Source organism: Schistocerca serialis, chromosome 7 (assembly GCF_023864345.2).
Source record: "Schistocerca serialis cubense isolate TAMUIC-IGC-003099 chromosome 7, iqSchSeri2.2, whole genome shotgun sequence".
NCBI classification, from domain to species: Eukaryota; Metazoa; Arthropoda; class Insecta; order Orthoptera; family Acrididae; genus Schistocerca; species Schistocerca serialis.
Genome location: NC_064644.1, coordinates 185,340,348 through 185,412,436, shown reverse-complemented (window position 1 = coordinate 185,412,436; position 72,089 = coordinate 185,340,348).

Here is a 72,089-nt window from a genome sequence, read left to right as displayed (position 1 = left end):
AACAGTAAAACTGTGGAAAACATATCTGTTTTGTACCAGTCGCAAATAATTAGTTGCCAGAATTAAAGACCCGACACTTATATTTGTCTTATTCGAACACTGCCGATTGTACAAATGCATTAGCTTTGATTAACAACGTAAAAATAGGCAAATTTCGTTTCATCGCAGACCTAATCTTTAGGGGCTGTTGGAAAATTACGGGGAAAGTTAGTGAACGAGTAGTGAGATACCGTGTTAGCCGCGATTACTTTTCAAAGGTCCAAAGTAAAATTTCCATGGAATAAGAAGTGCCAAAAGGATTTTTAACGTCTCTGAAAATGTCGAGTTACTTCAGTCGTGCCTCAGGCTAGAGTAATAGAACAAAATGAAGTTGACCAACAATACTGCTTAGTGCAGTCCTAATTTTTCCAGATTCCTGATTTTAGGGTAGTCGTGAAAGAAACTCGAGTAAGTCTTATGCAGGATGCCAATTTCGCGACTTTGGGCACTGCTGACAACTGGAAACATGCATATTCACGTTACATCGATATTTACATCGTCATGGACACTCTGAAAATCTCATTTAAGTGCGTGGAAAATGGTTCATCGAACCACCTTCATAATTCTCTATTATTCCAATCTCGTATTGCGTGCGGAAAAAACGAACATCTATATGTTTCCGTGTGAACTCTCATTTTATTATGGTGATCCTTTCTCCCTATGTAGCCGGCCGGAGTGGCCGTGCGATTCTGGGCGCTACAGTCTGTAACCGAGCGACCGGTTCGGTCGCAGGTTCGAATCCTGCCTCGGGCATGGATGTGTGTGATGTCCTTAGGTTAATTAGGTTTCATTAGTTCTAAGTTCTAGGCGACTGATGACCTCAGAAGTTAAGTCGCATAGTGCTCAGAGCCATTTCAACCATTTTTTCTCCCTATGTAGGTCGACGTCAACAATATATTTTCACATTTTCGCATTCGGAGGAGAAAGTTGGTGGTAGAAATTTCGTGAGAAGCTTCCGCCGCAACGAGAAACGCCCTTGTTTTAATGATGTTCACCCCAAATCCTGTATCATTTCAGTGACACTCGCTTCCTTATTTCCCGATAATACAAACCGTGCTGCCTTTCAAAATGGCTCTGAGCACTGTGGGACTTAACTTCTGTGGTCATCAGTCCCCTAGAACTTAGAACTACTTAAACCTAACTAACCTAAGGACATCACACACATCCATGCCCGAGACAGGATTCGAACTTGCGACCGTAGCGGTCGCGCGGTTCCAGACTGTAGCGCCTAGAACCACTCGGCCACCCCGGCCGGCTGCTGCCTTTCTTTGAACTTTTTCAATGTATACAGAATGAAATTTTCACCCTGCCGTGAAGTGTCCGCTGATATGAAACTTCCTGGCAGATTAAAACTATGCGCCGCACCGTGATTCGAAATCGGGATCTTTGCCTTTCGCGGGCAAGTGCTCTACCGACTTTTTTTATCTCCTTTTGCTGGTTATAGGTCGTTGTATTTGTTGAGGGTGGACGTGGACGTCGCATGACAATTGTGCAAGTCCATCGTTGATCCATGCACTCAGTTTTTTTGTTACAGAGGGCAGCTATCCCTCTGAGCGAACACGCTGAGCTACCGTGCCGACGTCAAACAGAGCTACCCATGCACGACTCAAGACACGTCCTCACAGCTTCATTTCTGACAGTACCTCGTCTCCTACCTTCCAAACTTCACAGAAGCTCTTCTGCGAACCTTGCTGAACTAACACTCCTGGATGAAAGGATATTGCAGAGGCATGCCTTAGCCACAGGCTGGGGGTTGTTTCGAGGATGAAGTTTTCACTCTGTAGCGGAGTGTGCGTTGATATGAAACTTCCTGGCAGATTAAAACTGTGGGCTGGACCGAGACTCGAACTCGGGATCTTTGCCTTTCTTGGGCAAGTGCTCTACCAACGTTTTTTTTTTTTTTCGGTATTGTTCGTTGCGTTTGGTCTGCGCGGACGTCACAAGACAGCCGTTCAAGTTGATAGTTGATTCCTTTACTCAGTTTTTTTATTACAGAGAGCGAGCAGCCCTCTGACCGAACACGCTGAGCTACCGTGCCGGCATGAAATGATGATGAGGATAGCACAACACCCAGTCCCTGAGGGGAGAAAACCAACTGAGCTACCCATGCACAACTCAAGACCCGACCTCGCAGCTTCATTTCTGGCAGTACCTCGTCTCCTACCTTCCAAGCTTCACAGAAGCTCTTCTGCGTACCTTGAAGAACTAGCATAGTTACTGGCAGAACTGAAGCTTTGAGGACGGGTCGTGAGTCGTGGTTGAGTAGCTCAGTCGGCAGTCTGCTTTGGCAGGGCAACAGAGCGGACGCGTCGGTGCTTTCAGTGCGCGGAGCGCGATCTCGCCTTGATTACATTCTGACGACCGTCGCTACGATACATGGCGAACCGTTACCTTAACTCCGATTATCGTTCTGCAATGATTGTAGCCGACCTTAAGCATTCGAGGCGGAGCGTTTCCTGCGAGAGGAACTGAAGATCCCGGCGACCGACATTGTCGGAATACGTTTGTCGATCGCGAGCGGCACAGTCTGCGTCAAAACTATTAACGACACAGCGTGCGAACGTATCCTACGTGAGATCAAACAGGGGCTCCGCTTCTGTCATGCTGATGGCAATGTGAGGGCTGTAACAGTGGACCACGCGGGCTTAGGTATGCGTACCATACGCATTTTCGAATTGCCATTAGAATTTCCTGCAGAGGAAGTCGTCGCGGTGCTCCGACCATACGGCACAGTCCATGGTCATACTGCGGAGAAGTGGACGCAGTTTCGGACATATACTGTCCTAAAGGGCGTCCTGCAGGTCACCATTGATCTCCGAAGCCACGTCCCGCCCTACATACAGATCGCTGGTTGCCGTGCAATAATTATATATGACGGACAGTCGCGGACCGGTTCCGGATGCGGCAAAGAAGGTCGCCTTAGGTCCGAATGTATACAACCGCGTATTGCGCAACTTCCAGCTGCCGAAGGACCACCCACCTCGCAAACTACGGTGCTACCGGTGACCTACGCTGCTGCTCTTGCTTTTCCTACCGTTTCGCAACGCCTCAGGGACACCACAAACGAGCCCGACCATACCCAGACGGAGCACGCCTCGGACGGCCTGCCGCCTCAGCCGGCCATCAACACCGATCCGATGGTGCCGATGCGACCGGCCGCTGACCCAACCCCCGACAACACGATGGAGATCGACTCGCTCATCGTCCCTACGGCGGCTTGCCTGCCACAGTGACCCGACTCCCTTCTGTCGTCGGACACGGAAGGTCGCATAAGGAAACAACGTTCTCCGAAACGTGGCAAGAGAAGGCGCCGCACCGTTTCCGGCCAAGAGGAGACCGCACCGTCTTCGGCCAAGAGGAGGCTTTGCAGGTCGAGGATTACGCAACCGTCGAGCAGCCCGACGCCCCCGAATCCGCTGCTGCCGACGTTATGAGGGCGGAGACATCCACCGGTGTGCCTGCGCCCGTCTCCCCCGCACCATGCGGACGCTGAACTATTTACTGGACGTAGCACAGTCGAAACTACACCACGAACCACTACATCATCATCTGCAGACAAATGGACGATACACTGGTGCCTACCTCCATGGCGTGGCACGAGGAGGAGGTCGAGGAGCAGGACCCGCTAATCAAACTCTCCCCAGAATCCACTGTGGGCGAGTGGGCAAAGTGGACCAGCCTCCAGCAGTTCACCACCTGGCCTACTTGATAGCAACCATCAACACCAACAACTTCCGTTCCACGTTGAAAATTCGCCTTATGCAGGAGATTTTATGGGCTTCTGGTATTGATTTCGTCCTTCTGCAGGAAGTTCATTTGCCCAGTCTCCCAGCTATCAATGGCTATACCGCCCACGCCTCCGCGAGTGATTCTATGGGCCGTGTAGTGGCCATCTACGTCCCCAACGGGTTTCCTGTCACCGACAGCGCCTTCCTTCCATCAGCTCAGGGCATGGCACTCACTGCATGGAGACACGCATCATTAATATCTACGCTTCTTCAGGCACCAACCAACGACATGAACGGGCCCAGTTTTATTCAGAGGAAACAGACCCCTGTTTTTAGGGCGATACGACCACCGCCTACTAGGAGGTGATTTTAACTGTGCTCTGCACTCCAAAGATCAGGTTCCACACTATACTACATGCCAGGAACTACGTGTAGTGGTGCGGGACCTCTAGCTTCATGATACGTGGGAAGTTCAACAAGGCATCCGTTCTGGCCATACCTTCCTTACCAGTCATTCCGCAAGCCGTCTAGACAGAATATATTCCTCGCGGACTCGTATACCTGCGATGCGGGACGCCGAATGCTGGCCACTGCCTTTTCCGACCATTTCTCTTCCATCTGTATTGTCATTCTCCCGCCGCAATCTGTATGGCGCAGCTGTACGCCATGGAAGCTAAATACTTCTCATCTGCATGACCTGACTTGTCGTCAACAAGTCACTGAGACACGGATAGCCTGCGAACGACGCTTTCCCTGCTACTGCTCGACAATGACATGGTGGATTGACTGCGCCAAACTAGCGATACTGATGAGATACGGGAAGGACTTGGCCGACTGGCATTGTGACACTGTTGACTTCAATTATGCGGTTCTCCGAGATCTGGACACTAAGCCGCCAACCCCGGACAACCAGTTGGAATGGCAAAGAACTAAGGCGAGGAGAATTGCGGTGGCACGTCGGAAATTGTAAGGGGTGGTGATACGGCCGCGGCGCCACGATCATGCGGGTTTGGAAATTCCATCCTTGCATCATACAGTGTCTGACGAACGACGGCGTGTCGGCAAATAATGAACACCTTGTCCACGCCTCACGGCCCGCAGGTGACCAATCAGAATGAAATCGTTCACGCATTCGACGAACACTAATGTCGTACGTATGGGGAAGAATATGCTGATACTGAATCAGAAAACTCCATTTTGCATTACATCACGCGCACCGTCTCCCACACGGAGGCGGATACTTTGACAATCGACAACGCAATCGATAAGGAAGCAGTCAACAGATCGCTCTGCATTGACGGCTTACCGACTGCGTTTTACAGGGCCTTCGGGGGCCACATGGCACCGAAGTGGACGATTATGTATCAATGAATGTAACTCCATCTTCTGGTGAAGTATGTGACTACGGCTATTCAATGTTCAATAAAAACAATAGCAATCACCGTTTATATGTTTATTTCTAGGCAACCGGTTTCGAAGTTAAACTACGTCATCTTCAGGCTTAAACTGTGGAGGATATAACAGATCAATAATTACACATTCAAATACAGAGCAGGTTGACTAAAAGAATCAAGTGTTGCATATTACTTTACGTAATGAGAATTATACAATTAATGTTATATCAGAGCAACAAATCATATTAAAGTACAGAGCTTATTGCTTAAAAGCTGCAAGTGTTATATGTAAATGTCCTTAATTAAAAGAACTCAGTTTTAATAAAACTACATAATACATCGTAATATACTCTATCGGAATTAATCATTAATTCATACATATTGTAAAAACTCAGTATCGTCATAGTCGTATTAATAAAACAGAAGTGTTATAGTAATGTAACCATCAGTCCAGCATATTTATTGTCTTCAAAACATATGACTATAGGTGGCGGACGACTGGTTTAGTCCAAAGGTAGAAGTTGGGCCGGCCGGTGTGGCCGTGCGGTTCTAGGCGCGTCAGTCTGGAACCGCGTGACCGCTACGGTCGCAGGTTCGAATCCTGCCTCGGGCATGGATATGTGTGATGTCCTTAGGTTAGTTAGGTTTAAGTAGTTCTAAGTTCTAGTGGTCTGATGACCACAGATGTTGAGTCCCGTAGTGCTCAGAGCCATTTGAACCATTTTTGTAGAAGTTGGGTGAGAGGAACCGACAAATAATATGTAAAACAGATTTCTTTGAAGTGGGAACTAAATCCTGCCTCGACTTCTGGACCTACTTACTGTGGTGTCACCGCCAGACACCACACTTGCTTAAAAAAAAAAAAAATGATGTGTTGGTAAATGTGCCAACACCTCGTAGATACAGGAGGCCGAAAGGCACGCTATCTAACGCAGACGGGCGTGAATTCTGGAACAGGATAAGTAGTGAATGGTAGCAAGAAAAGTATGCAGCTCCTCGAATACTTAACTTTAATCTATCCTTGTTGTATACATCGTTCTTCTTATTGAGACATTTCATACGATAACTATCAAACTATGTACGGCTAATGGCGCCTTGCTAGGTCGTAGCCATGGACTTAGCTGAAGGCTATTCTAACTGTCTCTCGGCAAATGAGAGAAAGGCTTCGTCAGTGTAGTCGCTAGCAAAGTCGTCGTACAACTGGGTGAGTGCTATATCGTATCTCGAGACCTGCCTTGTGGTGGCGCTCGGTCTGCGATCACACAGTGGCGACACGCGGGTCCGACATGTACTAAATGGACCGCGGCCGATTTAAGCTACCACCTAGCAAGTGTGGTGTCTGGCGGTGACACCACACTTACAAACAGCCCATGCAGCCCTTGAAAGCACGCCACGTTACCGAAAATTATTTGCTAACTATCTTCGAGGGTTCTTTGTTAGACCTCCACTAAGTTGGGGGGTGTACCTGGAGTTGAGGGCACCTAACCCCCCCCCCCTCCCCTTGTGGTGTATGAGTTTGTTAAGCCGCCTATTATCGATTCTACCTCTGACATCCGCTGATGGGTGAGCGCATCGCAGATTGCGCGGATTTTATTTCATTTTTCTTTTCTTTTTCTTTACCCAGCATTTATATATCTTTATCCCGGTCGCTGATGTATGTTCAACATAATTTCATAATAGTAGTGAATATTACAAAAACAATACGCAAATAAATAAACTGCAATAACGCTTTCCACTTCTGTTGATTCCTGCGTCTCCCACTATCCTGTGTTCCACAGGCTCGGTGGTGGTGGTGAGAGGAATACTGTGGCCACGCCTCGGGTTTCAACGCCTGCCCACTTTGCCCCATGAGCCCCACGGTCCACTATCTCATAAAAAAAGCGGTTAAGACAAAATGAAAAGATGGTAGGGCAATTGCCCACGAGAGGCGAAGGTCCCGAGTCCGAGTCTCTGTCTGGCACACAGTTTTAATAATAGTAAAAAAAATAGTCGGTAGAGGAAATTTCGCGCTGAAGGAAAAGGTCCCGAGTTCGAGTCTCCGTCCGGCACACAGTTTTAGTATGTCAGGAAGTTTCTTTTTCGACGTACTCCGCCAATCCTATCTGGTAAGATCCCAAACTGCACAGCAGAATTCTAAAAGAGGATGGACACGTGTAGTGTATGCAGTCTCTTTAGTAGATCTGTTACATTTTCTGAGTGTCCTGCCTATAAAACGCAGTCTCTGGTTAGCTTTCACCACAACATTTTCTATGTTTTCTTTCCAGTTTCAGTTGTTCCTAATTTTAATTCCTAGGTATTTAGTTGAATTTAAGGCCTTCAGGAACGACGTGTAGATTTGACTGATTCGTCGTGTAACCGAAGTTTAACAGATTCCTTTTAGCACTCATGTGGATGACCTCACACTTTTCGTTATAGGTCAATTGCCAATTTTCGCCCCATACAGATATATTTTCTAAATCGTTTTGCAATTTGTTTTGATCTTCTGATGAGTTTATTAGTCGATAAACGACAGCGTCATCTGCAAACAACCGAAGACGGCTGCTCAGATTGTCTCCCAAATCGTTTATATAGACAAGGAACATCAAAAGGCCTACAACACTGAAACGTCCCCTTTCAACAATTATACAAGACTGTGCTTAACCTGACACACAATATTTTGTTAGCGCAACGCAATCTGACTTTCAAAATTCCCTACAAAAGAATGGCCCTGACTAACATTAAACTATACCTTTCACAAATCACTTACCTCACAAAAATCTTCGCTGCTCAAGCTACTGCAATACAGCGAGCGCCACTACTGCCAGCTAAATAAAAGATTCAAACTATGGAAGGCACTAACTACTGATAGGGATAGTTAGCAAATGAAAGATATTAATAGAGAACAAACAATGTATTTACCTTGATATCATCATGTATAAATATAGCAGTTCATGACAAATTACAAATCTCCGCCATCTCTCTCCCCACATCCACCACTGCTGGCGGCTCACCTCCAACTGCGCAACGCTACGCGCTGTTCACATCCAGCTGCCGCTGCCCAACACTACAATGGCAGACAACAATGCAAAGCAGCCACAGACTGCACACATCACAGCCAGTGATTTTCATATTGAGCGCTACGTAACGTTGCCAATAAGAAAACATAAACAGCCTACTTACATAGAGAAAACATAAACAGCCTACTTACATAGCCCCCATGCTCCCCACAAAAAATTTTACAAATGGGATTGGGCAGTGGCCAATACAGATTTGAAAAATTTTTTTTCATAATTACAATAACAAAGAAATCAAATGCACACACTTATTGATACAATGTTGGTCAAAAGCTAAAAATTTCTCACAGTCCATAAAGACAGTCCTGATTCATCACAGTAAAATTGCAGTGTTTTTCTCAAAGTCTGAGCAGTAAAAGAAAATACACACAGAAGTAGTGGATTTCCATGCAGTCTTGAAGAAGTAGTGTTGCCCTTCCAACGGAAAGACAGTGCTGACTCTTGACATGCTGACAGGTAATGGGCCACAACAGAGCAAACCCACAGCAGAGTTCATTCGATGTTTTGAAGAATATTGTAGGTAGGTCATCACAGAACAGACCCACTGTAGTCCTGGTAGAGATTACGGTATTGGTGGGCCACCAGAGGTGCAGACCCACTGCAGTCCTTGTAGAAATAATGGCATGGTGGGTCATCATAGATGCAGACCCACTGTAGTCCTTGTAGAGATAATGGTACTGGTGGGTCATCAAAGATGCAGAGCCACTGTAGTCCTTGGAGAGATAGCCAGCAGCCATCTGTTGTGACTGTGCAGGTGCACAATCACCGTTAAAGAGTCTTGTGGATAATATAGCAAGTCCATAAACCACCACTTGTGCACTCACAAAGTTTTTGAAATTGTCCTTAGAACCAGCAATGCTGTTATCCAGTCCCTTGCTGAATCATTAACACACGTGCAAACACTATCAGTCCCTACTTCTCACATATTGTCCATATACTATGACCAACAGAAACGTGTGCAGTGAAATGTAACTAACAAGTTAATAATATCATGAACTGGTGACAATTACAATTTTATAACATAAGATTACAATTACAAAGGTAGAAAATACATCATTAAAGAACATAACAATACAGATAACATTTGTAGTACAGGCTTTACAAAAGAATAGAAATAAACATATACATCAGTGTTACAGGAATTATGACATGAGTACAAAAATAAAAGATCAGAATCACTTTCGAAACATCAACGTCACACATGAGCATTAAAACAAAACAGAATAAATAATGTGTAAGCATATTTATAAGGTAAATAACATATTATGAATGCCAATTATATTTGAGGATAACAGAATTCCTCATCATAGTGAATGTAGCTTAATATTAAAAGAAGAAAAAATTCTATGAAACTACACAGAGACAGGAAGAAAACAAATACACAAGGGTACACAAACACATAGTGGGATAACACCAATAGGAAAGGACAGGGTTCGTTTTCAGTGTAACATGTGGTACTGCAGTCCAACCCAAAACTTCATATATCTTTCCTCGTATTTCATCCTTTGTTTCCACCAAAAAAAGTTCTATCTAAGCATGCTTTCTGTATTTATATGTTCACACATTTCTTACCTCAACATTTATTTCCAAGAAAATCCTACCTAAACCTGTTTTCTCAATGCATTTCTTCCAATTCATCGCAACTCATTCTCTTAGAGGCTACCCCCTCTTAAGCTAACTTAAATCTACTGAGCTCAGATGCTAAACTAAGGGACGAGGCAATGCAGCAGCACAAAATAAGTAACACAAACAGCAATGACCAAAAAATTGGAAAATTGCAAAGCAAGCTACAGTAAATCTAAATTACCAAGCAATGCAACATTACAACTAATATGAGCCAATGTGCAGCAACAAAAAAATAAATCTGGCTTAGCAGAGTAACACAAATTAAAGTTCAGTAGCACTATGCCTGGCAAACAGCAGCTTATATCTAAACATGACATAGCTCAAGCAGAAAAAATATTACAGCAAAAACGACAATGCAGATAAGGGAAATGTATATTGACATCTTAATATCTATGTAATTAAAGTGGTGCACCACAACAACTGATTGTAAAAAGAAATATTACCATGTACTTGAAAAGAAAATTATGTGTTACTGTTACTAGTTCCTTCTTATTGTTCTTTCCTTTCCAAGTGCTCCTTTTCTAAAGAATGTGGATCATAAAATAATTATTTAATAGATCTGTTGACAGAAAGTGTTCACATTAGCAAATGCATTTCATTTTATAAAAGCAATGCTGCAACACAGCTGGAAACCCGATATCAAATGAAATAAGCAATTACGCAAACCAAAGCATAAAAACATCATTCAATAGCTATGTGGCATATCGTAAGTCAGTAGCTCTCAATTCTCGTAGAAAGACACTTGTCATTATCAGGTTTGCAGATGTAAGAATATTTCCGAGGATAATGGCCTCCCCTTTTTTTTGTTCTACCTGTGCCGCTGAAAAGGGCTCGCAATAATGGCTTTTTCTCCAGGCGTCTGACACAGCTGGGTGCCCGCGACGCATTACGTGCAGGTGGTCACTTAACTTTCGTACGGAAATATTTATGACAGCAGTTTCTGCTACCGTTGCAGTCTCATATAAAAATATTTCACAGGTCAAGAATTAGCGTTGCAAATCTGTAGAAACAAAATCCTATAAATATAAGTGTCCAAAAAAAATATTCGTCAGCATTGTGATACAGTCACACATTTCATAACTCTTAAAGTACGTTTCTTGGTTTCCAACATCCTTTTCATAAATCAGAGTCCCTAAACACTACTCATTATTCCTTACCTCATTATACATATACATATTCGTCGACACTTCTTCAATATTTCATCGTGAGAAATACGTAGCATAATAAACATTCCTCAACAACATAATACACATCGTCGTCGTAATAATAACATCATAAAACTTCAGTCAAATCTCAAAATCGTCGTAACTTCCTCCAATAATTTCTAAGCCTAAAAAGAATTCTCTGCTCATTTAAATAGTGTCATCTACCTCAAACGTACTTTAAAAATCATGATCTCATACCAAATACATCATTCAAAGCTCTCATAGTATCACAATGGTTCCGAAAAATATGAACAGTTTACAAAGTACAGACAAAATACAGTTTAATAAGTGTGAAGTTATCCAACTGTGTAATTGCGTAAACATGTGTCACTGATGTAGTAAAATAAATGTTTGTCTCTCTCAGTTAAATGATCAGATAGCTGTGTAATTTGTGTGTTAGAGAAATATGGTACCGATGTGTAAAGTTGTATAAGCAAATACCATATTAGCTAGGGTTCCTTGTGCTTGTCAAACACATGGTACACAAAGTAGGCGTGTACCCCCCTGAGGATTAATGTAATTATACTCCCAGGTGTTACAAATTACCGCAATGGAATGAAATGAATCACGGAAAACTTTCTTTGTAATTAAAAAATCTTTAAAAATAAATGTTTTAAGTATAAAATTGATCACTCAAATGCGTGTACAGTAGCGCTAAATGTGCGTCTTGCTGTAAGATAATTCTGTGGAAGTGTCGTACTTATCGTCCTCCGAAAGCCAAGTTCTGCAGAAGTCAATGTACTTACCTCATGATAAACAAAAGTGAAATGCTTTGTGTATAGATATCTTAGTTATTACGCTTATTGCCGTGATGAAGAAAGTACTGTGCTGTAACGTATTGTTGTGCTACGGAAAAGACAATCTCATTGTTGCTGTACCAAAAAAGTTACTACTAAAACATGTTTTACTTTCCAGAAGAATTCAGAAAAACTGTGCAGATATAAAACAGAAACACTGCAAAAGCAACATTGTAAATTGTCACTCATTAGTAGCGTCGTGATAAATTCGTGTAGCTGTCACATAAACTAACCACTGTGCCATCTGGTATCTCACTGAAAGTACTTTAAATCCAGAATATATTTTCAAGTAAACCAAAATGTTGCATTAAAATCTCATTAGCAGTACTGGTAAATGTTCTAAGTATGTAAGCCTTATAGTCGTTCCATAATCGTGCAACTAACAAGCAAGAATGTACACACACAATAACACTGTGACGTCTGTTCACTATAACAATGCATTCGTCATTTCTGTTTAAGTAAGTTCTCTTGGTTCTTGATTGGATATTTAACTTCAAACATTGTTGTATGTTAACAGATTCTAAGTCTGACAATGCATATTAGTAATGCGAAGCGAAAAATTTTATGGCAAAGACTAAGTTAAAAAGCAGATTATCTTTCAATAAATGGTTTTACATGTGAAATGTGGTGTAAACCTTTACTCTTCCTAGTACGCAGAGTTTCAACTTCAACGCAATTATCATGTGGTATACGTTGGATTCTGTAAGGTCCATTGTAAACTAGAAAGAATTTGTGACTCAAGTGTTTCTTCTTATGTGACAATGAATGAGCTTTAATGAGAACTTTCTGACCAATATACAACTTCTTTGCATTTGCTTTACCGTGTAGTTTTCTCCTTTTGTCTGCTGCAGATTTTATATTTTTAAGAGCCAAATCAATTATGTCTTTGTGTCGAAGTTTACGTGTATTCGGGAAAGGTACAAGCTCTCTGATTCTGTTCGGTGGTTCTTCATTCTTCAGTACAAGAGTAGGTGGTAAAGTAGTGGAGTCGTGAGGCATTTCATTCAGCACGTTTTGAAATAAGTGTAAATATCTGTCCCAATGCTGATGCTTTCTGTGACAATAAAGTCTGCAAAGCTTATTGATTTCTTTCATAATCCGTTCAGACAGGTTGCAATGTGGTGAGTACAATGAAATAAAAATGGGTTTGATTTTATGGTTGCGAAGCATGCGTGACCAAACAGCAGATCTGAATTGCGGTCCGTTATCTGAAATGACTTTACTAACGTGTCCAACTTCACGTAAGAAATTTTTAACAAAGGCGTTGGATACAGATCGTCCAGTGGCTTTACGTAACGGAGTGAAAGAAACAAATTTTGAAGTAAGTTCAACAGCGACTAGAACGTACGAAAATCCATTAGATGTTCTGACAAGCGGTCCCAAGAGATCAACAGCAGCAAATTCTTTTAATTTAGAAGGAATGATAGGAAACAACGGAGCACGATGTGAGACAGTAGATGGTTTCGCCTTTTGACAAAGTTTACAAATAGACAAGACTCTTCGAATTCGCTTTTCCATATTGTTAAAATAACAAGTCGTTCGAAGAATATGATAACATTTTCGTGGGCCAAAATGTGCGTAGCTGAAATGAATGTACCAAATGAGCTTATTAACAAAATCGTCTGGAATGCAAAGTACCCATAGCTTGTCATCAACAGTGCAGCGTTTGAACAGTATGTTGTTTCTAACCAGATAATAATGCCGAATCTGTGTGTGTGTCTTTTCATGCCATTTGCTCTTGATGTCTTTCCAAATCGGATCTTTATCTTGTTCATGAGCAATGTCCTTTAAAGATGTGGTGATGAAGTTTTCAAAGGCGACTTTCTGAATGTAAAGAATACTGAAATTTTTCTCAATGTTGCCTTCTGTGTTACTTTTCTCAAGCCCAGCCGGTGTGCGTGACAGTGCGTCCGCAACAATGTTCTCCTTGCCGGGAATGTAGACTATTGTGAAGCGGAATTCTTGCAGAAACAATGCCCAGCGTTTTAACCTGTCATGATTTAATTTTGAAGACATAAGAAATTGTAATGCACGATGATCACTGTATACTTTTACGTGCTTACCAGAAAGAAAGAAACGGAATTTGTTAAATGCCCAAACGATTGCTAAAGCTTCTAATTCAGTAACGGAATAATTTTTTTCAGATTTTGTTAGCATTCGGCTAGCAAAAGCAATGGTTTTCTGAACAGTAATGTCATTTTCTATGGCTTCTTGAAATAAATGGGCACCAAGACCGACTTTAGAAGAATCCATGCTAAGGCAGAAATCTTCTGATAGATCTGGATGAGCTAATATTGACGCATGAAGTAACGCTTCTTTTAAAGAATCGAATTCCAACTGTGCTTGTTCGTCCCAGTTCCAAATAGTATTTTTTCCAGTGAGAGAACAAAGTTTTGGTGTAACAAGAATTTGCATATTCAGAAAACGACGGTAAAAATTTACGAGACCTAGAAAACTGCGGACTTGTCTTTTTGTGGATGGAACTGGAATGGCTCTGATTGCTTCTAACTTTTCAGGATCCGGCTGAATGCCTTCAGAAGAAATAATATGTCCCAAAAACTTCACTTTTGTCCTACCGAATTCAGACTTTTCCAAGTTAACTGTAATTCCAGATTCTGCAAAAATATGTAACAAACTGTTGAGAATGCGATTATGTTGTTCCCATGAAGCTTCTGCTATCAGAATATCGTCCACATATAAGGTGATGTGACGTTTTAAGAACTCAGGTAATATGGAATTTAACCCACGAATGAATGCTGCCGAAGAAATGTTCAAACCAAAGGGAAGTTTCCGAAACTGATAACAAACGCCGAAACAAAGGAAAGCTGTGTATTTTCTACATTCTGGATGAAGTTCGATCTGATAAAAGCTGGATCTGAGATCAATGGAAGACAACACTTTTACACCATTAAAATTTTGAAGAAGTTCTTCCAACGTTTGCGGCCTGTCTGTTTCAGGAATAATGATAGTATTGATTTGTCTCGAATCTAAGACAAGTCTGATCGATCCATTTTTCTTCTCAACAACATGTAATGGATTGTTGTATGAGCTTACTGCAGGCTCAATAATGCCCTCATCAAGCATAGATTGTACTTCTGTTCTAACACGGTCCCTATAATGCGCCGGAATTACGTATGGTCTAACACAAAATTTAGTATGCTCACGAACACGAAATTGGTATTGAAATCCCTTGATTGTTCCTGTTTTGTGAGTAAAAACTGTGGAATGTGCTTGTAAAATCTCAAAGAGGTCCTGCCTATCAGTGTCATTACAATTCTCAATTGTTTGAATTTTATTCTGAATTAACTTATTAGTTTCAAATATGCCGTCGACATCATCCCTGTCAGTACTTGCAGAGTGATTGTTAGTGTCAAGTTCCGTTGAAAATTCCGAACTGTTGTCTAACAGGAGGTAAAGCCGATTAATTTCTTCGTCATGGTTTGAGAGCCAATCTTTAAATTTCAAAGCTACTGACTTACCTTCTTTTTCTAAACTTATTTCAGCATCGTGAAAGCTTAAGATTGCTTTGTATTCATTCAAAAAGTCTACTCCCAGTATAATTTCCGTCGACAATAATGGAACAATAAGAAAGCTCATAGAGAAGCTGTGGCTTTGACAAAAGAATTCTAAGTTGGTTTGTTGGCGTACATCTACACTTTTTCCAAAGATTGCACCTTGTAATTTAATCTTACGTAACGGAAGTGTGGGACAATCGTTCGATTTGTTGCATTTGCTAAAGGCTGTTTCACTAATTACTGAAATGGGACTGCCAGAGTCAAGTACTGCCGTAAATTTTACATCATTTACTGTAATGTGAATCACAGGATATGCAATGTTGTTATGTTTTATGTCGTGTTCCTGGAGTAAGATGTCCCTAATGTCTTCCATTTTTACGTAATTACTAGCTACGGCAGCTGCGTCGTCAGTTTCATAAGAACGTTTTGTGGCTGCCAGCGGTGTGAGTCATTGCCTATTGTCTCTTTGTTGGCGAGCGTCGTTATTGGGATTTGGAGACCTAACTTCTACAAATTCACCGTGACGAGAGGGCCCTGCTCTGTTTGAATCCCGCCAGTTCTGATGCAATTCAGGTCTGTCGTTACGATCACATCGTCTGTCGTCATGTCGGTAGTTCCTGTAGTTTCTTTCTTGTCGGTTAAGTGGTGGAGAATTTCTCCCTGAATCGTAACTGCGCGCTGGACCGTTGCGTCTCAAGTTATTCTGTCTCCCGTAATAATAATTGTTTTGGTTCCCATATTGTCTGTTTCTCTGATTGTCTCTGTGATAGTCATTACCACGGAGAGGTGATCTTTCACTGTAATTATTACTACTCTGCCAACGGTTGTAATACGGGTGGTGTCTGTTTCGGTCACGATTTGTGTTGTGAGAATAGCCTTGTCGCGTCCAATTATTATTTCTTTCATCGCGGAATTGTGACTGATGTGATCTGTAATTGTTGTGCTCCTGCGTTCCGCGATTGTCAGTGTCAATTTCCAATTCTTGTAACAGTCCCTGAAAAGCTTCAATGTCGTCTTTGCAACGTCCTGCCAAAATAATGTGTCGTAAATGTTCAGGCAATTTGATTAAGCAAATGCGGATAAGTTCTGAGGGGCTGTATGGGTTTGACAGGTACTGATTCTTGTGCAACATGTCTTCAAAATATTTCATAAGACTGGAAAATTCAGATTGTTCGAAACGTTTCATCATTATGATGCTTTGTTTTACTCGGTCTTGTGTGGCCTGAGACCAATATGCTGAGAGGAAGGCATGGTAAAACTCTCCTTCACTGTGGCAATCGTGAATGACCGATCGCATTCTTACAGCTGGTTCATTCTCTAAGTAGCCACACATAAATTCTAATCTGTGTTCCAACGACCAGTTGGGAGGAAAACAATGAGAGAATTGATGGAGCCATGCTTGTGGATGAATGTCGTTGCCAGAATTCTTAAATGTTTTGAATTTACGTGTAGTAATGAACAGCTTATAGTCAAAATCGTCATGTCGGCGAGTCGCATATCGGTCATTGTTAGGTCGTGTCGGCCGTTCCATCTCAAAATTCGGTGCACATTGCCAATTTCTTTCATAACTTCCGAAATGCCCTGTGTTATTATTTTGTGGCTGTTCCGTATTTCTATGTCCCTCTTCCCGTATTGGAACGCGAGTGTCCTCTGAAATACATAATTCTTGTATTACCTGTGTCAGCTGATCTTGTACTTCCCGGATTTCTCTTTGATGTTGCGTATCAATTTCACTCAGATTTTGTTTCAGTTTCCTAATTTGTTCGCTCTCTTCTGTGTCATTAAAGACTACCGGTTTTGCGTCATTCAGATTATCATCTACCTTCGTAGATAAATTATTTAGCTGATCCGAAAGTTCAACTACTTTCTCTGATAATGAACACATTTCCTCAGTGTGTTTTTCTGAACCAAGCTTCAGAGTGTCCATTTGTGTTGAAATCGAATCTACTGTGTCCTTTAAGTTTTCCTGAGTTTTTGCAATTTGTGTAACCGAATCCGTAGATGCAACTGAGTCAATTTTAGCCCACAAGGTCTCATGATTTTCATGAACAATGGTTTGCAGTTCTTTTATGGCTGCTTCGTGATTCTGTAATGCATTTTCATGCCGCGAAAAAATAGGTTGAAAATGCTCACAAATTTGTGTTTTTACGTCATTACACACTTTCTGACATTTCGATTCAATGTTATGTAACTCAGTGGTTAAATCTTCACGTGTTTGTTCAAGTGTAGTGTCTAACTTTTGAAGATTTTGTTCCATTGTGTCTAACTTTTTGAGATTTTGTTCCATTGTGTCTAACTTTTGAAGCTTTTGCTGTGTTTGTCTCTGATTTTGTTCCATTGTGTCTAACTTTTGAAGCTTTTGCTGTGTTTGTTCCATTTGTTGTATTAACTGTAATAACAATGCATTGGTGTCTGAAACATGTTCCTCAGTGCTTTTCGGCAGTGAATTTGCACCGGAAACATTCACATTTTGACAAGCAGAAAATGTGTCTTGACTTATTTGAGAAAACGGCGAGGATCCAAAACCTGAGTCTGTAGTATTTGCAATATTTTGTTCTGTCATTCCCGATTCCTGAGGCGAGCTGTTCCCGACCAATCGATCGATAAAGCTTCCCTGTTCACTACCTGTTTCACTGTCTACACCATTGTTTGCCGCCCGCTCCATTTCCCTATGCGCAATTACCAAATTACTACTTTGAACATTAGTTAATTCATTACTCTGCGGCGCTAACACACTGCTTTCGTCTTCACTGTCATTTCTCAGTTTACTTTGGAGCCTAGTATTACGTTTTTCACACGCCATTATTGTCACAGTATTTCACACGATAACACAGAAAAGCGCAATTTGAAGAGCAAAATAAAATAACATAGCAATGGAAATAATGTCTACTTAATTGCCAGCGCAGCTGCGAAATACTTGGTGCAAATCTACATGCATGCCACAACTGTTTTACTGTACAACAATGAAAGGCTACAACTACAAAGGGGATTCTCTCTGCAGTTACGCGCTAGCAATAAACAAAATCTACACTAAATACACAAACTACAAGAAAAAATCAGAAGATTCCAGTGAGGTATCCTAGGCTAAGGGTCGACATATGAAACGTCCCCTTTCACCAATTATACAAGACTGTGCTTAACCTGACACACAATATTTTGTTAGCGCAACGCAATCTGACTTTCAAAATTCCCTACAAAAGAATGGCCCTGACTAACATTAAACTATACCTTTCACAAATCACTTACCTCACAAAAATCTTCGCTGCTCAAGCTACTGCAATACAGCGAGCGCCACTACTGCCAGCTAAATAAAAGATTCAAACTATGGAAGGCACTAACTACTGATAGGGATAGTTAGCAAATGAAAGATATTAATAGAGAACAAACAATGTATTTACCTTGATATCATCATGTATAAATATAGCAGTTCATGACAAATTACAAATCTCCGCCATCTCTCTCCCCACATCCACCACTGCTGGCGGCTCACCTCCAACTGCGCAACGCTACGCGCTGTTCACATCCAGCTGCCGCTGCCCAACACTACAATGGCAGACAACAATGCAAAGCAGCCACAGACTGCACACATCACAGCCAGTGATTTTCATATTGAGCGCTACGTAACGTTGCCAATAAGAAAACATAAACAGCCTACTTACATAGAGAAAACATAAACAGCCTACTTACAACACTACCTTGGGTAACGCCTAAAATCACTTCTGTTTTATTCGATGACTTTCCGTCACTTACGGCGGCTGACTACTTTGACAGGAAATCACGAATCCAGTCACATAACTGAGACGACGTCCACAATCACGCTGTTTCACTACGAGCCGCTTCTGTGGTACAGTATCAAAAGCCTTCCGGAAATCCAGAAATACGGAATCAATTAGAAATTCTTTGTCAATAGCATACAAGAAGTCGTGCGAGTAAAGAGCTGGTTGTGTTTTACAAGAACGATATTTTCTAAATCTGAGTTACTCTGTGTAATTAGACCGTTTTCTTCGAGGTAATTCATAACGTTCGAACACAATGTATGTTCCAAAATTCTGCTGTATGCCGGCGTTAATTATATGGGCCTGTAATTTAGAGGATTACTCCTACTACCTTCTTGAATATTGGTGTGACCTGTGCAACATTCCAGTCATTGGATACGGATCTTTCGTCGAGCGAACGGTTGTATATGATTGTTACCCGAAAGTATGGAGCTATTTTATCTGCTACCTAACTGATATACAATCTGGACTGGGAGACTTTCTTTTGTTAAGTGATTTAATTTGCTTCACTACTCCGAGGATATTTACTTCTACGTTACTCATGTTGCCAGCTGTTCTTGATTCGAATTCTGGAATATTTACTTCGTCTTCTTCGGTGAGAAGAGAACAGAAGCTTTCGAGATGTGGTGCAAGAGGAGAATGCTGAAGATTATATGGGTAGATGACGTAACTAATGAGGAAGTACTGAATAGAATTGGGGAGAAGAGGAATTTGCGGCACAATTTGACTAGCAGAAGGGGTCAGTTGGTAGGATATGTTCTGCGGCATCAAGGGATCACCAATTTAGTATTGGAGGGCAGCGTGGAGGGTAAAAATCGTAGAGCTAGACCAAGAGATGAATGCACTAAGGAGATTCAGGAGGATGTAGGTTGCAGAAGTTACACGGAGATGAAAAAGCTTGCACAGGATAGAACAGCATGGAGAGCCGCATCAAACCAGTCTCTGGACTGAAGACCACAACAACAACAACAACTTGTTTGGTGAAGGAATTTCGGAAGGCTGTGTTTAGTAGCTCCGCTTTGGCATCACTGTCTCCATTGCTACGGCGCAAAAAAGGATTGATTGTGTCTTGTAACTAGCACACTTCACCGAAAACCAGAGTCTCTTTGGATTTTCTGTCAGGTTTCGAGACAAAGTTTCATCGTGGAAACTCTTATAAGCATCTCACATTAAAAGTCCGCGCTAAATTTCCAGGTTCCGTATAAGATCATCAATCTGGGAGATATTGTATCCGTTTAAATTTGGCTTTTTTTCCCTATATCTTTAGACACGATGCAGTACGTGAAACTTCGAAAACATCTGAATGCGTCAATGGAGATAATCAAGAACGTTAGAATACTGTGCACCTACCGCCAAGCCGCTGTTTTCTGGACAGTGTTTCAATTTCTCCTCCGCTATCACCGACTGCAGTCTGCGTCTCCTCTTAGTGCGCCAATATGTAGTTCCATTCCATGACGGAGTTCACTTTTCACGCTTGTACACTTATTCTTTTCTTGTTTTTGTAGTGAGAACTAAAACGCGGCAAGCAGATAACTTTTATGTGTCAGCTCACCTGCCGTGATGTTCTCTGTGCATGCAGCCAGTGGAAAATACGACGAGTAAGTTATTTATGGAGTGCAAAGCTATTTTGAAACTGTGCTGGTGTAAGGAGTGGAGCTTGGTCAGGAAGGCAGAGGAAGGCATCGGAAGGGACAGTTCAGACATAAAAGGGTGTAATGAAGTAAACTTTGCCTATATTCTGAATTTACGGGTTACATAAGCGTTCCTTCGGGTCGGACTTTGAGGGCGTTCGGGCAGTCTGGTTTATAGTTGCACACAGGAACGGGAAGAGTGTGAGAAGATGGCTAACGTTCGAAGTAGCCGATGGCCGGTCGAGGAGAGCAGAGACATGGGCAGATGGAGAGAAGCTTGTTTGCTCGGTCTGAAAGTCACAAGAGAGCGACGACCCTTCCCCACGCGGGGTGTCGCCAGCAACCACCGTGCGATTCCTTTCTCGCGTCTCCTCTGTCTACTTACGGGCGCGTGTGACTAGCTAATTCTGCACGGTGGTAGCGTCATGCTGGTTTATTGAGCAAAAATCAGGGAATATGGCGTGACGCTAACGCTGACAGGTTCCTTCAGGCACGGATGTCACTGTGGGAACACATGCAGGTAGTTTGGTTGAAAGACGTACGAGAAAACTCTTCTTTTTAGTCATTATTGTCTTCTGACTGGTTCGATGCGGCCCGGCACGAATTACTCTCCTGTGCCAACCTCTTCATCTCCCAATAGCAATTGCAACCTACGTCCTCAACTATTTGTTCGATGTATTCCAGTCTCTGTCTCCCTCTACAGTTTTTACCCTCTACAGCTCCCTCTAGTACCGTAGAAATTAATCCTGAATGTCTTAACAGATGTCCTATCATCCAATTCCTTCCTCTTGTCAGTATTTTCGATATATTCCTTTCCTCGCCGATTCTGCGGAGAACCTCCTACTTTCTTTTCTTATCAGTCTGCCTAATTTTCAACCTTCTTCTGTAATGCTACATCACAAATGCTTCGATTCTCTTCTGGTCCCTATTTCACTACCATACAATGCTGTGCTCCAAACGGCCATTCACAGAAATTTCTTTCTAAAATTAAGACCTACGTTTGATACTAGAAGACTTCTGTTAGCCAAGAATGCCCTTTTAGCTAATGCTAGTCTGCTTTTTACGTCTTCCATGCTCCGTCCGTCATGGGTTGGTTTGCTGCCTGCGTAGCAGAATTCCTTCATCTGTTTCGTGACCATCAGTCCTGATGTTAAGTTTCTCGCTGTCCTCATCTCTGGTACTTCTCATTACTTTTGACTTCCTTCACTTTTTTCTCTATCCGTCCTCATCAGACTGTCCATTCCATTCAACAGGTACTGCAATTTTTCTTCACTTCCAATCATAGCAGTGCCATCCGCGAATCTTATGATTGATATCGTTTCATACTGAATTTTAATCTCTCTCTCGAACATTTCTTTTACATCCCTCATTCCTTCTTCGATGTACAGATTGAATGGTAGGGCGGAAGACAGCATCCCTGTCTTACACCCATTTTAATCCTCACAATTCGTCTTGGTCTTCCCTCTTACTGTTCCCTCTTGGTTCTCTTACATATTGTATACTATCCGTCTTTCCCTGTAGCTTACCCCTATTTTTCACAGAACTTCGAACACCTTGCACCACTTTACATCGTCTAACTCTTTTTCTAGGTCGACAGATCCTAAGAACGTGTCTTGATTTTCTTTTCTTTTTCAGTGTTGCTTCCGTTATCAACCGTAATGTAAGGACTCCCTTGCTGGTGCTTTTGTCTTTCCTAAAGCCAAACTGTTCGTTGTCTAACACATCCTCAATTTTCTTTTACATTTTCCTGTACGTTATTCCTGTCGGCAACTTAGATGCATGAGCCGGTAAGGTATCTGTGCGGCAGTTGTCGCACTTATCGACTGTAGTCGTCTGTTGTAAAATTTGTTAGGGACTCCAAATTATTCCCAGACTCTCTGGCATTCTGTGCAATACTACCAGCTTTCATAAGACCCACATTAGCGGTGGATGACCCTGGTGGGGACTTTACGGGAGGAATCTGTTTGTGTTTAATGTTGTAGAGAGGGGCTAACTGCTAATAGTCAAAAAATGTAATTAATCTCAGTTGTCAGAATATATATGGTCCACTTACTTTAGTGCGACCACTGCCTATGTTTGACTTCATCGTGCAATACTCACCAACAGACAGAGGCGGCGGCACTAACAGTATATTACACTACACGACTCAATGAGTAGATATTATTATAAACTGTTGCAAGGAGCTTCCTTCGGATCTCATTGACCAAAGCTATTTTCAAGAGGCAAAATAGCTCTTGTTCTTGCTACAGTCTAGATCCCATTTATCAGGAGGACTGCGCCACTGACGTCAGTGGTGCAAACAACACTGCTATTAGTCCGTGGAGAAGCTGAAGATGACTTCATGTACCACTCTGATGGCAGTGTGAGTATCTTCTGAATCGTATTTAGCAGAAAATGTTGCGACACAGTGTTTGTGTTGGGCTGTTTTCCCTAGTTTGCGTCTGTGCTGTTAGATCAATGGTGGCAGAATGAACACAAATGCTTACGCACGTCTTTTCCAAAGTAGTATGTTTTTAACGAAAAATAGCGTTGTTGATAGATTCCAGGAGAAGTTAGATATATTAATAGATGGAATGAAACGCTCAGTTTATGTCAGAGAAGAATGAGCATAGCAGCGCAGAAGCTACACTACTGGCCATTAAAATTGCTACACCAAGAAGAAATGCAGATGATAAACGGGTATTCATTGGACAAATATATTATGCTAGAACTGATATGTGATCACATTTTCACGCAATTTGGGTGCCTAGATCCTGAGAAATCAGTACACAGAACAACCACCTCTGGCCATAATAATGGCCTTGATACGCCTGGACATTGAGTCAAACAGAGCTTGGATGGCGTGTACAGGTACAGCTGCCCATGCAGCTTCGACACGATACCACAGTTCATCAAGAGTAGTGACTGGCGTATTGTGACGAGCCAGTTGCTCGGCCACCATTGACCAGACGTTTTCAATTCAAAAAATGGTTCAAATGGCTCTGAGCACTATGGGACTTAACATCTATGGTCATCAGTCCCCTAGAACTTAGAACTACTTAAACCTAACTAACCTAAGGACAGCACACAACACCCAGCCATCACGAGGCAGAGAAAATCCCTGACCCCGCGTTTTCAATTGGTGAGAGATCTGGAGAAGGTGCTGGCCAGGGCAGCAGTCGAACATTTTCTGTATCCAGAAAGGCCCGTACCGGACCTGCAACATGCGGTCGTGCATTATCCTGCTGAAATGTAGGGTTTCGCAGGAATCGAATGAAGGGTAGAACCACGGCTCGTAACACATATGAAATGTAACGTCAACTGTTCAAAGTGCCGTCAATGCGAGCAAGAGGTGACCGAGACGTATAACCAATGGCACCCCATACCATCACGCCGGGTGATACGCCAGTATGGCGATGACGAATACACGCTTCCAATGTGCGTTCGCCGCGATGTCGCCAAACACGGATGCGACTATCATGATGCTGAAAACAGAACCTGGATTCATCCGAACCGCAGCCATGGTCTCCCAGATGATAGTCCATGCTGCTGCAAACGTCGTCGAACTGTTCGTGGAGATGATTGTTGTCTTGCAAACGTGCCCATCTGTTGACTCAGGGATTGAGACGTGGCTGCACGATCCGTTGCAGCCATGCGGATAAGATGCCTGTCATCTCGACTGCTAGTGATACGAGGCCGTTGCGATCCAGTACGGCGTTCCGTATTACCCTCCTGAACCCACCGATTCCATATTCTGCTAACAGTCAGTGTATCTCGACCAACGCGAGCAGCAATGTCGCGATACGGTAAACCGCAATCGCGATAGGCTACAATTCGACCTTTATCAAAGTCGGAAACGTGATTGTACGCATTTCTCCTCCTTCCAAGCATCACAACAACGTTTCACCAGGCAACGCCGATCAACTGCTGTTTGTGTATGAGAAATCGGTTGGAACCTTTCCTCATGTCAGCACGTTGTAGGTGTCGCCACCGGCGCCAACCTTGTGTGAGTGCTCTGAAAAGCTAATCATTTGCATATCACATCATCTTCTTCCTGTCCGTTAAATCAACGTGATGTAGCAATTTTAATGGCTAGCAGTGTACATTTACAAAGTACTTCTTTGCTTCTCTAAAAGACGTATTTTCTTCACTATATTCTGCAGAAGTTCACTACTTGTTTTGAAGATCACACATATCGAAATCTAATCCACTCTTACCAAGCAAGGAAAAGCCATGGGTATGCACTAGACTCGCATTCTGAAGGCGCGAATTTCAAATTAACTTTGGATTTTCCGTGGTGGTCCCAGATCGGTTAAGTCAAATGCCGAGAACGCTCATTTGAAACGGACTACTAGTTTCGTTCCCCAAATATCCGTGACCTGAACTCGTGTTCTGTATTCAATTACCTCTCCGTCGACGAGACGTTAAACCCTACCTATTTTACCCTCTGGAAATACTTCAAACAAAAATAATCGGGCACGTAACGTCCCGAAAGCACTCGGACGTGGCTGCGTGGTTAAATACTAAATTAATCTGAAAACCAAAGTGAAATTTAATAAAGGAAAGAAGCAGTAGGAAGAAATTTCTCGACAGGAGGACATTCTAAAACAGTAACACTTCTAACTACCAATAAGAGACCATTGAATATGGCTTCTCATTGTCGAGCTATAGCCCTTATGAAACATGTTTAGCGTTAGTTGAGGAGTCTAGAGGGCGTCGGATCAATGTGTCCAACAACTCGGAAATTCACTAAGCTTCGGGAAGAATATGAAGGAATTCCGCTTTCACATCGTGAGAGCCTAGTGGAAAGCCTTTCTCAGAACAAAAGGTACATGCCTGAAATTATACGTTCATGGCATACACATGCAAGGAATTGCGAGAACTTGTGCTATGTGTCACCGGCTTTAGATGAAGTATAATTTATCACCTAAAATGTAAGCAAATAATCTTGTAGAATACATGATTGAGAGTAAATACAAGTTCTTGTTGTTGTTTGTATTATGAAAGTGTACTCAGGTCACTGTATTTCCTTTTGTAATTAAATGATCTGTAAAGTATGATAAAAGTAAATGTAGTTTACAGTGTAATTACTGTTCGTGTCTCGATCTGGTTAGTTAACTCAGACACACACTTAGAGGAGCGGCGTACATGATTTTTAGTCAAGAAGTGAATTATTCGCAAGAGTCTGCACTTGCTCCGTGCACTACATTAATGTGCTTCATGATAGTATCATCTATTAATTAAGGGCACTAATAATTCAGGTGATGAAAGGTAGAATGACAGATATTTGTTTCTTACGGAAAATAGATCAGTATGCGGCCGATACATCAAGACGAAGGTAAAATCCCAACAGTTTCTTTCATAATTTTGGAAGCCTGTACGCGATTTATTCCAGTCAAAATTAATTTGAATTGTAAATTTTTAAAAAGGCAATACCTGGTGTTAGTACACAATTTTCCCAGTTGAGAATTGCAGTCCCGTAATCCATTGTCACATAGAATTGTGAAGTATCACATTATTGAACTGACATATAATTGAGGAATATAATTACAATTGCCAATGGTAGATTAAGTCATACGCTTTTAATTAACAGTTAATCCGTTGCGTTTCAGAACGGGACCATGGCTATTGATTCAGACTTCCCATTCCATTTGGTCTTTAGTAATAATAACTATAGAGTCGTGGTTCATCAATATTTGTTTTTCCCGTTCAGTTGTAAGATTAGCCTCTGTCCCTTTCTACTAAACGTAGGAAGTGTCTCGGTTTAAAATGGTTCAAATGGCTCTGAGCACTATGGGACTTAACATCTGAGGTCATCAGTCCCCTAGAACTTAGAACTACTTAAACCTAACTAACCTAAAGACATCACACACATCCATGCCCGAGGCAGGATTCGAACCTGTGACCGTAGCGGTCGCACGGTTGCAGACTGAAGCGCTTAGAACCGCTCGGCCACGACGTCCGGCTGTCTCGGTTTAGTTATGGAGTCCCTAGAAGATGACATGAGGTGTACAGTATGACTAGTCCTGCATTTCCATCCGGGTCTTTCAGAGATTAAGACAACCCGTCCTTAGATTATCTTTATGAGTCGTCACATAAAATTACTTCCTGTCTGTTTTTTTCGCAAAGGTCTCGTAGTTGATGTCCCTCGCAGAAGTAGTGTCAGCGCGATCGGATATTCTGGAATATGCTATTCTACACCCTGTAATTTCTACGTTATGAAATCTGGAAGCTAAATTACTTGCAATAACGTTCGTGGATGCCCTTAAGATGGTTTATTTACGAAAACAACGTTATCTGACAATAATGAAACAGTCCATCACTCTGAGTTCAATACTAGCTGTATCCTGAGTAAGGTCTTACGACGGTGCTAGGTCGAAAGGACCCTATCGGCGTTTGGCGGTTATGGTGCGCAGCCTAGGTATCGTACATACAATCGTGGATCATCGTAACTTTCCCTAAAACTTCGTTATCTTAAACAGTGTTTATATGTTTACTATTTTCTTGCATTGCAATGTTGTAATGTTGTCTATAGTGGAGAAAGTGGGTTTTATTAATAACTATTTATTAAACAAAATCATTTGCTTCGCACCAGAATGGATGTGGTTCCCCTAGGTATCGCGCTCTGGTGTAACCATCTTTCTCACAGCTGTCCTCAGCACATCTCACCGTCTAATGCCCATGCCACAAGGTCCAACGGAACCGTAATCTTACTCCCTGCAATGTGTCCCGCAGTCTTGCCTCAGCTTACTAAATGCTACTGATATCTACAGAGGCGATTTAAAATGTAAATATGGAAAATAACGAAATAAAATGAAGTCTGAAAATAGTGAGTGCCTTAGAGAGTGTGTACGTGGAGTGAAATTGTGGCTGTGCTGGGGGTGATAGTGATTAATTTTTAGCTTCCTCATGTTCTGGACTCTCGTTATGCTATGCAATGCACCATTATTAAGGTAAGGTCCGAACTATGGCCCAGCTTTTTATAATGACTTGTAAATCCATTAAATAGCTAGAACAAGGAAGAATACATGCGTCATCACGCACTCAACTATGTTCAGTATTTGTGCTAAGGTAAACTTTTGTAATACCTTCATGAAGTATGTAAAAAGTAACGATAACACAAAGAAGTGGCTTTTCTTTATTTATGAGAACGGTGATCCAGGCATAGCCTTGTGTATTAAAGCCAAGTAAAATTTTCAGAGCTGGTAATAAAATAAAAAATAATAATAATAAAATAAAAACTTGCAAAAATACTAGAAAATAACCGAGTACTTACATTTAGCTTTCAAACAAATTGTGAAAATAAATATAATTTTAAGTGAAATTCGCCCATATATTTTTCATGGGCCCACAAAAAGCATTGTTATTCTCCGAATTCATTTTTTACCTTTGATGTCTTGGGAATACAGTTCATTGCACAATGGACATTTTGTATCTTCACCGCAGTCAGTTTCTTCACCATCATCTGATTCATCAGAATTCGAATGGAAATCATCTTCAGTAACAGAATCTTCAAACGATTCAGAGGAAGAAACTTTTCTTTTGCTGCTTCGGTTTTCACAACCTGTCTTCTTCCATGCAGTTGCTATCTCCTTATCTTGCTGTTTCTGGTGTGACTCCGCAATAATATTTTAGTGAGGTGAAACTGTGATTAGATTAGCTGAACCTAGTCGATCGGAAGAGTTTAGTTGGATGACAGGCACAGATCGATTTTCCTGAGGTACTATGAAGTGATAATCAACCTCGGGTGCAGGATCTCTTTCCGTTATATGTAAGTTGAGGATATTTTCATCCAAGGGGAAAATTCTCGTGGATCTATACAGGCTGTTAGCCGTTGACATATTTGCAGCTCTTGTGTAAGCACGAGCTAGCAGAGCGTGTTTTTGATTGAGAATAATAACTCTATTGTCTTTTGGATAGAACCCTCTTCCAGTATCTTGGGCATAGTATGATTTAGAAGCGTTCAGTGGTTGCATTATATCAGGGCAGTGAGAAGATAGGCAAATTATGTAAACCGCAAACTATGTCAGCAGCATTATATCGGCCAAACGGAACGACGTCGACATCGCAGATGTGAGTCACGTGGCCATCTTAAATCAGGAGCACTGCATCGTCGTTGGATGGTTGGTCAGTATTTGTCAAGCGCTGGAACCATTTCGCGAACAAGTCTAGCAATATTCATCCAGAAGAATGAGTTGCACCTTTTGTACCTGGAAAAGTTCCGTAGTGTAATTCGGCCTTGAAGTTCTTGTGTAGAACAATAATCATGGACTTAAGAAAGTGTCCGGATGCGGACTTGCACGTTGCAGGACCCATAAATCAACCACGTTCAGCAGAAGACATCCGGGCTCTTACAGCAACAATTTTTCTGTATTTATACCGAACTATCGTCAGGCTCGTTTAATCGGCATTAAAGATTTTCGTAGTATTTTATTTTCTCCATGTCCAGTTTTGGAACTGAAAAAAATCCCTTCTTCTGTGCGAATCCCTGGGTCTTGCCTTAGGGAGCAGCTGTGGTGTTCTGAAGGAGATATCATGATAGCTTAAAAGCATACGTTTAACGTCGTATGTATCTAAATCATAATAGTTTTTCACCATTGTCTGACAGTACTCGACGAACAGAGCGTATAACGTGGGAGGTAAAATAGTTATACAGCCAAGCGCAACATTCAAAAGATATGCAAAATCAGCGTTTTGTAACATAAGATTCTTCGAAGAGATCCTCACTGTTGTTCTCGGTATCCAAAATGTAACAGGTACATTTTCCTCTTGATCAGCATTAGTTTCACTAATCTTCGAATTTTGGTCGAGTTTCATCTGAAGATGGAAAGAGAAGGAACATGAAGATATAATATTTTCCCAAATGTGACCCCAGTCCATAACTAGACAAAGGATAGAGACCATATTAGGAGAACAGTCCGCATTGCTGATGGCTCTTGGTTGCCAGAGGCATAATTTTAAAATATTTTCAACAAATTTGAGATAAAAAAATGAATTCTATTTTCTGTGATTAAAAACTGGCTTAACAATACTTATATTTCACAGTGAAACACATTCTGTAGCTGAAACGTACCAAAAAGTCACTTTGGCTCTGAAAAAAAAAGAGATTTAGGACTATGACACATAAAGCTTCTTCTTTCACACACTCTAATTGGCTTACTGGCGCCCTCTGAAGAAGTTCATGCTAACACCGCATGAGTGCGCCACTTTCTGGAGAATACCTGAATTGCCTGCCTTAACGGCGCGCTATTGAAAAGCGTCGCAAGCTGTTAGGTATTGATTTCGGTATATTGGCAGCGTATAGGTAGTTTGTAACAATGTGTACTTTGAGTTACAAGATTAGAGACCCTTCTTTCATGGTGAGTTAGGTTTTAAGTGGTTTCCCTAACCCTTCAGATAAATTCTCAGATGTTTTCGTTTACACTGAAATGGACATAAAACTATTTCCCTCGCCATCATTATACAATTCGAACTTACGCTCCATTTCTACTCCTCTCGTCATTGAAAACTCTTTCTTTTCCTAACCTTACTCATTTTCCATTTTTAGCTCGTTTTTACTGGGTTGCTTTCTTGTCTGTCTCTTTGGAACAAATTTTGCAATTGATTTTAAAGTGCCTTCCCAATGAACTGCAAACTTGAAACTTTCAACATAGTTCTGAACTGGATGACAACGGAGTATTACCTCGCTTTATTGTGTGGTGCCTGCCGGAGAGTACTTTGATATCCTGTCTGTTTGCCTGTACACTACAAATCTTGAAATTGATATCATTCCAATATTCTCGTGTAGGCTTCCTTGGCCAGTGTCAGTCGACGTAAGTTCTGAGTACCGTATCGCGTAATAATATAAAATAATATGCTGGAGAAACCAACGTGTCGGCCACGACGTAGGAAGAAGCAATATGTTGGTTGGCTAACATAAACACAAACTGAAATAAACCTGATATTTGCTGTATGTCTTCGTAGTATTCTCATCAAAATGTTTGAAGTCGATTAAAAAAATTTCACACACCCAAGGCCAAAAATGCAGAAAATAATTATTTAAATAGAACTTTTTTACTATGGACTAAAAACTAACTTCCAGATGAGCAGCAGCCTTGAAACTTTCAACATAGTTAAGAACTCTATAAAAATGCAATATGAACACGCTTTAGTATATCGTGGAGAAGACCTTGTTTTTCTGTGTCTGTGTACGATACAAATTTTGCTATTGATTTCAAACTGATTCATAACACCATACAGATAGTCCAGAAAGTGTGTGCTTTTGAATTTTTAGTAGCTACGACAATGCTTGGGAAATTTAAAATGAAACATTCTGTGTACGTGTAATAGATAATAGTATAGAGTGTAATGAGTAGCTGCCGTTGAGAAAAATCTCCCAACACTTCATATCACATGCAGTGCAATAAGATTGTTAGTGACTTAAGTGAACTATTCATGCGCCCCACTGTTTTCGTTTTAAATTTTTCAGTTGTTGTCATACCGTCCTTCTCCTGCTATGAACTTTAGCTTGCAATACTGGACGCAAAGAGTCTCTTCATTGAGCATATCAATGAATTAAAACATTTCAAACTCAATTAATAATAGCTTTTGGGAAGCTAACTGTTGTCTTCGTTTCCTGTTAGTTAGGTAAGACTGTAACCATTTCGCTTCACTGCCAGAGACACCATAATATTGTAATTTACTTAACAGACTGCTATGATTCACACAGCCTTTGACTGTGTTAAATTTCTGGGATTACAAATCTATATTAAATTCATTTGGGAAGGGCATACCACAGATTTGTTGAAGCGCCTAAAAGGTCCGTATTCTGTATTTGCGATGCAACTGATGTCAGATGTAGGATATATAAATTAAAAAAAGAAAGAAAGTTGTATACTTTGCTTACTTTCATTCCATTATGTCATCTGGGATCATATTTTGGGGCTAATCGTCAAACAGAGCAAAAGATTTTATGGTGAAAAAGACCCATTTGTGATGCAAATTCAAGAATATCATGTAGAAACCTGTTCAAGGAACTGGATACTCTACCCACTGCTTCTCAGATATTTGTTCTTAACGAAATTTGTTGCAAATAATATCCCTATTTCCAACAAAAAATTTATTAAAAGTGTATAGCCATGTTACATTCTAACAGTGTATTCATTCAGTAAGTATTATCAGTTCCATTCTACTGTAATGTATTCACATATCTTGACAGAGTCTTGACAAATGATCAGGGAATTAAGTATTATATTCAGGTGTTCTATATTTTGCACTTTCTGACACGCTCCACACCCAGGAGAATCATCTCATTTTTGGGTCTATGGAACGGAAACAGTATCTAACGTAATGTAATCTGTGTGTGAGGTGCGTTTGCCTGTGTGAATGAATGTGTGTGTTTGTTTCCTTATCCTTTCATTGTGCCTGTCGGCAACTTAAGATTTCATCTTTCTGCTGGGTAGCAATATATCTCCTCCTTTGATATTCTAACCTGCAGTTTTTGTTTGTAGTCTTTTTAACATTACTTAAAGCTCACCAAAAATTTTGAAACAAGTTTAAAGTGATTCAAGGCGTTTTCTCAGGCATAATCTCCTGATAACACTATCCGACTCAAAGCACAGACAGTTAAACTTTCACATGCGCAAGATGAGTTTCACAACTGTATTTATGAAGAAACTCATTTTTTAATCTTCGTATGGCATTCTAAAACATAATGAATGTTTATTGTAATGATTCTCATCTTAGAGACGAAAAGGCGTGGAATCCAAATGTGCCTGCAGTTTTTACTACCTGAATCTAAGTATAGAAGAAAATGAGTTTTTAAACCGTGACAATTATGGCAATGTTACATGGAAGACTGATCTGAACTGTCACTGCTGGCGGAAACGGCATTTAGTGACAAACTGCGACAGCATTAGGTAAGTTACGGTTCAAAATGGTTCTAAGCACTATGGGACTTAACATCTGAGGTCATCAGTCCCCTAGACTTTGAACTACTTAAACCTAACCAACCTAATGACATCACACACATCTATGCCCGAGGCAGGATTCGAACCTGCGACCGTAGCGGTCGTGCGGTTCCAGACTGAAGCGCCTAGAACCGCTCGGCCACACCGGCCAGCGGTAAGTTACGGTATAATGCATGGGGGCGCAAAGCATGAGCATCACTTGTAGCAAAAGAGCCGTTAAATGGAGCAAGGAGTCATGTGAAAACCAATACTAATCGAGGACAATCAAAGCCACGTGGTTACATGGCTACACGAAGGGAAATTTTTGTGAAAAGACAGTAGCTAAAACTTTTTATGCAGTCGGTCAAATATTCAAGTACTTTGGCATGACAGGCAGGCCTAAATAAGTTACTGTGAACCGTCTCAAATGTTACACAGAAATCATCTTCTTCTTTTTCAAAAATCAAATGGCTCTGAGCACTATGGGACTCAACATCTTAGGTCATAAGTCCCCTAGAACTTAGAACTACTTAAACCTAACTAACCTAAGGACATCACACACACCCATGCCCGAGGCAGGATTCGAACCTGCGACCGTAGCAGTCCCGCGGTTCCGGACTGCAGCGCCAGAACCGCACGGCCACCGCAGCCGGCCTTCTTTTTCACTCATCCGTTAGAACTAGATCAGCCTTTTGCAGCTACATTTAGTCCTTCCATCTTTTTGCTAGTCTGCCAGTGAATCTTTTTTCCTGTGGAATAAATTGCAAAAAATGCAGTGGTTATCTTGACTCCACCACAGGGAACAGATGGGATTTCCATTTTTGTCTATTCTCTTAAAACTTTTTGTTAATATTTTTTTTTTTAAATTCCTACCTCACATCTGTAGTTCTTTTCAAATTTAACTGTGTATACAATTTTAGCGGCTTGTGATTTTAGATGTTACGTTCTCTTTATCTTTTACCAAAAATTCACTCCCATTCTATAATTTTGGTACAGACACAACAAACAACCTGATATCTACATTTCTTTTAAAATCTAACTGTGTGTATCGGTTTATCGGCTTGTGATCTTAAATATTATTTTTTCTTTATCTTTTACCAAAGATTCACTCCCATTCTTTAATTTTGGTACCGACACAACAAAATTTAACGTAAATTTATGTAATTGCTTTATTTTGGGAATATCTTCTACCGTTTAGGGGAGTTAACTTCTCAATTTTATCTTTCTCGGAACGTTAGCATGGGCCCTGAAACAGAAATTTATCCATTAGCTCTATACTCCTGTTTTGTATTCTATTGTTGTCCTTACTATTTCTCCACACAAACCCATGGCTTTTGTTTTTTTAATTGATATTGGCACATTACATATCAGGCATATTCTGTGCAGTTCATATACAATTCTCAGTTCATCTTGTTGTTCGAGATGAAAACTTCATCACTTGCAAAAAGCACCATCGTTATTCAGTCGTTTTGGTTAAAATCATACTTTTAATTCTGTAGTATCACGGTTCATTGCCATACAATTTAATCAGTATATACATTGAAAAGCAATGGCGAAAGGCTGCCACCTTATTCAGCTCCTAAGTTAACATTCTCTTTTCTTTTCACAGTATCCCCAGTTATATGGATTATTGTGTCATTATATCTCTTCTGATTTAAGTGCATAAGATGTGTTGGTATGGCTTTTCTTCGTAGTACCTCCTATAATAATTGTCTGTTTTATCGAAGGACATCAATGAAAAGTACATGTGTTTCTTTATTGTATTCCTTGTGTTACTCTATAACATGTTGTTATTATCAATGCATTGTCTACACAGCATCTTTTCTTAACCCACTTCGTTCTTACGATGGAACGCACTCCCCAACGGGCTTCAGTCTTTCTGTTGTTACTTTAGCGTGTATCTTACACACTAAGGTATGTAATTATATTCCTGTATAAGCTTCGGAATTTGGCGTGTTGCCCATTTTGAACAAATGGTATCGTCCAATCATTTGGTGTTTTCTTCATTATCTAGCTGATATTCAGAAATCTTATAAACCTTGTTCTAGACCCTACTGAAGAGTTTTCTATTAGTTTTCTATTTAGACTGTCACTGCCTATGCCTTTCGGTTCATTATATATCAAATAGTGCGTACAAATCCTGGTATTCAAAGTGTTTTATATGTGATTCCATGGCTTCCTCATTTCGTATATTCATTTCATCAGTCCACATTTTTGTAACATTTCCATTGTTCCTTTTTATATTAATATCTGCCACACCAATTCCCATATTACTCAGGTGTCTTACTATTTTGTACATTAGTGTTTTTGTCTCACATGAACTTTATTTTCAATCCCGACCACTAAGTAAAATGCCTTCCATATTGATGAGGCCTCTGCTATATGCCTTTTGTGTTCGTTATTCTCCTGGTTTGCGTGTGGCGGGTATTTGATGTGTAGTCTTCTCTTTATTGCAGCTGCTTCCTCCATTTTTTCGTCCAAAGTATGTGTGTTTTCCTCCTTTTCCTTTGTTTTGTTTTTCCTAATGGCCCACTGCCTGCAGTTCATATTACGTTCTCAATTTATTCCCATTCAGATTCCCATTTTTTACTTCACACGCGAAGAAATAACATGATCGGCATAGCCTACTTACTAATACACACATCAAAAAAAGTTTTTCATCACCCCGGTTCCCAGAACTCCTGAAGATAGACGTTGACTGTGAATACTGTATCACGGACACATTCCCTTTGACTGTTCAGTGATGTCACTAAACCCGCCCAAAGATAACAACCACGCGTAAGCAGCGCCTATTAGATGCGAGGAGGTCCGACAGCCGATCAGTTCCAGTACTTACACCAGGAAGTAGGTACACGGCTCATGTTGTCTGTAGTTCAACCATGCCTAGACGGTCAATACCGCGGTTCGATCGCGTCCGCTGCATTTTTACTTTGTGCCAGGAAGGGCTCTCAAGTGTCCAGGCGTCTCCGAGTGAACCAAAGCAATGTTGTTTGGATATGGAGGAGCTATAGAGACACAAGAACTGTTGGTGACATGCCTCGCTCAGGCCGCATAGACAACCATATCGGCAGCATATTGGCGAGGCATTCGTCCTCATGGACGACAATTACGCGCCCTCTTCGTGCACATCTTGTGAGTGACTTCCTTCAGGATAACGACACCAGCCGGCCTGAGTGGCCGTGCGGTTCTAGGCGTTACAGTCTGGAACCGAGCGACCGCTACGGTCGCAGGTTCGAATCCTGCTTCGGGTATGGATGTGTGTGATGTCCTTAGGTTAGTTAGGTTTCATTAGTTCTAAGTTCTAGGCGACTGATGACCTCAGAAGTTAAGTCGCATAGTACTCAGAGCCATTTGAACCACTTGCTAAGAACCCTATCGAACATGCCTGAGATAGATTGAAAATAGCTGTTTATGGACGACTTGACCTACCAACCACTCTGAGCGATCTACGCTGAATCCCCGTTGACGAGTGGGTCAATCTGGACCAAGACTGCCTTGATGAACTTGTGGATAGTATGCCACGACGAATACAGGCATGCCTCAATGCAAAAAGACGTGCTACTGTGTATTAGAGATACCTGTGTACCGGAATCTGGACTACCACCACAGAAAGTCTCGCTGTATAGTGGTACGACATGCAATGTGTGGTTTTCATGAAGAATAAAAAGGGCGGAAATGATGTTAATGTTGATTTCTATTCCAATTTTCTGTACAGGATCTGGAACACTCGGAACCGAGGTGACGCAAAACTTTTTTGATGTGTGTAGTTACGAGGGAGGTGGAGTGATGTGAAAGGGGTCACTACGATAATTTTATCAGCATGGATAATTTTTCTCAAACCAACGCTAACGAATACTGTGTTCACAATAACTTCATGCGACACGAGAAATTTTCCCTTTAAGAAACATGATTAAAAAGTACTACGTCCGGCAAGAAAATAAAGTGAAACACGTGTGGAAGACTCGGTTTAAGCTAAGGGGATGCAACGATCTCGCCGAAATAAGCGCAGCATCGTGTTTAAAGAGCAGACGAACTCCCATTCGTTAGTAAAACTGAAAACAGAATAGAACACAGCAGTCTCTCTTCCGATTGCCCATGCCCTCACTAACTGACATTTGAGATAAGGCGTTTGACTGATTCTCAGAAGGCCAGTTCCTTGAGCTCTGCGAGGCTCCCCTCATGAGGCTACACAACCTGGCGGTGCAGCAGTGCATCTGATACAGGGATCACTGCCCTCATGCGACGATCTGCATTTGGAGTCCTTCACCGTTATCCCTACTCGAACCAGTGGTAGCCGGTCTCCAAACATCAGTCCACCCTGGTAAGAGACATTAGTACTCTAGTGTGTAGAACGCTCCTCAGCACAGGCTAGACTACTGCGCTTTCATTTGTAGATGGGTTGCTGCTCTACCATTCTATGTTGCACTAACATAGTGGTATCCACGAACTTATCTGACGGCTCTCCACCGTTCTATTTGCTTTGCATCAGTTCCCACGAAGATATGAAATCGTCCAAGGACCGCCTGTTCCTTGGCCATTTTCTACGTCTAGCTATCTCTGTTCCTTGTACTGTTTCATCATGCGTGTCTCCTTTTCTGTGTGTTATCTTCTCTCTCCTCATCCACATGCTAATCGAAGAAAAACGCAATGACCAAATAAAACGTCAAATATATGAACCAGCGCTCAGTCATTGCTGTAAATATTTTATAATGATTATCAAACATTAGCGTACAAGAAGAGAGCAGAGTGCAGATGCTTTACAGGATATGTACTGGCATAACACTGCTGACAGTGTATAACATTACTATAACAATAATAAAAATTACTCTCTTTAACACATCACATTCACTTATTCATCACGTAAAATAACACGAAGTGTAAGTGGTTCAGTTTTTCGCACCGTAGCTGATTGCGCCCATTCCATAAGATAAAACAACTGCATTACGTATAATACTGACATAATCTATTATGACTACACACAAAGCAAAATGATAGCATATTATTTTAATTGAGGTACATGGAATAGCACTGCCTTCCTAATTAATTAGACCTGCATGCAACAGAGAAATTTAAAATACACCTACGACAACCTTCTTACCAGCCAGTACACGAAGTAACCAGTAGGGATGGTGGTTATCAGTGAAACAACTGGTTTACTCTTATACCGGTTTTTCATCTAGAGCCTATTTTGGGCACTAGAGCCACTCAAAATAACCAGTTTCTTTATTTAGTCATGCTATTTCTCATAATAAATCAAGACGTCGAACAAAGACTGAAGAAGCCTTAAGACTCCCCCAGACATTCAGACGTTTCAAGAGACGTAGGATCAAAATATCAAATAAAATAGGTGAATGAAACTTAGTCTGTCTACCGTTCGCTAATTTTCTCGAAAAGTACTGAAGAACTTAATACTACAAAAAATCACCAGTATTCTTCTATTGATTCAAATTTCCTGAAATTCGAAAATAATATTGCAATCGAGGCTCATGCCACTGTTTAGGCATTATAAGTAGTCAGTAATAAAAGATGAAGTTGTAGAATATTTTTCGTGTTCAGTTGTGCGTTTGCAAACAAATAAAGTCTTGTTATGTTGACACAGACAGTAGACCAGCTACTGTGAAGAACTGGTAAGTTTTTAATTTATTGATGTTGCTATAACTTCTTTTCTCTTTTATTATTTCAAAGAAATGGCAGATAAATAACCATCTTTTGTGTGGTGTTTGTAGCATTGTTTTCCTTTAACTGTTCCGTGGTCAGATACATGTAGTTACTTTTTAACAGGTATCTGAATAAAACTGATTTTTCTGCTAGCAAAAGTGGAAATGCTCTTTCGAAAAAATCAGATGAACAACTTAGGTGGTAGGGAAAACATAACGTTTATCAGGCACAATTAGGCGACAATATAGCGTGAGGCAAAATTTCGAAACACCCCTATCAACGTCGGACGGTGTAAGGAATCAGAAGGGCATCTGGTATGGGGTGTTTGCTCGTGAGGGCGCAACTTAGTAGGAGCTATGGCGACAGCAGCGACCATCTTGAAATCCGTGTTATGTGTTTCAAAAGGGAAGGAGGTCATATGACACATCATTTTCAACTGCCTCTTTCTCATGAATACATATTTGAAATCTGTTTTACGATATCTTTGTTTGTGTAGGAGTTACGACCTCCTGAAGTTTATGATGTTTGTGAGAATTGGCACTACAGAATATTGCGCTGGGCACACAATCGGTGTACTTTTTGTCAGTACTGCTGCACATGTTGTAACAACAACAACTGTACATATAATAATTTTTTTTCTTCTGATTTTCGATAAATTAGTGTAAGCGATGTTCTGATTTCATTTCTTTTTTCTTTTCATGTCATTATGTTAAAGAAACTGTAAACAATTTTCGATGTGAATATTAATGTTTATGTCAAATTGCAAGCAATATTATAACAAAATGGAAATGTAAGAAATGTTGAAACTGTTGTAAGATGTTAAAGTTGTAATTGTGTGCCTGGTCCATACGTAGGCAATGTATTAGGATATGTAGAATGCAAAACCTTTGGTGAATACCCTGTCTGTAGGGGAGCGGTAAAGGGTGGATGGCAGGCGAGCGCGGGAAAATGCACGCGGGCGCGGCACGGCATAACGGGCTCAGCAGTGGTAGTCGGAGTTGGGCATCGGTCTGAGAAACACGCTCTGGATCGAGGAGGCTCTCCTGGAAAACGTGATTTCATTGAGCCTCGGATGTGTCGTTTCCGACGATTATACAGCATGGCTATATTCCATAGGCACTAAATGGAAAAGTATTGCGACGCTAAGAAGAATCAAAGTGCCGATACATCAAGAGCCATAGCTGTGATTGTATGTGTGATTTGCGCCTCGCCATCTCGACGCCCGCCAACCGCCGCATCGACACGAACAGGTTGAAACTTTTAGTACATTATTCGTGTGGACCAGTGTTACTTTTGTTCCTGACTGTTCAATAACAACTTAACTTTTACCAGAACTGTCCTATCATTTAATTATCCTCATCACTAACCTAGACAGGGTCCTTTCCACATGTTGTGCAATCCGAGTGTCCCGAAATGAAGATTTAAAGTTTATGTTAATAATACTTACCTGCAGACCTATCTATGTTAGAATGATGTTTAAAGAACTTTGTTGTTAATGAATATATAGGTCTGGCAAAGTTGGAAGATAATGTTGAGATTGGTTTAGTAATGAAGTTTAATTATTTGAGGCAGATAAAATGGTAATTAAATGAGCAGGAAATAAGACAAAAAGAGTAGTAAATCATATATTGGAAATCTTGAGTGCTTCATGATCTCAATAATTAAAATTTCACTACAGTGATCATAACAGTTTCAGGGCCCCCCCCCCCATTTTCTTTTCTATTCATTTAAATTCTGAAGTGTACTGAACTGATTTGACCAGCAAAGTTAAAGTCAATATAAAACCAAAATTTATTAGTGTTTTACCTTTTTCAAAATTGACATTGTATGTGTGTTTCGAAAGTGCTATTTCTAGGGTAACCTATGCCCGATTTTAATCAGATTAATGAACAGTACGAAGTTTGTAGTAAACATTATAGTGTATTACTGTGTATTTATGGCTCGTCCATATTAGTACAGAAAGTGAAATTATTAGTTCAGTAGATTTTCTGGTTCTAAAAGTTACCATATTATGCAGTGTTATTACGTGTTGTTTTGTATGAAAGTACAGCAACTTGTATAGGGAAGAAAGTCAGTTAATGCCTAATTAGGCTGGCGACCGTATTATTAACAATTTGGTAGCATCTACTGTGTTGTTTCTTGTCCGTCATGACGTGTAGCTGCACTTCAGGCTTGCTTGACGTATCATTGTTGTTACTGAGTGGGTGAAAGTCTGATTTTGCCTCCATTCTGGTACACGCGGTCAACATATATACCAAAATCCTTTCTTATAAGGTGAAGCCCGTCAACTTACCATAGTACAGGCTTTAATAAGTATCGTACGCAGTAGCGTAGTGTTACAATGTGCATAATCTATGGGTCAACATACGCCTCCTCAATACGCCGCCAAATATAGGCTGTATAGTTGTTTTTCACCCCAAACGCAATTGACTCCACAGATCAGGGGACTTTTGTGGTCATTCGATGTGACCCCTCCCATTTATCCAGTGACCAGAAACTGTTTGGCTTCAGTAGCTTGGTGGGGAGGTCTGCTTGTCTTGTCGGAAGAAGGATGGAAAATCATCCTGCGGATTCAACACAGTTGGAAACGTATAATCACGGAGCGTGTTAAGATTCCTCTCCCCATTCAAGGTTCCGTCAACAAAAACAGGAACAACGATTCTTGTGTCCAAAATCTCACACCAAACCATCTCTTTTTCACCACCAGCACCTTTACAGGGATCCACCTACAAGTGATTTGCATCTCACCAGTAATGACACTTATGTTTGTTTACTTCTCTTTGAAAATAAAATTAGCTTCGCCACTGAACAGCACCTTTTGTATGAAGTCTGGTTTCCTGTAACGCTGATCCAGAACCCATTCTGCAAGCTGCACCCGCCGATCAGGTTCATCCTCCGAGAGACTCCACAGCAGGCTCCTTGGTTCATGCACCCATGCTTACTACTGTTGACCAACGACGGTGGCTGGAATTTGAATTAAAAGACTGCAAACTTGACGACCACTGACTGGTGATAGGCAGCCTGTACAGATGAACCATGTCTTGCGCTCCATCGGACATATGACCGTCGCTGAGTAGGAGTGAAAAGCCTCAAAGGAAACAGTCTAGGCCGGATGAGGGAGGTATGGTCTGCTGAATTTCGCCGTGGCATTTCATGGGTGATCTTGTCTGTCTGGAAGACATAATAAACTAACAGAAGTGTCCATCAGTAGTGGGATGATGAGGTTCCAAGACCACTATCGATGCGCTGCCCCTCCCAGCGGAAGTTCGAGTCCTCATGGTCCCTTAGGAATTCACACTCATTTGAACATTTTTGACAATTTTAAATTAGACTGATATGCAAATTAATTAACTGATCAGTTAAGAACCCGTCCCTGCACACCCTTCCTCAGCCGGCTCGTGGGTCCCCGCACCCTCTTCCTTCCACTCCCCCACCTGCCCTATTGGTGGGAATTTCGAATTTTGGCGGGATATTAAAAAAAAGCTGTAATATCTTTGTTCGAAATTTGCTGACGTCCCACTCCATTCCCGACCCGGAAATTGACGGGGAATTTGAAAAGGCGGTGCTCTTTCTGGGACAAGGATACCAGCCCTGCGGGGTGGAAAACCAAGTGCACCATAATACAGAGGGAAACTGTCCAGATGCAGGAGAGGAAAGTTAGATTAGTGTAATTTATTTATTTTGGGTGGAAAACTGAAGTAAAGATCGATCCTAGCTAAGCAATTATTCATAAACTCAGACCTAATTACACAACTATGTGCATAGCGCTACGCAAGGAGCACCTAAAATCGGAGTACAGCTATTGACGATGTTATACAGTAGGTCTTAAAATGCTGGAAAAAAAAACCCGCAGTAACACTCGACACTAGTGGCAGACAAACTGTTCATAGGATGCTCTCCTCAAGTACAAGATGGGGAAAGGTGTTCAACTGATGAGATGTTGGTGCTTGACAGAGAGGAGTTTAGCAAGTGTATCACCTGTGAGTATACAGCTGAGGACTGTGTCTGTCGCTGCTTTACTTCTGAGTTCGCTACAGGCGCCTCCTGTTGCATTGATAGACAATCACCATGCAGCCCTCATGCTAGAAATGTATGAAGGCCAATACACGCTATCACAACTGATGGAAATTGCTTCACTGTTCTAATTACACATCGAAATCGTCTTGAGAAAACCAGCACTCATAAACGACAGGTCATAATGCAACACATGTACCGTCAGACTGAGAAAATCATCGTAAGAACAGAACCATCGAACAAACCTGACCCCAGGGGACAGAGGCGGTAGTTGCACATGTGTTCTCCGCAGTGTGAGGCCACGAACTAACCAAACTAGAGCCAGTCTTGCCTACCTCTTATCACCCCTCTTTCCTCCCTCTCCTCACTGTAGATAGAGATACAAGCCTTACTGGTTCAAATGGCTCTAAACACTATGGGACTTAACATCTGAGGTCATCAGTCCCCTAGACTTAGGACTACTTAAACCTAACTAACCTAAGGACTTCACACACATCCATGCCAGAGGCAGGATTCGAACCTGCGACCGTAGCAGTCGTGCGGTTCCGGACTGAAACGCCTAGAACCGCGCGGCCACCCCGGCCGGCCAAGCCTTACTAACCAAATTAGAACCAGTCTTGCCTCCCTCTTACGACTCCTCATCCCTTACTCTCCTCCCCGTAGATAGCGATAGCCTGTCCACAAAGAACTCTATCTGCAGTAACATACTGTCTCCGGTCTGTGGAAATCATTCACTGGTAGACGAAAGACAACGGAAAGAAGACGGTTCCTGCACGCCATTAAACATATTTCTCGGAAAGACTGGATCCCCCCCTCCATGGAACAACAACAAAATTCTGGACAACTCTCCAGAATGCTATTTCAAACATCCGCCTCTTGGGAAACAGGCAGCTGCTACCGCTTCTGCGTGCGGTCGTTCAACCTGCCCCAGCAGGCATACGTCGCAAGCTGTAGCCAGAGCTCCAGGTGGTCAGCTCTACCGACAGCCCAACTGATGCTGACAAAAGCCACACATACACAATAGGCAGCGACCCGAATGGCCACAAAACAAAACGAGATGAATGACAGCTACCCGAATCCTCAGTTAATGGTCAAAAGTGCAGCTCCATCTGCCTAGGAGCACCGGCCGTGCAAGCACTCGACATTCTGAGAGCAAAAACTCTTCAGTGGAGCAATTGTGTTTAACTTCAAAGCAACTGATCTAAGCGAGTACGTATTTAAAAAGGCACAATCACGACAGTAACAAGTGTCCTGTTTCCACGAAAATAGGAACAGTCTATTTTCTTTTAGTTTTATGAGAAAACTGGTCTAGTTTGAGAGCATTCCTCACATTCAAACGCTACAGTCGCAGGTTCGAATCCTACCTAGGGCATGGATGTGTGTTATGTCCTTAGGTTAGTTAGGTTTTAGTAGTTCTAAGTTCTAGGGGACTGATGACCTCAGATGTTAAGTCCCATAGTGCTCAGAGCTAATTGAGCCATCATATTCAAATTGTAAACTATTGTGTGCAAGGGTATTAAATTCGCTTCAGATATATGGGTTCTATGTAGTCATTCTTTTACGTTTGACTGCAAGAAACAGTTCTCTCTAACATCCTCTCATTCTGTGGCATCCAACGACGTAAAGAAAAGAACAAAAACGAGGAAACTACAGAACTGCTGATTATTACAGATAAGCAATATCCAGATATATCTATTAACTTGTCTCACATCTCCTATACACGTCGAGCATGCTTGAAATCGAAGAGCTTTCACTATTTTGTTGCGAAAAGTACCGATCACTGCAGAATGTCCCCATTATTTGTAAAGTTTCATCGTAGGCAGGAAAGGCGAGATTTTAAACTTTGAAAAATAAAATCTACGTTAAGCGATATATTTTAGTTTGATGGGGAAAATAACATGGTTTGAGAGCGTCCCCGGCATTCAAATCAGTGTCCTTAAAGAAATTGTCATGCTCGTGTGTGTTACAAACACTACAAACACATGAAATAACATTACAGAGTACAGACTTTCATGCCATTTGTTCGCATGTCAGAAAAAAACAAAAGAATTTTAATGTATAAAATGCATGTTTGACCGTCAGCTGCTGGTGAAATATCTTATAAATTACTTGACGGCTGTTGATAGTCACCTTCCAAAAATGTTGGAAATCATTTTACGTTTGTTAGCCAGCATCAGGCTATAGTACAAGACGATGCAGTGGTTTTGTGCAATGTTGCCAGTCCTGTTTCATCAAGGCAATGCTATATCATGTTCTCAATTATGAAATTTGAGAAACAAACTGTGAGAGTATTCCCTGTAATAGAACCTCCTAATGCACCTAGTAGAGAACCCTGTAAGATTCTTGCAACGCACCAGAAACAAATACCATCTGTGTGCTGAACCTGACATTTTTGCTCCATAACTCCCCTCTACCGACCAGTGTGTAAAGTTTCTGTCATCTGTACTTGAAGAAGAAGTCCACTCCACCAGACTATCACTCAAAATAGCAGCAGAGTCTTGTGCTGTAGTTTAGTAAGCGATTTTCTCATCACAGAATACCTTGTTTCACGTAATCTATTCACATCTCGGAGAAAACAAATTCATTTCTAGGTAACACAATGAGCTATAATTCAAGTGGTGTCTATTCTATAATCAGATATTATGAAGTATGAAATAACACAGGACATGTTGTAGTACATATTTTTAAAAACACAACGGTGACAATAATGATTCCACGAGAATAGGTGCAGTCGATTTCCATTAGTTTTATGAGTAAAATTGGTGTAGTTTCAGAGCATTCAGTGTGTTCAAATGACAGACTGTTTGAGCACATGGGTATTATATTCATTTCAGATAGATGAAATACCAATACAGATCAGCATCTATACAGTCATTTACTACATTCGTGAGCACTCCTCAAAGTTATTTTATAACATCCACAGTATGTAAAAAAACTATGAACTATCTGAATCCGTCATACCACTTCTTTCAATAGAACCTCCTAACGTCACCCTATAAAATTTTACTGCGTCTCTCTCTCTTTCAGTATACTGAAAAACAAATTCCACATGTGTGATGACATTGAGCACGTTACAAGTACACGTACTGGTCCACTGGAGTAGGTAACCAATGATCAAAGTTGCTTGCAAAGACCCGTGTGCAGTTTCGTCACCTGTATCCCACAGATTATCAGTTACAGGAGAGGCTTCCTGTGATGTTCTTTTATAAGCAGCTTGATACATTGTTTTCAGCTGCAAACATTGAAGTAATATATGACTAAAGCTTTGTACACCACCGTGCATTTGGTTTTTCCATCATAATTTCGATGTGTTTTTGTCACATACTAAACTGACGTTAACACCTTTTGATCCCTTGGCTCTCACAGGAAGTCTGACATCATACGGTGTAAACTATGCTGCTCTCACAACACACTGGATGGTAGAAATAAAACGAGGAGACGATGTTTCTTATTGACAAAAATGTAGAAGACATCACTACATCTGGAAACTGCAAGAGTTTGCGGCATTGTCGAGCGTTTCCAAACAGCTGCCCACAGGTGATGACCTATACATTTTAATTTCACCTTCCTCAATGATGGGGTAGCAAATGTCTCGACATTCTGTTTCAAAGAGACCAAGAGCACTGTTTCCTGATTTTGCAGTCATGTACGTGCAGTCATGTATGTGCGACCAACAAATATGGATAGAAATAAAAAGGGGTTCTCTTATATTATTGATGGAAAAAAAATGTGGAGGGCACCACAGCATATGGAAATAAGACGAATCTGCAGCATTGAGGACCGTCTCCTAACAACTGTCTGAAGGTGATGACCTCTACATTTAATCTCATTTTCCACAGTGATAAATAGCAGATGTCCAGTGTTCCACCAAGGCTCTCTCCATCTCAAACAAGTCATGTCAGTCAGCCACTGTGTGCTAATCAACAGCATACCAGCTGACAGATGGCATGGAAAATGCGCTGTCAATATGTGATCGTGTTCTGTAACTTCCACTGAAGTCGACAGCACGATCTATTTTAGCAAATTTTACCATCTGTTCCTTAATTTCAACGCCAGCCAGTGACACAGCAGAATGTTTCCCAGTTTTTATATCATTGCTAAACAAACCCTCCACTACTTTGCGAGTACCATGTAAGAATGCAAATGTCATGGCTGGCTTCCATAAGCCTGACCCATTCCTTCCGCTGGTGGATCTACCCACATGTAGCGCATTGTGGATCACCTTCTAGGGACCATTCCAGATATAATGTGTGTTAGATCCACCTTCGAACTATGTCCCAGAAGTAACACATTGTGGATCCACCTCCAGACACCGTTCTGGATTTCACGTGGAGTTGATCCACATTCGACGTAGCTCAGGCCTACCCTAGATCATGGGATCCATCCACAACAAACCCATAGACATAGTAATACAGAAAATAGAACAAATCCAACGCGTCTGTAAAGTATATGGCCGAAAGTGACTGGTTGCATTCAAGTACTGCGGTATACTCCACCATCTAACGTGCCTTTCTCCATTTGACTAACATGCCTTTCTATCTTGTAAATGTCCGCCCCTCGTAGCTGAGTGGTCAGCCCGACGGAATGTCATACCTAACGTCCCGGATTCGATTCCCGGGTGGGTAGGAGATTTTTTTCCGCTCAGGGACTGGGTGCTGTGTCTCCTTATCCTCTCCATTTCATCCTCACCGCACGCAACTCACCAAAGCGGCTTCACCTCGAAAGACTTGCACCAGGTGAACGGTCTACCCGACGGGAGGCCCTAGCAACACGGCATTTCCATTTATCTTGTACATAAGAATAATACTCATGAAAGACTGTCTTCATCCATCCATTGGACATCTAGCACAGAAAACAGTGGAACTGGGATGATGTGCCGTCATCTCGGATCTTTAAGAATATAAATGGAGGTATGAGAAGCGCATCAACATGATTTGGTTTGTTGTTATTACCGGAGAATCTAGACAATCTTGTTGCGAAATATTGGTAACATAACTTGTATCGAAGATTTTATGCTCTTTAACAGGAGGAATTTAGGTGTGCTTACATCTCTTACATAACCATTTTGCGATTAGTTTTTAACTATTTGCTGGACCATAGCACTTCAAATTTAACGTACGAGTGGCTGAGATCGAGACTTCCAGATTGGTAATATACATACAGAGTCTATGAGCATGTGTGTAGAGCTGTCAGCGGCGGACTGTTGCGGTTCGAATGCGTAACTTGCTAACTATTCGTCTATAAAGTATGCTGCCGGGGAGATGCACTCTGTACATAGGAGAAAGGGAAACTCTTACGTTCCAGGATGCTAAGTGCAGTCGATACCATGTCAACGAACGATTAACATATTACTAGGGTTAATATATACCTGAAATCTACAGTTTGTAGATGTCCTGACAGGGATGTGGGAACTTATCAGAGTTCCAAGGTGTAAACAAAAGTACTAAATCTCGTCTGGTAAACAATAAGAGCATATACTGATGAGAAATGTATCAGAGCAGCTACAGAAAACACCTTTGCACACATGTACAATCCCTGTTGCATATCCCTACATGGCATAGAGGAAGTCAAATGAACATGTAGAACTGTTTACAGACTAGGAATTTCCATCAAGTCCACCACTACATGAGTCTGTGGACAAGTTCTCCGATGTGTCGTAGCAGCACACAGAGTTGTTTCCAGACTTGAGTTTCCAATCTGCACCACTCGTTGGGTCTCATCTGGTACGAAGCGAGTGTTACTGTACTTTTCATGATCGTCCTCTCCAAAATGCACACATGTAGAAAATCGGGAAAAGGGGAATTCTTTGGAGTTTTTAGTCGGCTGGTGCATAATACAAGCGGCGTTTGAATAGTCCGTGCAAAGTCCGTGAGGCGGCACCCCAGGCGTGTATAGATGTCATATTTAGTTAGTAGCATCTTTGGAAAGAACGCAAACCAAGTTTCAGCCATATTGGTCTATTTCTTTGTGTTTGGCATTTGTGTGAATCAAGGAAGTCGAGTGATCGTAAAATAATAGACGAAGAAGATTTTCGTGTACTGATTAAACATTATTTTATGAAAGGAAAAACGCCTCAGGAGACTAAAGAGAAGATTTATAAGGATTACGGTGACTCTACACCTTCGATTAGAACAGTTTATAAGTGGTTTTAAAATTTTCGGAGTGGTCATATGGGCACAAGTGGTGCTTAACCTTCTGGAAGCCATGTGGAGGTTACGACTCTGGAAATCATTGATAAAATCCATGCTATGGTGATGGATCACAGAAGAGTTAACGTGCGTGAGATTGCTAGTGCTGTGGGCATCTCGAATGAACGGGTACATAATATTTTGCATAAACATTTGGACATGTGAAAGCTATCCACAAGATGGGTTCCGCGATTGCTCACGCTTGACCAAAAACGGATTCGTGTGAAGTGTTGCAAGGATGGTTTGCAGCTGTTCAGGAAGAATCCACAGGACTTTAAGCGTCGTTTCATCACCGTGGATGAAACATGGATACATTACTATACTCCTGAGGCCAAACAAAAATCTAAACAATGGGCTACCAAGGGAGAATCTGCACCAAAAAAGGCGAAGACTAGTCCTTCGGCCAGAAAGGTTATGGTGACTTTCTTTTGGGATTCGCAAGGGATAATCCTCATCGACTATCTGGAAAAGGGTAAAACTATTACAGGTGCATATTATTCATCGTTACCGGACCGTTTGAAAACCAAGCTGCAAGAAAAATGCATCAGCATACACCTCAGGAGTTGTGATAACAAAATTAATGGAAATGGGATTTCAACTCGTTTCACATCGCCCCTGTTCTCCAGGTTTGGCTCCGTCGGACTCTTATTTGCTCCCCAATTTGAAGAAATTGCTGGCGGGACTAAGATTTTATTCAAATGAGGAGATAATTGCAGCCACTAATAGCTATTTTGCATACTTGGACAATTCCTATTATTCGGAAGGGATCAACAAATTAGAACAGCGTTGGACGAAGTTTATAAGTTTAAAAGGAGACTATGTCGAAAAATAAAAAAGGATTACCCCAAACACGTAAGTAGTTTTTATTTTTGCACGGACTTTTCAAACGCCCCTTGTACATGCAAATGAAATATCCTTGTATAAAATCAAACAACTCTTAGTTAGGCAATATGACCGTATACGTAAGGAAAACTATCGAAGGAAGTAAGAAAAATGATCTAAAATCGGTAAAAATCGAGGAAAACCTTATGTAATTACGACAGACTAATGGGAAATATGTAAAAATCACGAAAACCTTGCCAAATTACGTAAACTGACTGAGAATACATAAAATTAGAGGAAAAATGCCGTGAAATGCGGGGAAATGATGTGGGATGAGGGTACCTTGACACTCAAGACCGAGAAAAGCTTAAAAATTAAGCTTTGCCTGCAGTCAGTTTTAGCCCTCCCGCCCGGCTGCGTGGTTTTCGTAACACATACTTCAACAAAGGGGATGTATTACACGGAAGTGGTATATTAAATCAGGCGAAACATATGAATCCCAATCCAGGACTGTGCTCGCGCCGTGTCTTGTAGCCATTCACAGCTGCACTTTTAGACAAAAATTCACGGTCAGGGTAGCACTAATTTATCTCGCTTTATTCTGTGGCCTATTGTGAATGTGTTGCTTTTGTCAGCATCGATAGCACTGACCACCTGGAACTCTGGTTATAGCTAGCCACGCCAGCTTGCTGGGGTGGATTGCACGTTTGCATGCAGAAGTTGTGGCAGCTGATTGTTTCCCAAGCCGTGGTTGTTTGATAAAGCGTTCTGGAGAGTTCTCCAGAATTTCGTTGTAATTGCAGGGGGCCCAATTTTTTGAGATATATCTTTTAGCGGCATGCAGGAAGCGTCCTGTTCTGTATCTTTGTCACATGTGACGGGAGACGGAGTGTTACTGCCACTACCGACAGCATAGAACAGGCCTATATCCCTATCAACGGCGATGGGAGGGAAGGACGGGGGGTGGTTGGGGTTAGGTAAGACTGGCTCTAAGTTGGGTAGTTCGTGACCGCACTTCGAAGAGAACATACGTGTAACTGCTGCCCCTGTCTCCTTGTGCAATCTTTTGAAGTCAGGTTTTTGTGACAGTTGTGTTACTACGATTAATTTTTGCAATCCCCCGAACATGTTTTGCATCATGTCCCGTTGTTTATGAGTGCTCGTTTTTTCACGACAATTTAAATGTCTATTTAGAATAAAGAAACAATACAAATCAGTTGTGGTAGCGTGTAGTGGTCTTCCTGAATTTCGAGCACCATGGCTACAGGGTGATTGCCGAGCAATGCATCTGGAATCATCTGCAGCGAACTCAAACGTCAAACAGCGATAGACACAGTCCTCAGCTGTATGCTTACATCTAATCAACTCCTCTCTGTCCTACACCAACATCTCATCAGTTGATCACATTTCCCGCTGGAAAAGAGTTTGAGTACGCCTGACACCAGTTTCGAGTGGTATTGCGAATATTTTTGCCAGCAGGATAACTCCTGTTGTACAACATAACAATTTTTAAGCTGCATTGCGATTTTAGCCACCCCTTGCGTAGCAGTATGCAAACAGATGTGTAAATAGACCCATTCTTTATGATTAAGTATGTAACTATCAGCAATCTTTACTGCCATTTCTCATTCACGATAAATAAAGCACACTAACCTAACTTTCCTCCCCTGCATCTGGACAGTTTCCCTGTGTAGGGGCGTGCACTTGGGCTTTCCATCTAAAAGGATCAGGGTTTGAGTCCCAGAAACGGTGCTACCGTTTTTAATTCCCCATCAATTCCCAGGTGGGGCTTGTGGTGGGAAGTCAGAAAAGCCTTGGGACAAACAAATTCCCGCAATTTTTTTTTAATTTCTCGCCAACATTCGAAATTCCAGCAAGAAATTCGATATTCCAGCTAAAATTTGAAGTTCCCAGAAATACGGGATGTGGGGGAGGGGAAGGGGAGAGGGGGGGGGGCGGGCATGTGCCATCTGAGGAAAACCCATGAGGCCATCTGGGGGCGGGTATAGGCTTGGGTTGGGTGTAATTAATTGATCAGTTTAATTAATTTACGTATGAATTCGATATGAAAACCTTCCTCAGAACCCCATCATCCTACTACTTGCCTCTACCTATTAGGACTATGTCCACTCCCAATGCAGTTCGTTTTTGATGGCATCTACCAGCAGGACAATGCAACACGCCACACAGCTCACAGAGCACACGCGTGATTCGAAGAGCAACATGTGAGTTTGCTGTACTGCCCTGGCTACCAGACTCCCAGGATTTAAGCTCGATCGAGAATTCTGGGACGACCTTGACTGGACTGTTGGAGCTAAGGATCCTCAATCGAAAACCTAGTTCAGCAGGCCACGGCATTGTCCTTACCTTACAGAAACTTATTGACTCTCCTCCTGGATGTCTCACAGTAGTCCGCACTGCAAAAGTTCGTTATTAATGCTTTTGACTGTTGGTCCCTTTAAAGTGACTTGCCAGTGTAGTAACACTTCTTTGCTTTTCCATCAGCAAGAGTGCTGAACATTTTCCCCAGTCACAAAAGAATTTTGATAAATTAACAGTTTTGATACTGTAAGAGCTCTAAAGCATAGGGTCGAGGCTCCTCCTCTTGCAGTGTATTTACGAAACTGAATTATTTCTTACACGAACCCCTGTTACTCAGTCTTTTGCAAAACATGCACTCGACGATATTCCCTAGCAGGTCCATCACGGAGTTCCTCTGAAATTTCCTCCTTATCATTGGCTTGGCCTTCCCTCGAGGCAGTAAGGCCTTCGTATAATTGTTTATGACTTACTGTTTCTCCCCTTGTGACCTTCAATTATGCCAATTCGACAAACAATCCTGTTGGTCGAACACCCGCAACTGAGCATTGTACCAGTGGTTGACAATACCGCTTCAGTTGTAATTTCATTGGGGCCGGTGTGGCAGAGCGGTTCTAGGCACTTCAGCGCGATCGCTACGGTCGCAGGTTCGAATCTTGCTTCGGGCATGGATGTGTGTGGTGTCCTTGGGTTGGTTAAGTTTAAGTAGTTCTAAGTTCTAGGGGACTGATGATCTTAGATTTTAAGTCGCCATTTTAACCATTTTGTAATTTTATTTTACATAGCTGTAAAATTGTCTTCTCTTAATAAAAGTTGAATGGTTTCATTTTATCCTACGACTATGGCGCATTGTAGTAATGTGACATTATTTGTGCGCTCACTAATCTAAAATTTACCTGTCTTTCATGGTGTAAAGTGCGTCTCAGGTCTTATCAAATGTAAGCCTAGATTAGCTGTCGACGGTTGGTTAGCAGTTTTAAAATGACCCCACTTTTAATGTGTTCTTTTAATGCTATTGCTGCTAGCTATATATATATATATATATATATATATATATATATATATATATATATATATATATATGTACAGGGTGTTACAAAAAGATACGGCCAAACTTTCAGGAAACATTCCTCACACACAAAGAAAGAAAATATGTTATGTGGACATGTGTCCGGAAACGCTTACTTTCCATGTTAAAGCTCATTTTATTACTTCTCTTCAAATCACATTAATCATGGAATGGAAACACACAGCAACAGAACGTACCAGCGTGACTTCAAAATGTCCTCCGTTAGTGAGGATACATGCATCTATCCTCCGTCGCATGGAATCCCTGATGCGCTGATGCAGCCCTGGAGAATGGCGTATTGTATCACAGCCGTCTACAATACGAGCACAAAGAGTCTGTACGTTTGGTACCGGGGTTGCGTAGACAACAGCTTTCAAATGCCCCCATAAATGAAAGTCAAGAGGGTTGAGGTCAGGAGAGCGTGGAGGCCATGGAATTGGTCCGCCTCTACCAATCCATCGGTCACCGAATCTGTTGTTGAGAAGCGTACGAACACTTCGACTGAAATGTGCAGGAGCTCCATCGTACATGAACCACATGTTGTGTCGTACTTGTAAAGGCACCGAAGTCAACATTACCTTCCTTCAATTGGGCCAACTGTGGGTGAATCGAGGAAGTACAGTACATACTGACGAAACTAAAATGAGCTCTAACATGTAAATTAAGCGTTTCCGGACACATGTCCACATAACATCTTTTCTTTATTTGTGTGTGAGGAATGTTTCCTGAAAGTTTGGCCGTACCTTTTTGTAACACCCTGTATATATATATTAAGATGGTAAAAGTGTATATATAGTTAAGGCTCACCGGCCACTTGACCATCTTCTTCTTCTGTGTGAATGCACAAACAGTGCCCGAACCCTTACGGGAATCGGCAACGCTCCGCGAGTAGTGAGTGTAATGGGCGGGGGCACTACGATGTAGTGCGGGACAATACGTTGAGAATGTGGGTTTCGCGGGAGGCGTACCAGAGATAAATCCCTGCAGTCGCGCTATCCTCTGCGTCCTCCGTGGCTCACATGGATAGAGCGTCTGCCATGTATGCAGGAGATCCCGGGGTCGAGCCCCGGTCGGGGCACACATTTTCATATGTCCCCGTTGACGTATGTCAACGCCTGTAAGCAGCTGAGGGTGTTCGTTTCATTGTAATTTAATTTGCATATTACTTTCTGACAGCACAGACTGTAAGGTTTCGCTGCTTTCCTTGTTGATCAGTGGCGAGAGCTTGTAAATCGGAGTGGCATATGTGCATGTTCTTTTAACTGATGACTGTGGCGCGTTGTTCCACGTTGCAACCTACATATCCCTCTAAATTTAAAACTTGTTTGCCACTCATGTAAAAAGAAAAATTTCATTGCGCTTTACGGTTTATATAATAATTTTATATAGCACCTTCCACTCAGTTTTACCACAGTTCTGTACCGACCTGTTCAATACGCTCCTTTACTACGCATAATGCACTTGTAACTTATATCGTGTATTGTTTATGTTATATTTTTGGGTTACCTTCATTTTAAATGTAAACCACTAAATTCAAAGAGTGAACGGCCGGGCTAGTGGCCCCGTGTTCTTCTCTCTGTCAACAGACGGCAGCACGGTAGCCACCCTCGTTTACTAATTTACCTCCTCGTTCACGTCTGTTATTCCCCGTTTTGCGCTCATAGGCAGCACACCGCGCCTGGTACACGCAACACTCGAAGACCACAGCACAGCGTAAGTGTTCAAATGGTTGAAATGGCTCTGACCACTATGGGACTTAACATCTGAGGTCATCAGTCCCCTAGTCTTAGAACTACTTGAACCTAACTAACCTAAGGACATCACACACATCCATGCCCGAGGCAGGATTCGAACCTGCGACCGTAGCAGTAGCGCGGTTCCAGACTGTAGCGCCTATAACCGCACGGCCACCACGGCCGGCAACAGCGTAAGTGTCGTGATATCATTTGTATACAGGGTGTTACAAAAAGGTACGGCCAAACTTTCAGGAAACATTCCTCACACACAAAGAAATAAAATATGTTATGTGGACATGTGTCCGGAAACGCTTACTTTCCATGTTAGAGCTCATTTTATTACTTCTCTTCAAATCACATTAATCATGGAATGGAAACACACAGCAACAGAGCGTACCAGCGTGACTTCAAACACCCTCCGTCGCATGGAATCCCTGATGCGCTGATGCAGCCCTGGAGAATGGCGTATTGTACCACAGCCGTCCACAATACGAGCACGAAGAGTCTCTACATTTGGTACCAGGGTTGCGTAGACAAGAGCTTTCAAATGCCCCCATAAATGAAAGGCAAGAGGGTTGAGGTCAGGAGAGCGTGGAGGCCATGGAATTGGTCCGCCTCTACAAATCCATCGGTCACCGAATCTGTTGTTGAGAAGCGTACGAACACTTCGACTGAAATGTGTAGGAGCTCCATCGTGCATGAACCACATGTTGTGTCGTACTTGTAAAGGCATATGTTCTAGCAGCACAGGTAGAGTATCCCGTATGAAATCATCATAACGTGCTCCATTGAGCGTAGGTGGAAAAACATGGGGCCTAATCAAGACATCACCAACAATGCCTGCCCAAACGTTCACAGAAAATCTGTGTTGATGACGTGATTGCACAATTGCGTGCGGATTCTCGTCAGCCCACACATGTTGATTGTGAAAATTTACAATTTGATCACGTTGGAATGAAGCCTCATCCGTAAAGAGAACATTTGCACTGAAATGAGGATTGATACATTGTTGGATGAACCATTCGCAGAAGTGTACCCGTGGAGGCCAATCAGCTGCTGATAGTGCCTGCACACTCTGTACATGGTACGGAAACAACTGGTTCTCCCGTAGCACTCTCCATACAGTGACGTGGTCAACGTTACCTTGTACAGCAGGGTTATCGTCAATTGCACGAAGAATCGCCTCGTCCATTGCAGGTGTCCTCGTCGTTCTAGGTCTTCCCCAGTCGCGAGTCATAGGCTGAAATGTTCCGTGCTCCCTAAGACGATGATCAATTGCTTCGAACGTCTTCCTGTCGGGACACCTTCGTTCTGGAAACCTGTCTCGATACAAACGTACCACGCCACGGCTATTGCCCCGTGCTAATCCATACATCAATTGGGCACCTGCCAACTCTGCATTTGTAAACATTGCTCTGACTGCAAAACCACGTTCGTGATGAACATTAACCTGTTGATGCAAAGTACTGATGTGCTGTAGAGCAATGAGTCGCATGTCAGCACAAGCACCGAAGTCAACATTACCTTCCTTCAATTGGGCCAACTGGCGGTGAATCGAGGAAGTACAGTAAATACTGACGAAACTAAAATGAGCTCTAACATGGAAATTAAGCGTTTCCGGACACATGTCCACATAACATCGTTTCTTTATTTGGTTGTGAGGAATGTTTCCTGAAAGTCTGGCCGTACCTTTTTGTAACACCCTGTATATTCCCTACCCAGGCAGTCGTCCGTAATACTGTCTGGCGCCACTTTCGCATTGACATAGGTTTCATAGCACCTAGCCCGACCGGCGGCTTCGAAAAATTTTTAAAAGTTTTTAAATTTTTTTTAAAATTTTTAATGTGTTTTGCTGCGGGTGAAAATTATCTCCCGTATTTTGCTACTTCCAGTCCGACACCTGAGGATGGGTTTATAACAGTTCGAAACCGGTCGTGTGGAAACAAAGTAAATTACAACTGAAGCGGTATTTTCAACCTCTGCTACGCCAATTTGGTCATCAACATCAGAAAATCTTTTCACATATTCATTCAGAACTTCTCCCGTAATTTTAAAGGCAAAGTTAGCAAGTCTATTCCAAACATCTGCCTCGAAAATTGAAAACTTATCTTCCAAAATACTGATTTATTCGTTAATTCATGTATACTAACCAATTGCTGTTCTTTCCACTCTTTTGAAGTAGCTTCTAACATTTGTCCTAATATTTACAACTCGCTTTTATTTGCGTTTTTGCTTCCTTCACAGCTTCCGTTAAATCAGAATTCTATTGCCCTTTTGACCTAACTATACATCTCAGTAATGTTTTGAATAGTAACCTCTTGCCTGCTGTTGTACATAATTTTTTTAATGACGGTCATCAGGTTGGGTACGGTAAATCATAACGTTAGAGTTGCCGCATAGATAGGACCGAATATTCCTTGCCTATGAATAAATGACAGAGCTAGTGGATTGTCAGGTGAGTCAGTACCTGGGCACTTCCACACCTGCGTCTCCACGCATTGCGGTGTGGCTGTATTTATGGACTGTGCCCCTCCTACATCTAACGGTTGACCGAATATGTTCGACCTATTGTCGTCCGTTCCGCGTTCACGGCACGTCTGAGGAACAGCTTACCTGAAAATGCGGTAATTGCCTCATTTATTCATAGACAAGAAACGGTCGATCTCATCCATGTTGCAACTTTAATATCATGATTTAGCATACCTACCCTGATGACATCGTTTCTAGGCTACGACACCTGTCGTTAAATAAATTAGTTAGAAGAGCAGGCAAGCGATTATTATTCAAGTAATCTACCTATGGCGGCAGTTGTCCCTTTGACAACAGTGTGTCGAAGTACCAAATGCTTGAAACGTTACTCTTAGAGGATAAAGCACTATCTATTTATTACTGAAGGGAAAAAGGACATAATGTGCTGTTGCATAATCATTATTTGAAACTAGAGGAGAAGACGACTCAAAGTGGCCTTTTTTGTAATATTTTTGCAACACATTGTGGCGTCACAGCCAGACTTAACGAATTTTCACCTGTATCAAGAGAAATAGTTCATAAATGACAGCGTCTAGTACGCTTAAGTGAAATAATATTTTATTTTATTAGTTCCAAATTCTGTGTAATGTAGCGGTGCATGAAACTTGTAAACAATACGGAGCTAAGAATTATGCAAAGATAACGCCGTTACAATATTATGAAAAGACAAGCACGAGTGTGAAAAGTTTTCTTGCGATCTTTTTCCTCTTCTTCTGTTGTTAACATGTACTGTTGCTCTCTTTTTATTAGCTCTTGGAATGTTCATTAAATCATAAGAACTAAACTGCGTATTACTACTATGTTGTATGAAGATCCTCCTTCATTTTAAATAAAAAGAAAAAAAAGAATTCATACAGTAAATGTGAGGAAATTAAATAATGAAGATTATCGTTTGGTTCGCGATTATTTCAAAAGCCATTTCATATGCAGTTATTATTCGATTATGATATTCATTAAAAGCTGCAGTTAGTTTTTCTAAATCCAATTATTACGAAAGTAAAATTCACATATATGCATGGTCGGTAAAATTACATACAGAATGTTTCCCACTGCGGGACTGCTACGGTCGCAGGTTCGAATCCTGCCTCGGGCATGGGTGTGTGTGATGTCCTTAGGTTAGTTAGGTTTAAGTAGTTCTAAGTTCTAGGGGACTTATGACCTAAGATGTTGAGTCCCATAGTGCTCAGAGCCAGAATGTTTCCAAGCTAACTTAGGCCATAACTATTTTCCAGTTAAAAAGTAAATGAAAGTTAATAGTATTGTTGTCATTCTTCACTTGAAAATAACTGAGACTAAGCAAAAGAGCATCAGGCCCCAGTGTTCTTATAACGTCACCGTGAAAGACAAAGTTTTCAGAAAAATTACACATAACAGTTTATGCACTTGAATATCAGATATAAAACATAAAGCAGATCTCAGGTAATTACAGGAAGTAATGTTGTAACGTCGTCTCGGACAGAGAGGTGTCACAAGCCTTTACCCTCTGCTTGATTAGTAACTTCCCTAGCTGCATTTCTGAACATGGTGGGATCGTCACTCTCCAGAGGCCCAAAGGAACTAGTAATTCTGGTAGTAATATTCAACAATGGTTAAGGTATAAGATTATTTATTGTCTCGACACTTTTGCTCTCTTTCCTATTCCTAGTACCTATTTGATGAGGCGTACCCTTATCCATTTTCGCAAGAAAGAGCAAATGGAAATGACACCACTTCGTTACAATATTAAATGACAGTATTATGAAGAGATGCAAAACTAGCAAGCTACTGGATAGTACTGTCAGTGCTGTATAATACACTTACTAGTTACAAGGGGAGCAAAACAATCTCAAACCGTCAAATTCCAACACAAAATGCATAAAAATTTTAAAAACGTTCCTAATTCATCACCACTGAATACCAATAGAACATATCACAATCTGTCTTGTGGAAACAACCAAAAGACTCAATGCTCATGTCCTAAAAACACAACACATGGAACCATTTCAAAGAGTTCTTAACAGTAAAAAAAGTTCTCAAAATTTTACAATGTGGATGAAAATTACTAAATATCATTAGTTTCAGTTTACGTAGCAACCATAAAATATCCAAAAACCACTATCCTCTTCATTGTAAGGAACAGTCACACTTGAACCAAGGCCGAGGGAGAGGGGAGGATGGGTGGAGGGGGATGTTTCCTCAGAGTATTAGGAAGTCCACCACAGGTTCCATACCATTATCATGACTATATTACTGAAACACACGAATCAAATTTTCGTTATTTGAATGCAATATTTTGAGTTCCGCCCTCATAAGGACAGGAAATGATAACCACAAATAAGTCTTGACTATCAGATACTAAGTTCACAGCAAAAACACACACACACACACAGAATCAGCTAGACAGACACTTTTCCAAACAATCAAGAGCAAAAGCTACAGAAAAAGAAACCTTGAAATTATGTAAATGTATACCACAACAAGGTTTGAGAATTCCTACAGAAAGGGGCAGAATCAGTGCAGAATTCCAGTAACCATCACAATCTCAAACCACATCATTGGTACAATTGTCTAATGAATTATGCACATTTTCGCTATCTACACTTACAGTGAAAATGTGCTTAATTCATTAGACAAGAAATTGCAGGAAACTGGTATATTTTGTGATCTGTCAAAGGCATTTGACTCTGTAAATCACAGTATTCTTTTAAGTAAATTAAAATATTATGGTTCAACAGGAAATGCTGCAAAATAGTTCAAATCTTATATCTCTGGCAGAAAACAAAGGGTGTTATTAGGAAAGAGACATGTATTAAGCTTTCAGCAATCATCTAACTGGTAACTAATTACATGTGGGGTCCAACAAGGTTCCATTTTAGGGCCCTTACTTTTTCTTGTGTATCTCAATAACCTTTCATCAGTAACATTACCAGATACAAATTCCGTTTCGTTGCCGATGATACAAACATTGCAATAAATAGTAAATCAAGTGTAATCTCAGAAAGATTGGCTAATAAAATATTTGTGGACATTCATCACTGGTTCCTAGCCAATTCATTGTCACTAAACTTTGAAAAAAAAAAACACTACATGCAGTTCAGAACTTGTAAGGGGTGTCCCACAAGTGTATGCCTAACATTTGATGAGAAGCAGATAGAAGAAGTGGACAGTGTTAAATTTTTAGGATTATAGCTTGATAATAAATTCAGCTGGGAGGAGCACACCAGAGAACTGCTGAAGCGTCTTACCAAATGTTTATTTGCAATGGGAATTGTGTCAGACATAGGGAATATAAAAATGAAAACGCTGGCATACTATGCTCAGTTTCATTCCATAATGTCATAAGGGATTATTTTTTGGGGTAATTAACAAGCCAAACTAAAGTTTTCTAGGCACAAAAACGTGCAGTAAGAGTTATATGTGGTGTGAACTCAAGAACATCCTGCAGAACGATCTTTAGATAACTAGGGATTCTAACTACTGCTTCCCAATACATTTATTCCTTAACGAAATTTGTCATTAAAAATATATCACTTTTTCAAGCCAACAGCTTAATTTGTGGAATCAATACTAGAAATAAGAATAATCTTCACAAAAATTTAAAGTCACCGACTCTCGTTTAAAAAGGTGTGCATTATTCAGGAACACACATTTTAAATAACTTGTCAGCAGCAATAAAAAGCTTAACAACCAATGAAATTCTGATTAAGAGAAGCCTAAAAGATTTATTGGTTGCCAACTCCTTCTACTCCATTGATGAATTTCTCAGTAGAACCAACTGATATATATATATATATATATATATATATATAAACTTCTGCACCATTTCACGGCAGTAATGTGTTCATTGTAAAAAAGTATTGTAGTAGTTATATTACATGTTCATTACCCTATAAATAAATAGACCTTTTTTTATTTTAAATTCAGAGCATTAGTGTTTGTAAAATGATTATTTCTTATAGAGTTCATTAAAAAATGACGATCATTCCACTTGGGACCTGTGGAAGGTACATTAGATTATTTATTTCAGTTGTTCAAATGGTTCAAATGGCTCTGAGCACTATGGGACTTAACAGCTGTGGTCATCAGTCCCCTAGAACTTAGAACTACTGAAACCTAACCAACCTAAAGACATCACACACATCCATGCCCGAGGCAGGATTCGAATCTGCGACCGTAGCAGTCGCACGGTTCCAGTCTGTGTGCCTAGAACCGCGAGACCACCGCGGCCGGCTATTTCAGTTGTAAATATTTGTCAGGTATTATTGTTTTTCTGACATGTTCTACATCTTGGAGGACCTCCTCACTATGGATCAATTGGAATGAAAATAAATCTAATCTAATCCTACAAAATGAACAATCTCGTTACGCCTGTCAGGCTCAGCAGCACCTAACCACCTTATAGCCATTTCAAAAGCTCCGACGGAAATCCTACCCGACGGAAATTTAACCTCCACAGAAAATGCATGTAAGTTACTGATGGCACACAGGCCACAACAGAAAGGCGATGCAAAGTTCCTTCCTCAAAACTGCTTTCACATCTGAAAGCTGACCAAAACGAAACTCAGTGCTTACAAGCACTTATGTTGCACAGAGTTTCCCCAGTTTAGTGCAAATCATCTCTAAACACAATCAGACTATAGACACAGACTTCTTAGTAATTCCCATGCTACCACTCAGGCATGATTTTGCAATGATCTCTTTGTTTTAACTTAGTTTAACTGCGCACTGAAACTATTTATAGGCCCTAGGACAGAATACATGTATTTAGTGGCACTGTTAAAACATTTTGAGCTATTTCCTCACACTGTACTGTGATCCATCCAGGAACATTTGTTTCTCAAAAGCAAGTGAGAATCAGTATTAATACTGTGAGAGGCACTAAAGTATAACTTTCCACAAATAGAATGAGACTAACATATGTTTTGAAACATACCACAGTACAGTAATACTTGGCAAAAAACACAAGGCTTCAGGGACTGTATAACAGTTCATCAGTCTCAAAATAAATTACCACACAAGACATTGTTCTCATATGAATTATTCTAGTCGAAACAAGAAGAAAAACAAAAAGAAATTAATGAAATTGTATGTGTCATTGAATGCAAATGACACTATTCATCACAGACCAGTCTTTATAAAATGTAATACGTTCATCAAATCTTGCAAAAAAAAAGTGAAGCAGAATTTTATACATATATCTCACTTTAAAATAAAAATTCACCTGAAGATTATCAAAACAATTACACTGAAAACTATTTGTAATATGCTCTTAATAACTTTGAAATACCTGAAAGTTAACAAATCCTGAAAGGGCATACAGTTTAATCAGAAGATTACTGAAAGGTTGCCAATTGAAAGCTAAGTTAACACCATATCACACATAAGTAATTAAGCTTTCCAGTGAAATTGAGTAAGGTACCTATGAATAATCAGAATACTCCAGAATGGAATAAACGCTTCAAGGTGTCAGGCAGCTGAGAGCAAACCACTGTCTTAAATGCCTAATAGAAATTAAAAAATAATTTTAAGCGGACACACCCCTGAACAGGCTGCATTTTTTACATTATCTTCACCCTCATAGTGCAACTTATCTCTAAATGAGGGATAGCTCAAAATTCCTACACACAATTAGGGTAATTAATCAAAGCATTTCCCAAAAAATCATTAAGATATTTATTATATTTTGGTACTGACAACTATATTTATAATAGTATAAAGAATAGAACACTATTCCACTGCAGTACCATTTTCTTTGGAATTGACTGCACAGCTTGGAAAAAGAGTCAGAGTACAGGCAACATTCACTAGTGTTTTATGCCTCCAATTTCCTTCCCTGATGCTGTTCTATGGAAAAGACAAGTAATGTATTTTACTAGAAGCAAACTATTTAAAAATGTAGCTCAAATATCACTGACATCATCATCACATTACAAATTTTTCATGAAATAGGAGGCAAGGGAGGTAGAGGAGGTCATTCTAAATATCTGTACCAATTTTTGTGAGTTTAACTTCAGTCACTTAGAAGAAAAGTGGACCTGAATGATGAAAATTCAAGTTTTCGGTAAAGTGCAAAAGAAAATTTACAGATTTATTAACTTACCACTATGCTCGTTTAGAACATTCCAGCTGCATACTCCAGTTGTCCTCCTGTTTCCTTATCCTCCATACTCTTTCTCTTCATTCTTTTCTTTTTCCTTGACTACTTGGTAGCAGCTTCTGCAGCTGTCTCTGCTTCAGTTACCTGCTGCTTATCAATAGCTGTTAGATCTGAAACCATATTGCTTCCCATCTGGATGTTCAATTTCTTCTTAATATTGATCCTTGAAATTGCACCATCACTGGATGTCATTATTGCATCCATTACACCAATCTTCAGCACTTCAACCCAACAAATACAGTTTTGTGTATTCTCTCCCATATACAGCTGTTGAAGATTTCATTTACATTCTGAGAGAGACCATTAGTACATTTACTAAGTAGATTTTTATATGCCAGATCCCTACATATAGGCCTACTTTCCTCCATTACAGCAAGTGGTAAGGAATGCTTGTGGGTATATTGTACACCTGTAGCAATGCTCAACCAGAACTTGCACCACGAATCTTCGCCTTTTGGACACAAATAATGCTGTGGGATTTTATTTGTACACTCTGTGAAACTGTGTTGCCCAAAACGCTCGTCTCATGTTCTCCTAATCTCCTACATTTCTTCTTATTGCTAGTCCACAATATTGACTCAAAGAATCAGTTTCACTGGAAAACCTATGTGTATCGAGTGAGGTGGCGCAGTGGTTAACACATTGGATTCGCATTCGGGAGGACGACATTTTAATCCCATCTCTGGCCATCCTGATTTAGGTTTTCCTTGATTTCCCTAAATCGTTTCAGGCAAATGCCAGGATGGTTCCATTGAATGGGCATGGCCGATTTCCTTCCACATCCTTCCCTATTCCGATCTTGCGCTCCGTCTCTAATGACCTCGTTGTCGACGGGACGTTTAACAATAATCTCCTTCTCCTCCCATGTATGTGTTTTCCGTCTGACTGTTTCTTTCTACCAAAGTCTTTACATAAATTTCTCAAGCGAGCTCCCATTCTTTTTTGTACATGCCCACCACATTCAAGCTTTTCTATCAGAGTGCCCCATATGGTCTGTCATTAACAAGAGTAGTGTGTCCTTTACAGTATCTATCCCCTAGGTAGCCTACATACTCACACCATGACTGACCTCTGATCTTCTAAAAATGTTTAGAACTCCTTTCGTTTCCATGTTTCCTCTTGGGCCATCAAAGTTCTTTACACAAACATGGGTGCCAATAAATTTACTTGAACAACCCTGGCAGTACATTCATAATATAGTATCTTACGAGCTTCAATGCATGTGGCAGCTACAACCACATTCAGAGGAGTATGACCTCTCTTCTACCAAGATCCATCAAATGCTGCTACAATGTCTGTATTCTCAGACAAGGCTACTGCTTCTTCTGTTGCTATTTTCATTGAATGTTCACTAACACCACATATTTATTAATGTATTATATATTAATTATTTATGTATTATATATTAATTTATTGTATCTGTCAAACTTCAGTGGAGGTGGAGGCAAATTCATCACTTCACAAAAAGTTGGGGCAGCTCTCCTTCCCCTTCCAATACATTGCAATGCATAAGCAAGATTAATATTTACACTGTAATGTCGAATGTCAGTCAGGCAGTCATATATATATATATATATATATATATATATATATATATATATATATATATATATATATCAGTTGGTTCTACTGAGAAATTCATCAATGGAGTAGAAGGAGTTGGCAACCAATAAATCTTTTAGGCTTCTCTTAAACAGAAATTCATTGGTTGTTAAGCTTTTTATTGCAGCTGGCAAGTTATTGAAAATGTGTGTTCCTGAATAATGCACACCTTTTTAAACGAGAGTAAGTGACTTTAAATCCTTGTGAAGATTATTCTTATTTCTAGTATTGATTCCACAAATTAAGCTGTTGGTTTGAAAAAATGATATATTTTTAATGACAAATTTCATTAAGGAATAAATGTATTGGGAAGCAGTAGCTAGAATGCCTAGTTATCTAAAGATCGTTCTGCAGGATGTTCTTGAGTTCACACCACATATAACTCTTACTGCACATTTTTGTGCCTAGAAAACTTTAGCTTGGCTTGATAATTACCCCAAAAAATAATCCCTTATGACATTATGGAAAGAAACCAAGCATAGTATGCCAGCTTTTTCATTTTTATATTCCCTATAAATACTTGGTAAGACGCTTCAGCAGTTCTCTGGTGTGCTCCTCCCAATTGAATTTATTATCAAGCTGTAATCGCAAGAATTTAACACTGTCCACTTCTTCTATCTGCTTCTCAACATATGTTAGGCATACACTAGTGGGACTCGCATTCGGGAGGACGACGGTTCAATCCCGTCTCCGGCCATCCTGATTTAGGTTTTCCGTGATTTCCCTAAATCGTTTCAGGCAAATGCCAGGATGGTTCCTTTGAAAGGGCACGGCCGATTTCCTTCCCAATCCTTCCCTAACCCGAGCTTGCGCTCCGTCTCTAATGACCTCGTTGTCGACGGGACGTTAAACACTAACCACCACCACCACACTCGTGGGACACCCCTTACAAGTTCTGAACTGCATGTAATGTTTCTTTTTCCTAAGTTTAGTGAAATGAATTGGCTAGGAACCAGTGGTTAATGTCCGTGAATACTTTATTAGCCAATCTTTCTCAGACTACACTTGATTTGCTATTTATTGCAATGTGCGTCTTACACGAGCTACCGGCAATCAGTAACGGAGTTGAAAGACCCTTCCCTGCTGAAATGTCCTCAGAAACGTCATTACTATATGCACAATTGCAGTACTTACATTTCACAGCACTCTTCAGAAGTCTTGGCAGCATATTTAGGTACACAATAACATTTCCGTCGTTGATCTTACTCACAATACTATTAATCTTCTTCTTATCACATTCAGAAAACGAAAGTTTACTTCTAGAAGCACTGCCTGTGGACACAGTTTCCGTGGGCGACTTTTGAAGCAACTGATGTGTATTATTAGGTTGTGTTTGGAACTAGTTGCAGTGAAACTTTCATTTGTGGCAAAATTTCTTTACTCCCGGCATTTGTAGCACAGAAAACACACGCACAGAAACAAAACAACACACAGTAACTACAAAATCACACACGTATGAAATTCCGAAATCATATATTCTCAGACCTTTCTTTACATTCGAACCATAGCCTTAAAGACATGACTGTACTTTGGTTCCGGAAGTCAGTGCCTTCTAGAATAGAACTGTGTAAGCGACGTCAGGAAATTGTGTTTCGTTGATACACGCACATTAGCGGCCGCCTCTGCGATGGTGGCACGAGCATAGGGACTGAACTAACAAACAGTGGTTTCGCTCGGTTTTCGCGAACAAGTGGTGTCTCAGTAGTGATTCTGGTCATACCCTCGTACTGCGTGACAGGAACCCACAATGCACCAAGGAGCATATCGGACATGATCGTTTCGGTGGTCCAAGTGTTATGACGTGGGAAGTATATTGTTGCATGCGAATCCTCACCTCTAAATCTGTGAACACTGTACACTGTAATGGCCACCATTATGCTGACACTGTACCTCCTCACCGTGTGCGTCTTTTTTGGAATGCAATCGGTCTTGGCTTAATTTTTATGGATGACTATGGGCGACCGCATCAAACACCGCAGCTGGAGGCGCTTTTGGAACGAGAGGATATCCGGCGAATGGAATGACCTGTCCGTTCTCCCGAATGAAATCCCATGGACCACGTGTGGAATGTGATGAGAAGACGTGTTGTACTATGTCCACATGCACTAACGACCATCCAGCAACTGTAGCCGAGTTGGTGAAGGAATGGAAGATCCAGCCACAAGACCTCCTTACAAGCATTATGGCCAACAGAGGAAACTGTTGAAAAGCATGCACTACTGTTCATTGTTATCACACACCCTAATACGAACTATGTTACACAATTATAATGTCCAGGGGAGCATAATCACACCAGTGTATCTGTTTATACAAATAGTGCCGATAGGTACATCGTCACAGGGCTTTTCCCTTTTAGAAGCACATTTATTGATGTTTACAGTAGCTTTCGGCTCTTCATTCCCCCTTGTGGCGAAATTTCATGGGGGTGGTGATGCGGTCTTGAAATAAGGGTAAACGCGAGATAATGTAATTATGCAGGCTTCCGCTGCCAGAGTCAGTAGACATAAAAGTTTTATGGATATCACACCGCGTCATATAGTATAAAACTACTTCTGGACAAAACAAACGTTTCGACCATGGTTGCAGCGGCCTTCTTCTGGGTCTACTGGTGCGATATAGTTTTTTTTTCTTTATTGAGTTTCGATTCGCCCTGGAGGGGCGGGCTGGCAGCAGCTTAGTATGCCGCTCTTCAGCCTACAGAATTTGTTGTAAAAAGATGAAGATAATAAACAATAAAAACAGGCGATAAAATCGGAGACTTAAATGGTAACATGGCGGAAAAAAATCGTTGAACTTAAAACAGAGAAACTAAGGGATGATGATGCTAATAAAATACATATGAAGCAGACAGGTAAAATAATAGACAGACAGTTAAAAAATACGCGACAGTCTGGTTTCTGTTCACAAGAGACATGAAATTCACACCCAGCGATAGCATGATTTCTGTTCGCAACACTTTGGAAAGACGAACAACACTGAATTTTCACGTGAACACTGCACTAAAAAGTTGGTAAATATGAGATACCACAACCGAGGGCAGGTGGGAGGAACCTGGACAGATGATGGGAAAATAAAAAGGGGGAAGGAGAGAAAAAACGAAGGGGGGAAGGGGGGGGAAAGGTGTCAATGGAGGACCCATAAGAGGGGAGGGGGGGGTACTGGGCAAATATGACAGGCAGTGGGGAAAGGCAGACGAGGGGAATACAAAACGACTCATGGGGGGGGGGGGGGAGCCCAGAGAAAGGACAGAGGAAAGGAGGGGTGGGGTGAGGATCAGAGTTGATAAAAGGGATAAATGAAGGGAGAGAGGGCATCATCCAGGAGGGGGAGTTGATTGAAGCCACCTTGGGAAAGGAGATGAAGGGTGTAGAGATGGAGGGTAGGGGGGACACAACAGAGAAGGCGTGGCAGGGGGCAGGGACGGGAGAGGAGAGGAGCAACCAGGGGGTGAGGGGGATCAAGGCGGCGGGAGGTGTAGAGTATGCGGAGATGTTTGAGGAATAGGAGCAGATGGGGGAAAGGAATGAGGGCATAGAGGATCCGCGTGGGGGACGGGAGGTGTATGCAGAAGGTGAGGCGGAGTGCATGACGCTCAAGGGTCTGGAGGGACTTATAGAATTTGGGTGGGGGGGGGGGGCAGATATCCAGGCTGGACTGGCATAACAGAAGATGGGACGGATTATGGATTTGTAGGTGTGGAAGATGGTAGAGGGGTGCATCCCCCATTTCTGGCCAGAGAGGAGTTTAAGGAGTCAGAGGTGGTTGTGGGCTTTGGATTGGATGGAGTGGAGATGATGGATCCAGGTGAGGTGACGGTCAATGGTGAGGCCAAGGTAGGTGAGGGTGAGGAGTATGAAGGAGACCTTTATATTCTAATAGTGATAGATAAAGGCAAGCACGAGGGCGAATGAGCACAATCATAAAAAAAATTAAGGACACAGTCGCATGAAATAGAAGAAGACTACTTACAGTTGTTTTAAGAAAGTAAGTGCTGATGAAAGATCGAATATGATAAGAAAATTTAATGATACGGAAGACTTCAGTCAACAATCAGAGCATCTAACTTGCCTCATTATAGTACTTCCATTTCACAGAAGGCAGTCAGGGAAGAATGAAGATGAAGCACAGCTTCGAGAGTGTAATTTCAATTATAGAGTGAGAGTGAAACGTGACGATGTTGCACATGAAATTCCTATGTGTGGAAAATTCTTCATGGCACTGCGTGTAATAACAAGGCGACGATTAATTACAGTTCATCCTCGTGGTGAAAGGGGTAAGGAGCGAGGGCAAGGAATGCGGTGTCATCGGCATACCGCAAGAGATGTACTGGAGGGGGTGGTTGGGGCATATCTGCCGTGTGCAGGAGGTAGAGGAGAGGGGAGGGGGCAGAGCCCTGGGACACACCTGCAGAGGGGTAGAAGGTGTGGGAATTGGCATTATGGATGGTAACATAGGAGGGTGGCAGTGGGAGCGGAAGGAGGCCATCAGACTGATGTAGTTGACAGGAAGGGTGTAGGTTTGGAGTTTAAACAGGAGACCGGGATGCCAGACATGGACGTAGGCCTTTTCGAGGTCGAGGGAGACAAAAATGACGGAGTGACGGGAGCTAAGCTGGAGGGAGAGGAGATGAGTGAGGCGTAGAAGTTGGTCATCAGCAGAGACGGAAGGTCGAAAGCCACATTGGGTTTCCAGGAGGAGGTGGTATCGGTGGAGGTGGTGATGGACGCGCCAGATAAGAATGGATTCCAAGAGCTAGCTGAACACCGATGTGAGACATATAGGACGATAGGAAGAGGCATCAGATGAAGGCTTGTTGAGTTTGGAGAACGTCAGCTTCAAATGGTTTAAATGGCTCTGAGCACTATGGGACTTAACATTGGAGGTCATCAGTCCCTAGAACATAGAACTACTTAAACCTAACTAACCTAAGGACATCACATACATCCATGCCCGAGGCAGGATTCGAACCTGCGACCGTAGCCGTCGCGCGGTTCCAGACTGAAGAGCCTAGAACATCAGGATACAGGAGGTTTCCCACAGGTCGGGGTAGAAGCCGGTGGCAAGTGCGATGTAGCTATGAAATGTCCCTTATATTTTATTATTGCTGTTCATTGGCATGCCATTACGTCATAATATAAAAACATAGTTCATTTCATTGGTCACTTAAAGAAGAAGGACAGGGAACTTCATTTTAATAGGTTACTGAGGTGGAGGGAGAGCGTATACTCTGGCCTCTATTGGCTCTTTTTTTATGTGCCATTGTTGCTGGTCACCGGCGAATAAATGGTTGGCTCCTGTTTATCATGTGCTGGACGTAGGCCGTGCAGCGGCGGTTACTCGCCGGTAGTGCTCGTGCCTCGTGTTGACAGTGCGGTAAAATAAGATGTCGTGTGACTAGGGCCCCCCATTGGGTAGACCATTGGTCGGGTGCAAATCTTTCGATTTGACGCCACTTCGGCGACTTGTGCGTCGATGAGGATGAAATGATGATGATTAGGACAACACAACACCCAGTCCCTGAGCGGAGAAAATCTCCGTCCCAGCCGGGAATCGAACCCAGGCCCTTGGGATTCTGTCGCTCTGGCCACTCAGCTACCGGGGGCCAACGACAGTGCGCTCTGTTGGGCTCTGATTGCTGGCAGCCAAGTTGGGGTAAGCCTGAGTCCATCCTCTCTATTCATGTTCTTAGGGTGTTTAAGTATTTCGATGGCCTCTCTGATTTTGCGTTTCGTCATAACAGGATGCTTGGCCAACACATGGGCTTTGCTGAATTTTATTTCCTTTCGGCAATCTTGCTGATGTTCTGTGCCGACCACTGTGGCAAGCGGCGCTTGGCGCTTCAGTCCGGAACTGCGCTGCTGCTACGGTCGCAGGTTCAAAAATGGTTCAAATGGCTCTGACCACTATGGGACTTAACATCTGAGGTCATCAGTCCCCTAAAACTTAGAACTACTTTAACCTAACTAACCTAAGGACATCACACACATCCATGCCCTAGGCAGGATTCGAACCTGCGACGTAGCGGTCGCGCGGTTCCAGACTGAAGCGCCTAGAACCGCTCGGCCACAACGTCCGGCTGTCGCAGGTTCGAATCCTGCCTCGGGCATGAATGTGTGTGATGTCCTTATGTTAGTTATGTTCAAGTAGTTCTAAGTCTAGGGGACTGATTGACCTCAGATGTTAAGTCCGATAGTGTTCAGAGCCATTTGAACCGTTTTGATGTTCTGCCACTATGGATTTGTTGTTGCCCTAGACGAATATAGCGCTCGTGTTTTCGAATGCTCGTTGTCATTGGCCTGCCAGTCTCGCCTATGTATGCCTCTCCACATTCGCATTCCACCTTTTACACGCCTGCTGTGTGCAATGCATCCTTCTTGTCCTTAGTGGAGCCTAGCATGTCCCGGATCCCGAGGCCACTATAGAAGACAGGCTGCACCCCAAAAGGTGTTTGCCTATTCGGTTAGTGACATTTTTCACGTAAGGTAAGCACACTTCAGGCTGCAGTGTGTCTATTTCTTGCTTATCTTGCGTAACTGTATTCGTCGCAAAGGCTGTGTGGATCGACTTATGATTGTAGCCATTGGCTAGAAACGTGGTGCGTAGCCTTTTAGGCGCAGATGTTGTGTTTTGACCATCACAGGCACTGCGCATGGATTGTAAAAGAACGTATGACCGACATGTTCTGACGGATGTTGTGGCCGAGCGGTTCTAGGCACTTCAGTCCGGAACCGCACTGCTGCTAAGGTCGCAGATTCGAATCCTGCCTCGGGCATGGATGTGCGTGATGTCCTTAGGTTAGTTGGATTTAAGTAGTTCTAAGTCTAGAGGACTGATGACTTCAGATGTTAAGTCCCATAGTGGCTAGAGACATTTGAATCATTTCAACTTGTTCTGGGCTGGGTGGTGGTAGGATTAAGCGTGCAGATACCTGTCTGTATGTGTATGCTTGCGATATACTCTGTGCCTCAGTGTGCCCACCGTTGTGAACTGTATCACTTTGTGTAACAGAAATGGTCCAGCATTTAACTGAGCATCCTTGTAATAAAGTCGTGGTATATCTCTTAAAACTTTATTGGATAAATTTAGCAAACATGTCTCCAAAGAAGACTGTGCTACCATTAGTCTCCATTAGTCTGCTGCCAACCTTTCTGAATGATTCTGAGGATGAGATAACATAGCTTAGGGCGTTCACAGTGTCACGCGGTCATTTTTCTCTCGCTCTGTAGGCGAATGCAATCGGTAAGAATATTGACAATACTTGTACTGTAGTGCGGCTTGCGGAGTTTACAGAGTATATAAAATACGAACTTGTCAGAAACTGAAGGGATTTATTCTTGACTTCAAAA